At 40.5% G+C, this 72,089-nt stretch overlaps 3 pseudogenes; all 3 read right to left on the bottom strand.

The window, feature by feature from the left end:
• Positions 1–38,234: 38,234 nt before the first annotated feature.
• Positions 38,235–41,094, bottom strand: LOC144368709 (autophagy-related protein 16-1-like; annotated as a pseudogene).
• Positions 41,095–41,157: 63 nt separating this feature from the next.
• On the bottom strand, positions 41,158–42,275 carry LOC144367790 (myb/SANT-like DNA-binding domain-containing protein 3 pseudogene; annotated as a pseudogene).
• LOC144368708 (poly [ADP-ribose] polymerase 1 pseudogene) lies at positions 42,196–56,912 on the bottom strand (annotated as a pseudogene).
• Positions 56,913–72,089: the final 15,177 nt, after the last annotated feature.

The raw sequence follows: 72,089 nt of genomic DNA, 5'->3' as shown, positions 1-72,089 counted from the left end.
ATGAATATTCATGCTTTTGAGATATATATATATATATATATATATATATATATTCATTTCCTAGCCCTATGTCTAACACTACACTATTCCTAAATTTAGTTCTATACATAAAACCACATTAATATAAAGCATATTTAATAATATGAATACTCATGTGTAATTAGACATAAATTTAATATTAATGGAGAAAGAGTGTGGCATAGGGAGGCAACTTACACGATGATCAGAAAGCAGAGAAAGAGAGAAACTCTTTTCTCCAGATTCAAAATGTATACCTCATAGACATGCCTCCAATGAACAACTTCCTCCAGCCACACCCCACCTGCCTTGAGTTTACCACTCAACTAATTCACTGATTAGACCAAGACAAGCATTCAGTCATTTCTCCTCTGAACCTTCTTGCACTGTCTCACATATGAGACAGTGTGAGACAGTGATTTTCTTTGCCTTCAACTTCATTGATTGGCATGAGACAGACAACCTTTTGCAAGGCCTCACTGACAAAATGTAGTTCAACTTCATCTATTTGTGCTTATCTTCCTATGTTAGCTCTCAAAATATTTTGTGAGTGCTACTCAAGAAAATATGAAATGGTGATCAGTTCTGCTAACACTGAGTATTTGTTTCACTAATATCAAATTTCTACCCTGCTGCTCTGTTTCCATGCTTTTCTGCATATATGATAAACTTGAGTCATAGGGTAATATTTTTGAAGCCATTTTACAATGCCAATCAAACCTGGCATTTTTTATATTAATGGTATGCAGGTCAGTCAAGAGGATACCACTATAAGCTATAATTCACATGTGCACAATCTGGGATAATTCTGTGACTATCAACTGGTTGGTGGTAATGAGATGCATCCCAATTTCAGACAAGCTAAAATGTGAAGAAAAGAATACTCTGGCAGACACCCATAGAATCGCTTCTGATGATTCCTTCTATCTTTCTGAAAGTGACGAGAAATGCAGTGTGGTGAGCATGGACAGCACCCTGGACAATGTCCTGGAGGAGGCCACCTTCCTGTGCACTGGCTGTGCCAAGGATTGAGGGCTCCTCCTTCAAGCACTGGTGCAGTGGGGTCCTCGAAATGAGAAGGTGCAGGGGACCAACTGCAGTGCTTGATGGGCCTTTTTGTTGTGTGCTTTGTGGACACTGTGATAACCTTAGCAGACTGCCCCCATAAGCATCAACTGGCAAGGCAACGAGGAGAACATGGCCCTAATCACAGCTGTGCCTGCAGGACACCCCACCATCACCAACTACCTGTTGAACTATTTCTCTGGCCTTGATCTTGAAAGAAGGGACATGTTCAGCTTCACTGCCATGATGAAGTCACCATGTAGGGCTAAATGGAGTGTGCCAGAGTCCTGATGCAGGGGCAGATATACATGGAAGGAACACCCGCCATGAAATATCCCCTCAGAAGCGAGCCGCTTACATAGGCCGCGCGGAGGCCGCGCCCAACCCTCTCCCGAAGAGTTTGGGGAAAAGTACAGGCTAGAGCTGCTGCTGGCCTCTGAGGAAGTTCTGAAGCCTACAACCTCCAAAAATGCTTGCAGAGACTCACTGAGTTTGTGTGGTCCATGCTGACCTAGCACTCCAACTGGGGTCTGGAGGATGGGAGCATCCTAGACCATATGATCAGGATGAGCATAAGCTTTTACAGTCCAATTGTGGCCATCATCTGCCAAACTGTGAGCCCTGAGGACCTTTCCTGTGTGGGAAAAAGGCAGAAGGCAGTAAGTAAATCCAAGCAGCTAGCAGGGAACCAGGACACCCTTGCCCAAGAGAGGGCTGAGGAGGAAGGCACTGAACAACAATAGCAGACTTCTGAGGCCCAGAGGGCCTCCAGAGAGGAGGTTCCAAGAGTCAGCACCCCATCTTTTACCTGCCAGGGGCCCAGGGGTCAGCCTCTGCCAGGTGGAAGGCCAGCCTCCTGCCCCACAAACTCCTGCATCAGAGAAGTGAGTGGCCAGGTGTGGTGGTCCTCAGCATCCACATGAGCAAGGTGCAAGCACCCACCTTCCAGAGGGACCAGAAGGGCAACACCAAGATAGCACCCACCTGCAGATCCCCAAGTGGCAGGACAAGAGTCCAAGAAAGAAAAGAGGAAGGCAGAAGGGGCAGAGAGGAAGCACCAGGCAGAAGCACAGAAGGAAAGGCGGGCACCACACTGGAGGAAAAGGACATGAGGGGGTCTGTTGAGCAGAGGACCTGTGTCAGGCTAGCAGCTGTGGACTTGGTGCAGAGCCCCAGGTAGGAGGTGGGTGGGGTCATGCAAGAAGTTGAGACATGCAGGGGAGGGGAGAAACACAGGGAGGGGGACCCCAGGATGGATGCACAGAAGGATGCACAGGGCTCCTACAGTGTGCTCTGCCAGTGCTGCACAGCCTCTAACAGACTTCTTCCCAGAATCTAGGAGGTGATGAACTGTTTCTAACTGGGAACAACACAAACTGATTTGTCTAACACCCATTCTCCTAGCAATCAATACACCTAAAGGACAATTTACCTAAATGTCACCATTTATAGAACATCAATTAAGAAATTAAAAAAAAACCAATTTATCAAAAGGTAGTATTTTTGCATTGTTTTGTATTTTATTCATTATTCACCATTCTGCACCATTTTACAGGTGATGTGGCTCTTTGTATTTAAAGAAGTTTAAGTACATGTGCCCGAATACCCTTGGATTAAAATATTTGTGGTGGCTGTATGAATACACACAGAACTCATGGGTTCTCCATCTTTTTACCATTGGTTTTGGCTTTTACCTTTTCCATCTAATTGTGGGTGCAAATTGGAACTATATTTTCCTATTAATTTGATTAATTGATGCTGTATATTTGTTTTTATTTGATGGAATCTTTGACTTTTACAGCAAAATGATCAAGTGAACTCTTGGCCATACAGTAATAAAAAAAATCATTGTCAAAATTTATGAAATAATGCATAAATAAACTTGCATTTATTGCTAGATTCATTTTAAACAGAGACTTTGGATTGGATACACCACTTAGTAAATCTTTAACTAGTTATAAGAAAAAAATTGAGTTTTAATAAGAGGGGTAAGTTTAAAAAGTGATTAGTAGAAATAGAAAATTAAGTCATATGCCCTTAGATAAGTCAAATCTGTATATCCTTAAAAGGTACAAACTATGCAAAAAGGATGAGAAAACCAGAGTGATGAAGTTGCTGAAGTGGGCAGGAGGTGATTTTTAGAAACAGGTGGTTAGAGTTGAGTATTAAGTTAGATGTTTTAGCAAATTTCAAAGAGTATTCAGCACTTTCAGGACAGCCGTCTCTTCCAGGCTCAAGTGGAGTTTACTTTTATTTTTCCTTTGGTAATTGTCCCTGATGTTCATCCTCATGCCAGCTTTATAAAATTTCCAGGATGTGAGGTCTTTGGCAGAACACATGTGTGATTTGCCTGGGTGCTGAGCTCTCAGTGGAGCTTTCTCTCTATGCTTTTATGTCCAAAGCACTGAGAAGTTTTTAGTGGATTTTAAAGTATCTGTCACATATGCACTTTACTTAAATGTTAATTTAAATACTGGCGACATGAACTGAAACTATTGTACACAGTTTGAAAGCTCTTTACAATAACCCTGGATTCATGCTGACATGTACTTCTCTGTCTCATGATGCAGGCAGGGGCTGGCACTCAGTTCTCCTTGCTGCTTCCTATTGGCACTTCTGGGTGTGGAGCTTATCAAAGATTTCACACTATTCCTTCCCAACTTAACAGATCATAAGGCTGCACCCAGGCTGTTGGAGAGACTGCTGAGATAAATATACCATGTAGCAAAGTCAGATTTTAACACACTTCTCCTAAATCCCAGAAAGGCACCAGGATGAATGCCTCAGAATCCTGGACCCACCTTTAGAACTACCGATGTTTACTGGATTTGGAACACCCCTATGGCTTAGAAGTTGAGGTTGGTCACATCACCTTGGAGAACAGGGCTGCAAATGACCTCATTTATCTTTGGAGTTGTACTGTGTCCCTGGCATTGTGGCATCTTCATACCATGTCTATGGAATCCATAGCTTTACCAGTCTTACCACAAGCCCCTCCCTCATCAGCTGAGGGCCCAGCCAGGCAGGGTCAAATGGCCTCTGTTTTGTACTTCTCAATACTGGATGCCCTGCGGACCACCTGGAAGCTTTGCAACATTTCCCACCCTTACTCCTAATGCAGAGACTGTTGCTGTGTTGCTCTGGGGGAACTGAACATCAGTGTTTGAGTTCCCAGGAGACTACACTGCAGCCTGTGTTGACAACTGCAGATTCTATTCTCACTGATTTAGAGACTGTTCTTCCTGGACACCCATCCTGAGTTCCTACAAGAAGCTCCAACTTTGAAGAATGCCTAATTGTCATTGGAACAGCCAGTGTTAGGCAGATTCTTCTCTGGCTAATTTGGCATCTGGCTGCCAGAAGATTGTCTAATAATCCTGCCTGTTAAGCACCATGGTATATGGGCACTGGGAATGGCATGGAGCCCCACCCTGACAAGCTGTGGCACTTTGTTGCTACCTGGCCAGAAATGCACATTCCTGGTCCCATCCAGCCCTCTACTCCACCACAAGCCATTGTCAGAGTCTCCAGTGATGGGAGGACTGTCAATGGTATGGCAGGTGATTTCTTCAGTTTCTGAGTTATTGTGAGGTGTGTGACCTGGGACTTCTTTTTCATGTTTGTTCTAATTTTGTTCAGATGCACAGAATATGCCTGACCAGCCTGAGGCATAGCCAATAATACTGCTGGTGTCCACAGAATAGCTCAGAAGATACATGCGTTTAGAAAATCCACTAAATCAGCAAACTGATGTCAGCACAACAGTTTTTTTGGCAGACTTGAAGTTGAGCCTGCCATTTTTCCGGTTAGGTGGAAGCAGTCATTATCTGATGAGTATCGTGAAGTGAGGAGAATGATACATGCTTGGGAGAGCTCTGACAGTTCTTAGCTGTGATGTAGATTAGGGGCAGAAGAATGTGACTGTGAATCCCAAAAGAGCCAAGTGCAGGAAGAGTTGGTGCAGAGCCTGGTGCAAACTCTCTCTCCAGTTCTTCTCTCCAGAATCAAGTCACTTCCAGGCTACCTGGGAAGTCCTTCTCTTTGATATCCACAGGTGGGGTCCAAGGGGCTTCTGGATCAGGTGCCCAGCACTTCTCAGTCTGGCTGTGTGGTAGCATATTTGGTAGTAAAGTTGTTACACTTCAAGGACAATGTCTCTTCCCTTTTCTTCTCACTAAGGAGGAGGAGATTCCCCTTATTCTTTAGTCTCTTTGGAAAGGGCTACAGTACAGCAGGTGAACACTCTGCCTAGGCTTGGGGGGTGGGGGGGCAGTGCAAGATGTCAAGAAGCAAAGTTTGGATGTTTTTCAGCAGTTGATCTTTGGACTCATACCTCTCTCAAGTTAGGGATCTGTGGGAGCACAAGGGCAGATATTCTGAAGTGGAATCCTCCTGCCCATGCTTGACAGACTGGTAGTGTCCCTATGATAAAGGTGAGAGAGGCAAGTGGGGGGTCAACTGGGCTTGTGATCAGCCCCTAGGTCACCCTGAGGAGTGTTGGGGCTCAGGTGGGCCAGTCAGTTCTTAGGCGACATTGTTAAGTTGACCTCTTTCTGGGTATGGGATTCACAGAGATGTGATTTTATGATCCCTGAGATGGAGAAAAATAGCCCCTGGTCTCCCTGACAGTCCAGCTGACATTATTTGCTGTGTTTTTATTTCTTTGAACAGCTGCATCTAGTCCCAGGCTGTCTGCCCTCCATTCATCATCTTTCCAGGGGACAGGTGCTGATGAGTGGTGACCAACCACAGTTTCCCTCCAGCTTCCAAGTTCCTTCCCTAAAATCCTCCTCACTTTCTCTTTTCTTCCCCTGTTCCTTTTCTTTCTTGGTCCATTTTCTTCATCCAATTTGGTTAAACTCCTTGCTCATTTGTGGCACCAGCTGTCCTGAGGTCTAAAAAAAGCAGAAAAATAGGGTTCCTAAGAAGCATTATGGTGGCCCTGATACCCCATTAGGTCAAGACCTCTGAGTCTCCAAGTATGAATGAACATCATGCACCTCATGCTCCTGTGCTGGGATTCTGCATCTCAGCACCTCACCATACCCTGCTTTTAGAAAGAGTGGTCTGGTCTACAACTCTCCTGACATGTGACAGCACAGATGGCACAGGCTTGGGGTTTCTGCTTCCATGCAGAAAGTTTATTAACTCTAAAAGCAAATTTCAAGTAGATAAGTATCTTCTCATGGATTTATATATAAAAACAATTAGAGAAAATTTGAAGTACATTTTAATACTTTTCAGAGCATGAGTAAATTATGATCAAATTGGACAGAAGAAATAGTTCTAAAACATGGTTAATGCTACTGATTTTAAAGCGAGATTCCTGAATCTTGCTTGTGTATGAGCAGAGGTTGCTCTTTGACAACACAGATGGGCCCTTTATTGCTTTAAACTCCATAGCTGGTTACTCCAGTTCTAATGCTGAAGGCTACACCATGACACTGATGTAGTTTTTCTACTTGCTATGTGCTTAAAGTGTCCCACAGTCAGCTCAGCATGAATCCAACAAGAAGAGCAGGGAGAGCATGGAGCTGCTCCTTCCTCTGCTTCCTATAGAGAAATGCTCATGAAATATCACTGACATCATGGTAATCATGGTGTAGCTTCTCAGGTTACTCAAGCAGACTCTTGGCAGCACTAAGATACCTCAGATTGTGAAGAATTGCAATGCCATTACCACCTCCACTTTGGGCACTCCTGAGACACCAGGCTCATTCCGTGGTTCAGGAGGGATTGTGACAAAATAGGATTTGTGATGCCTGTGCCTATTCCTTCCCAGCTGTCAGCAGATAACAGGTCTCTGGGGTAGAGGCTGCTGTGGATGAGACAGAGGCCCAGGAGGGGGCCAGATCTCAGGCAAGAAATGATGAAAAACCTGCTGTTCCAGACATTTGGGGAGTATCAAGACTTCCAAGTTCTATGAAGAAATGCCTCATAGAGGCTGGGGAATGAGCCCAAAGCAAGGAGAAGGTAGCCCCTGCATGCTCCCCCTTATAGATGAAAGACCTTTTTGTACAATTTGCCTTCACCTAAGTTTGCTTGAGTTACACCCTGATGCAAGTCTCCTGGGCCTTTCCCCAAGTGCACCTGCAGGGTCATACTGGCTCCTCTGTTAGCACTACAGTTATTTCCCACATGGCTCAGAGTGATTGGGCACTGCTGTAAAATCCAGCCCAGTTGGTTGTTACATGATAAAATGCTTTTAATTTACAGTATTGGAGAGGACTCACACTGTCAGAACCGCTCTCCAACAAAGTTTTGGGGAATGCACGAGACTAGCTGGTGCTTCCCTTATCTGAGCAAGAGGGTGAGTGTCAACCCGTCCCACCACCCAGCCTGGCCAAGAATTACAGGAAGTCCGGAGTTGAGTCAACCATAGAGGTGCAGCAATCTCAACTTTATTGTGTCAGGGACAAGGTTATACAGTGATAGAAAGAGGGAGTAAGAAGAGACAGTATGGAGAACCAATAAGGAGCAGTTACGTCACTATCACTAAGGGCCTAGGCAGATTTCAGGTTAAACCATTAGGCAGGACTAAGGTCAAAAACCTATGAGGCCACCATAGCCAACACCCAATAATGGCCACGGTCCCAAGGGAGGTAAAAGATTCCAACATCACACATCCTGCACTGGTTGGCTTAGGGTCCTAGTCCTCCAAAGAGGGTAGTTGTTTGGATTCTGAACCTGTGCCCAGTTCTTGGTTTCCTGCCAACTAGGTACACATGAGTCTTGCTTTGAGTCAGGCAACCCCCTGGAGGGCCTCAGTGTTCTAAGGAAATAAAGGGTGGAACATTGGTCATGCAATATTCTTATAAAACAGAAAACATCAATCATGATAGATCCTTATATTACAACTAAGTCATGGTCATTGAGACACCAGGAAACTTTGCAGTGGGATGCCATTATCCACAAAGAACTTACAACAAACACAGTTATTTCTAAAATGAGAATTGTCTAATTTGCCACTTCTTCATGCATTTAGAACTTGTTTTATGCATCTGTATAATAACTCTTGAGTCAGCTAGTCATTTCTGTGCCCATGAGTTCACTTGTCTTCATTAAGATTTTAAACAAGTGGCTTAAAAATTGCTTCTGCAATTTTTTTTTTTAATTTAAAGAAATGGGAGACGACAAAAAGACCAAAATCACTCTCTGCACTGATTTGACTTGATTTTCAAGGGACATTGAACGCCAGTGCTACACCACTAAATTCCCTCACTCTGACACGGTTTGCAATAAGACTGTGCAAAGTACAGCCCCTTTTGTGCTTCAATGAGCACAGTGTGTCACTGGGTGATTGTGTGCAGAAGCAACCAGGTTCATACACATGCATGAACACTATGTGCGCACAGATGACCTCAAGGGAGACCAAACTGCCTGCCTGACCATGGCTTCCTAAGGGAGTGTCTCTTGTGACCCACTTAGTCAGAAGAATCACAAGCCTAAGAATTCTCTGGGAGTCCAGGTGACACATGTTGTGGTACATGAAAGAAAAGTGACCACAACACTGGGAGCAACTAAAAGATCTTTATTGCAGCAGTGCAACAAAGAGAAAAGAAAGAAAGAAAGAGAGAGAGAGAGAGAGAGAGAGAGAGAGAGAGAGAGAGAGAGAGAGAGAGAAAGAGATGAAGAGGGAGAGAGCAAGAGAGAGAGAGCGCACGCAAGAAAGATAAAGAGAGCAAGAGAGAGAGAGAGAGCAAGAGAGGGGGGCCTGGCAGGAGGGAGTTTTTATAGCCCAAATCTAATGGAGCCTCTGGGTCTGCAAGCTGCCTTGTTGGCTCAATGGGGGGTTAATTGTTCAGCCTTGAGTGGGGTTGAATGTTCAGACTTGATGCAAACAGGTGATAAAGAACCAGATAGAGGGAGGTTTGAGTGCGTGGACTATCTTGTAGCCAACATCTGTTCAGCTTTCCCTGCAGACAACACAGTTCAGCCTGCTCTGCACCCAACATTTCTCCCTTTTGGTTTTTCTAAGTGACATGGGAAACTGTGTAAAGTCCTCTGGCTACTTCTTGCTTAATGTGGGAGGCATTTGACCTATAAGGGGAAGTGGAGGAATGTTTGGGGGACAGGTCTGAGAACACCAGGGCAGCCAGAAATAACACTCAGTGGCTACAGACAACTACTGTGGTAGGGGTAAAGTCCACAAAAGTTCCTTGAAGCCACAAGTCCTTGATGGCATCAAACCAGTCCTGTATGGAGGAGATTCTGGTATCAGCCACTCTTCCTGTAGCAGGGACTCTAGGAAGTATTGGAGGTGGCTTTGTTGAATCCAGTAATGTTAAGGGTGACAGAACGATTGCAGCCAGTGGAAGGGCAATTGCCTTGACCCATAAATTGAGAGTGGATGGTGTCATCCTGGTGTCATGTCACTTGGATGTAGAAGTGGTATCTGTGGTTTGAGATAAAAACTTGAGAGAGAAAAATGATTAGTAAAAGAAGAAGAGGGTTCGTGAGAAATTTTGAGTTTGGTGGGTGTGGTGGAAGTCCAGGACTGGACATTTGGAACAAGTGCCTTTTTAAGGTGCGAGACATGGTACCGGGGGAGTGGCCCAAAAGCTTGGCCACCATGGGGGTAATAACTATGACTGTATGGGGTCCCATCCATTGAGCTTCCAATGATTGAGAATGCAGTTCCTGAAGTAAGACTGAGTCACCCAGTTGAAGAGGGTCCAATTCAGTTGGTGGTTGTTCGGGGATTGAGGCAATGAATGGAACAGGAAGGCACCGGTCTGCATGTTCCCTTAGGAGTTTGCATAGAAGTGTGAGATTAGGCAGGTAGGACACAAGGGGAGGAGGAGTGATTGAAAAGCTTTGGTTGATTAAGAAAGGGCACCCAGAGAGTAGCTCAAATGGGCTAAGGCCTGAGGGAGCTCTTGGGGCTACCTGAATTCAGGTGAGGGCCAATGGCAGGAGATTGGGCCAGAAGAGCCTGAGTTCAATAGCATGTTTAGTGAGATGATCCTTGAGAATGCCGTTAGGCCTCTCAACCTTACCCAAGGATTGGGGTTGATAGGGGATGTGGAGCCTCCAAGTGATGTTGAGACCTTTGGAGATTAGTTGAACAACCTGAGAAGTGAAGGCCAGACTGTTGTCTGACTGGATGGAGGCAGGAAGTCTGAACCTGGGAATGACCTGCTGGATGAGGATTGAGGTGAGAGTGTCAGCAATTTCCCTGGATGTAGGGAAAGCTTCTATCCAACCTGAAAAAGTATCAACCAATGTAAGTAGGCTTTTTGTGCCTAGGCACATGAGTGAAGTTGATCTACCAGTCTTTGCCTGGCTAGTGGCTCCTCATATGAGGTTTGGGGAGTTTAGGTTTGATGCTTCCTTGTAGGGATACTGTAGAACAGACAGAATAAGCAGAGTGGACCTGCTGGAGAGTAGTTCTCATTCCTAGGAAGTTAAAGAGGGGTTGTGAAAACTGGATTAGGAGAAACCTAGAGAGGACTAATAGGAGTCCTGTGAGGGGGAGGAGCCAAGGCCATACTTGACTGAACATTCCCCATGGAGCCTGTTGGCTTATTTGCTGTCTCCTCTTTTCTAGCTGTTCTTGTCTTTTATTACTCCCAGGAAAGACTGTGTTTTGGCTTAACTGGTTTTGGTAGGTGTTTAAGATCAAGTTGGTCAAAATTGACTTTGTTTCTATCTATTGTTAAGAGTCAGCTGAGTTCCCATAGGGGTCACTCGTGGGGGAACTTGAGAGCAGCTTCTTAGTTCTGCTAATGCCATTTGTGCTAGGATGGGTCCAGGTCTTGCTTGATCATGTGGCTTCCCTTGGAAGCATCAGGGATGTCTCCTGTCTCCAATGACCCTCCTATTCACAGCAAGTGCACTGATTGGCTTTTTATTCTCCAGTGGTCTCAGTAATCTCCCTGACCAGGAGGTTATGTGGCCCAGAGTTGCAAAGCTCTTTATAGAAGTTCCCTGTTCCCTGGATTCAGACTGACTCAGAGGGCCAGAACCAAATATTGGTTTTCTTGGCCATTTTAATTTAACTTTAAGTCTTGATTATAACATCCAGCAAAGTCATTTTCACCCTAAATTAAGAGTATTGGGCTTTAGCTAAATTCTGGCCTACTTTGGAATCATTCTGACATGTAGTAAGATGGGAAGCATAGCCTTATCTCAGGTAAGGCTAAGATTTATAAATCTTAGGTAAAGTGTTCTACTATCAAACTGATCTTTGTTTTTAAATATTATTTTATAAAGTTTATATATGTTGTTGCTTGATGTCACATTAATTCTGGGTAAAACAGTATATTACATTTAAATTGTACCCAGTGTATAGAATTTTATATTAATCTTATTGATAACAGGTTCAGTTTTAGAAGACTAAATGATATAAATAAATCACCAATATGTTATTTTTATAAGCCTAAAATAACCATGCAACCTTCTGTAGAACACTAGCTTGATAAAATTTTTTAAAGCTTCCATCTTAATGACATATACCTGGAAAATATGAACGCATTTAATATACAAAGAAGAGTAATAGTACCACAATTATTATTGATGTTTTTATATTAATCAAGTTTAGCTTTTAAAGAAATAACATATTACAATATTGCAAAATAACAGTTGTTGTTTAACCATAGTTGTATACACAGACCTTCTTTAGCACTTACTTAAACCTATGTAGCCAGCATACACAGACTTTCTTTATCACTTGCTTCAATCCTCTTATTTACTTAATAGACTCTCTTATCCAGAAACACATTTTTCTTCTATTAAATCCATACTTAGAACCTTCTAATTTCTCTCTCCTGTTAACTACTTCTTTATTCACACTTTGAAACAATCCTTGTAAATTTCTGAATTTAGGCAAATTATTCCATTTTAATAAGAGATATTTTGTTGTTTGCAGCACACATTTAATCACATCTGTTGACCATTTCATGAAAACAAAAACAATGTTTAAGTATATAGAATTATACTGTAGTAGGGACAGACAAGGCAAGGCACCTAAGATAGCACTGAAGATAGGGAAATAGTTTTATTTGGTTGCAGCCAGATTCAGAAGGTACAGCTTCTGTTGTAATCAATTAATCCCCTGAACCCCAAGATTAGATTGTTTCAGAATTTTGTACCCAACATGTAAGGGAAGGGGCTCAGAAGTTCACAGTCTGCAGAAGCTCACAAAAAGCAGTTTTTGTGTATTTGTGTGTGTGTGTGTGTGTGTGTGTGTGTGTGTGTGTGTGTGTGTTCTGGGCAAGTTAACCCTTCCAAGGACACACCTGGGAAGGGGAGAGCTTTTTCTTCCTTTTCTCTCCTCCTCACCCCCACCCATCCCCCCCCCCCACAGCTGTTATCATGGAGCCCAGTTTGAAACTTCCTTATCTTAGAAATGTAGCCTTCTCTGTGAAACCCCAGCTCAAGGCCAGAGGCCTTGTTTACATATTTTGGGAAAACTAGTAAGGAGGTGTCCAGGGTCTGGAGTGCTGATTTTTTCCAGACAGTGGCCAAGTAAAACAGGGCAACAGGAAAATAGGAAGTTTATCTACATTAATATTTTTGGAGAGATTCTTTTGCTGAAAGTCCTAAAATCAGCCATGGTGAAGATTTGTGGAGAAGGTCAGTTAAGACTTTTCTGTGGGCCTGGGTAAGGAGGGGAAGATGGGAAGGCAGGGCTGAGAGTAGCTGTGGATCTGAGAATGAGGAAGGAGTGATGTAAAAGAATAGGATTTTCTCTAGCAAGGAAAACTTGAGCAGTAGAACAGGTAGAGCAGAGGGGAGGATGGGAGTGGATATCCCAAAAAGCCTGTAAGGGACAATTCTTAGTAACCTGTTTTCAGTGATGACAAAGAAATTTTAAAGGCCATTTTCACCAGATCTCTGATAGGGTCCAAGGGCTCTCCTCAGCTAGTTTGAGCTTTGGGTTAGCTGGTAAGAGGACCTGGTGGGACCTGGTGTGGTTGCTGACAGAAGAATAGAGGAGTGAGTGGGTGAAGGGATTCCTTCAGTACCTGCTACCTCAGAAAAGAGGCAGTGGTTTGAGGAAGGGTGGTTGTTTAAGTTTTTGATCTAGAGAGTGGAGAGGAGAAGTCAGGTTGTTCAGGTGGGGGAGTCAGTGGAGGGTCTGGGGCAGAAGGTTGAGGGTGAGGACCTATTTGAGCCAGGCGATAGGGTGGAAATTCATCAGTAGGGTCAAAAGTAGTGGATGAGTCCGGAGGAGGAGGAGATTGGGGATCAGTGGTTGCGGGTGTTGGTTTGCAAGCTAGAAAAATTTTCAGAGATCTGCAAGAGATGCAGAGAGCACAAGAAAGAAGAAAGCTTTGATATAGCAGCCTTTTACCCATTTTTTTCGAATGCTCACAGTAATTGTAGAGATCCCTTAGAATGGGGGTATCCAGGGACCCAAAAGTGGAGCCATCTGCTTTGGCTGTCTAAGGGATAAGTGGTCCAGACCTGGATGCTATATTTGATCAATTTTGGGGGTTTGATGTCTGGTGTCAAGGAGAGGGTTTTGAGGTTATCCAAGAGGCATCATAGGGGAGAGTTGACCAGCAGAGAGGACACATTACCCATGTCACAAACATAGTATAAGGAGGAGGGAAGAGGATGCAAGCATAGTATAGGGGAGAAGGAAGGAGATTCAAATATAGTATGAGGAAGAGGTAAAGAAACGCAAAGATAGTATAAGAGAGAAGGAGGAAACTGATTTATTGGCAAAAGGGGCATCCCCACTAGAGCCAAAAATCAGGAGTGCCTTAGTGGCAGGTTCGAGCTGCAGAGATTGGTTGTCACCGAATCCTGACAGTCGAAGCTCTCATCCTAGACAGAGCTGGAGCTGTGGGAGACCTTGGCCAAGGCTTTTCAGGACCCCTCCTGGAGAGGCCGGATACTCCCAGGGCCGGAAAGAGGGGAAAGAGAGAGACAGGGGAAGAGAGAGGAAGGGGAGGGTAAGGTTCTCTCTGGCGGCTGAGTCTTGAAGGTGTGAGGACTAGGATTTTAGGAGAGCCACCAAGATGGTGAAGGTCTGGGTGAGGTGTGATGTTCAGTTCTCTGTTATGTGTCCCTGGAAGTTCCAGAGTCCTTCGAGAAAGACCTACAAAGCCTATGCTGGTAAACTACCAGCTGGGAAGGGAAGGGAATAATTTTGAACCCAGGAGTCTATTCTGCCCTAGGAAGGAGTCCCTGAGGGCCACCGTGGCCTTAAAGGCTTTGGTTGGGTGCTTTCCTCCCTGCAGGGAGGTGAAGAGGTTTGCCGGACAATCAACAGTCAAATCCTCCTGACACCACTGTTGAGTTTAGGACTCCAGGAAGGGGAAACTCACCAATCGAAGGTCGGTGGTGGATGGAGTTCTGGCAATCGAGAAAATGGGTTCAGGCCATCCAGTGAGTGGCACTTCCGAAGGAAGAGGGACCCAAAAGTGGGTTTTAACCCTCTCCTGGGTTTCGGCAGCAATGAAAGAAAAGCGAACACAACACTCAGAGCAACCAAAAGATCTTTATTGCAGCAGTGCAACAAAGAGAACAGAAAGAAGGAAATAATGAGAGACAGAAAAAAAAGAGAGAAAGAGAGAAAAGAGAAGAGGAGAGATGAAGAGGGAGAGAGCAAGAGCAAGAGAGAGACAGAGAGCGTGCACAAGAAAGACAAAGAGAGCAAGAGAGAGAGCAAGAGAGAGGGGGGCCTGGCAGGAGGGAGTTTTTATAGCCCAAATCTAATGGAGCTCTGAGTCTGAAAGCTGCCTTGTTGGCCCAAGGGGGCGTTAAGTGTTCAGCCTTGAGTGGGGTTGAATGGTCAGACTTGACGCAAACAGGTGATAAAGGACTAGACAGAGGGGAGTTTGAGTGCGTGGGCTATCTTGTAGCCAACATCTGTTCAGCCTGCCCTGCAGGCAACACAGTTCAGCCTGCTCTGCACCCAAAAGTATAGGCCTTATTAAAAGATGACCCAGGCAGCTTGAATAGAACTGCATTGGCTGGGTCTGCAATCTCTTCCTTAATCAAGGCACCTTAACACCAGTTTGAAGTTCTGAAAGCTGGTTTAGAGCACACACCTATGGCTATGCTTGGTGGAAACCAAGTGTGTGATACCATACTCACAGAAATGATAGCAGCAAATTCATGAGCCCTTAGTATATTTAGACTCTTAGTTTGAATCAGATGCTTCATTCAAATGAAGGGTTAAAGCTAATCTTTATGAAACTTTCTTAGTTCAGATGATAGATGGCATTTACTGTATGTCCCAGGATCTGTGTTTTTATCAGTGGTGGTCAGCTATGTACTGCTATGCCCTACTTGGTGGTATAAGCCATTATCATCTAGAAAAGGCATCTGAGACACAATTTGGAGAAGCAATCCCCCATAATACATGAGAAAACTTACATATACACAGTGAATAGATTAAAGGAGAATTCAAAATAATACAGTAAGAACAGTCAAGCTGAGAGCCCTTGTTGTCATTGTTTTCAATTTGCCTAAACAAATAAGTACAGTGCTGTCAATACAATATTCTTTGTAAGAAAATTAACTTAAGATTGCCAAAACATAAGATCAAGAGTTAGCGAGAATTCCTGCCACACTCTAGCCCTAAATTGTTGGAAAAAGCATTGAGTGTAAAGGTGAGTACCTCAATTCTTATTTCTGCCATTTGCTAGCTAATATGACATTGACATAACCTTTCTGCATCTGTGACATAAAAAATTTTCCATCTCTAAAAGGCAATAAAATATAACAAGACTAGATTAGTTCATGACACGCCTTAGTTCATCCTAAAGGGAAAATATTAAAATTCTTGAGAATCTGGTCTTTTTCTAGACCCCCTCTTTCCTGTGGTCATGAAGATGTACATGCTGGATACGAGGCTGGTGAACATTAACCAACTATGATTTTCTGATACCCAACTCTCGTTTCTGGGAAAGAATATCACAAGTTCCCTTTGAGTTTAAATCGAATCCTACACGTTAACAAGAACCAATGTCTGCTGAGTCTTTACTATGTGTCAATTCAACACAAGGTACCAGCAGGCAATTATAAAAGAAATGCTCAATGTTGACTCATCCTGTGGATCCAAACAATATAGCTGGACTGCTGAGGTGACGCACACTAATCAACCCGGTAGCAGATTAAGGGGGGCTTGCCAAGTCCTGGAGTGAGATACTAAATGCTGTAGGAATTCAGGAAAGAAAGGATACTGGTGGAGGAGTGGGGTCGAATGAGATGGAACGGGGTGGGGTGTAGAGTTGCAGAGAAAGTAGACCCTGAATTAGAGACTTGTATAAGGAAAACTTGAATCAGTCTCAAGAAATCTCTAAGTTTCTCATTATTCATGTTTTAACCAGTTACTAGCTCAGAGCACTACATGTGAACAATTACCTACCTGGAATGCAGGAATGCCAGCAGCTTATCCAGCTGGTGAAATTTCCCACTTAGCCTCAATCAGGTGGTCTCCAACTACAAAAGGCTTTGGCTCTACACCTGGAAAAAGAGAGCCATTCCTAATCATGTACCCTGAGTCAGGGAAAACTTCTTGAATAGAAAAGCCATTCACTAGGCAATGTGAGAGAGAGAGAGAGAGAGAGAGAGAGAGAGAGAGAGAGTCTGCAAGAGTATTGCAAGTTTTTGGGAACCTTGGGTAACTTAGTGAGAATTTGTGAATGAAACAGGTAGGAGATGTATCTCATTTGTAGACCACCTTAAGGTTCACTTCCGTACACCAAAACTACTACAACAACACCTGAACAACAGAAATCCAACAAATAACATGAAAGAGAACTTCATGAACAAGAGAATACCTTCATTTTCTAAAAAATAGAAGTGTTGGACACCATGTGAAAAATGGGAGGCCTCATGCACTTCTGTTAAATATATAAAATGGTATAGTAGGTATGGAAATAAATTTGATGATTGCTAAAATTTTAAACATAGAATTACCACATGACCTACCAATTTCATTCCTAGCTATATTTCCAAATTCACTGAAAACAGATATTCAAACACTTGAACATGAATATCAATGGCATCGCCATTTCCACCAGGAAATATATGAAAATTCAAATTTCCTTCCAAAATGATAAAAAATGTGTCTATGTATTTATATGTATCCATGTCTAAGTAAGCACATGTACATATAGATATATTCATATAAACAAATATATATCTCTATATAGCATCTATATATATGTATGAATATTATTACTCTTCCATAAAAATAAAGTACTGAAACAGGCAATCATGTAAACAAAATCTCAAAAATATTAAGAAAAGTAAACAAAATCAGACACGAAATTTTACCTGTGCTATAACTACATTTATATTATATATCCCAAACTGGAAATCATAGAGTTAAAAAGGTCTCTCCTTTTTAAAGAGTTGGCCAGGGGCTTTGAAGGCATGTAAGTGAGTGGTTGATTAACAGATTACATAATTTATTTTTTTTCCTTTAATTTTTATTGTTGGTTGTTCAAAACATTACATAGTTCTTGACATATCATATTTCACATTTTGATTCAAGTGGGTTATGAACTCCCATTTTTACCCCGTGTATAGATTGCAGCATCACATCCACTGTTTTACATATTGCTATACTAATGTCTGTTGTATTCTCCTGCCTTTTCTATCCTCTACTATCCCCCATCCCCTCCCCTCCCATCTTCTCTGTCTACCCCATCTACTGTAATTCATTTCTCCCACTTGTTTTTTTCCCCCTTTCCCCTCACTTCCTCTTGTATGTAATTATGTATAACCATGAGTGTCTCCTTCCATTTCCATGCAATTTCCTTTTTCTTTCCTTTTCCCTCCCACCTCTCACCCCTGTTTAATATTAATCTTCTTCTCATGCTCTTCCCCCCAACTCTGTTCTTAGTTACTCTCCTTATATCAAAGAAAACATTTGGCATTTGTTTTTAGGGATTGGCTAGCTTCACTTAGCATAATATGTTCTACTGCCATCCACTTCCCTGCAAATTCTATGATTTTGTCATTTTTTAATGCAGAGTAGTACTCCATTGTGTATAAATGCCACATTTTTTTTTATCCATTTGTCTATTGAAGGGCATCTAGGTTGGTTCCACAGTCTTGCTATTGTGAATTGTGCTGCTATGAACATTGATGTAGCAGTGTCCCTGTAGCATGCTCTCTTTAGGTCTTTAGGGAATAGACCGAGAAGGGAAATAGCTGGGTCAAAAGGTGGTTCCATTTCCAGCTTTCCAAGAAATCTCCATACTGCTTTCCAAATTGGCTGCACCAATCTGCAGTCCCACCAGCAATGTACAAGTGTGCCCTTTTCCCCTCATCCTCGCCAGCACTTGTTGTTGTTTGACTTCATAATGGCTGCCAATCTTACTGGAGTGAGATGGTATCTTAGGGTGGTTTTGATTTGCATTTCTCTGACTGCTAGAGATGGTGAGCATTTTTTCATGTACTTATTGATGTTGGTCGCGTAGAATGAATTTGGAAGTTCTCCCTCTTTTTCTATTTCCTGGAATAGCTTGAAAAGTATTGGTATTAGTTCCTCTTTAAAGGTTTTTTAAAACTCTGCTATATACCCATCCGGTCCTGGGCTTTTCTTAGTTGGTAGTCTTTTGATGGTTTCTTCTATTTCCTCAATTGGCTTTGGTCTGTTTAGGTTGTCTATATCCTCCTGACTCAATCTGGGCAGATCATATGACTTAAGAAATTTATCGATGCCTTCACTATCTTCTATTTTTTTGGAGTATAAGGATTCAAAATAATTTCTGGTTATCTTCTGTGTTTCTGAAATGTCTGTGGTGATATTGCCTTTTTCATCCCATTTGCTAGTAATTTGAGTTCTCTCTCTTCTTCTCTTCGTTAGCATGGCTAAGGGTCTGTCGATTTTATTTATTTTTTCAAAGAACCAACTTTTAGTTTTGTCAATTTTTTCAATTGTTTCTTTTGTTTTGATTTCATTAATTTCAGCTCTGATTTTAATTATTTCTTGTCTTCTACTTCTTCTGCTCTTGTTTTGCTCTTCTTTTTCTAGGATTTTGAGATGAAGTATGAGATCATTTATTTGTTGGTTTTTTCTTTTTTTAAGGAATGAACTCCAAGCAATGAATTTTTCTCTTAGAACTGCTTTCAATGTGTCCCATAGATTCCGATATGTTGTGTCTGTGTTTTCATTTAGCTCTAAGAATTTTTTAATTTCCTCCTTGATGTCTTCTATAACCCATTGATCATTCAGTAACCTATTGTTCATTCTCCAAGTGATGCATGATTTTTCCTTCCTTCTTTTATCCTTGATTTTCAGTTTCATTCCATTATGATTAGATAAGTTGCATGATATTATCTCTACTCCTTTATATTGTCTAAGAGTTGCCCTGTGACATAATATATGATCTATTTTTGAGAAGAATCCATGTGCTGCTGAGAAAAAAGTGAAACTGCTTGAGGTTGGGTGGTATATTCTACAAATGTCAATTAAGTCTAGGTTATTAATTGTGTTATTGAGTTCTATAGTTTCCTTAATCAACTTTTGTTTGGAAGATCTGTCCAGTGGTGAGAGAGGTGTGTTGAAGTCTCCCATGATTATTGTATGGTGGTCTATTAGACTCTTGAACTTGAGAAGAGTTTGTTTGATGAACATAGCTGCACCATTGTTTGAGGCATATATATTTATGATTGTTATGTCTTGTTGGTGTATGGTTCCCTTGAACAGTATGTAGTGTCCCTCTTTATCCCTTTTGATTAACTTTGGCTTGAAATCTATTTTATTTGATATGAGCATAAACACTCCTGCCTGTTTCCGAAGTCCATATGAGTGATATGATTTTTCCCAACCTTTCATCTTCAGTCTATGTATGTCTTTTCCTATCAAATGCATCTCCTGTAGGCAGCATATTGTTGGATCTTGTTTTGTGATCCATTCTACTAGCCTGTGTCTCTTAATTGGTGAGTTTAAGCCATTAACATTTAGGGTTATTATTGAGATTGATGTTACTAAACATGATTTGTTTTCCTCTTTGATTATTTTCCCCCCTTTACTGTACTACCTCCCACTATTGGTTTTCATTGTTATTTTCCATTTCCTTTTCCTGTAATGTTTTGCCAAGGATGTTTTGGAGAGATGGTTTTCTAGCTGCAAATTCTTTTAAGTTTTGTTTATCGTGGAAGGTTTTAATTTCATCTTCCATCCTGAAGCTTAATTTTGCTGGATACACAATTCTTGGTTGGAACCCATTTTCTTTCAGTGTTTGAAATATGTTATTCCAGGATCTTCTAGCTTTCAGAGTCTGTTTTGAAAGATCAGCTGTTATCCTGATTGGTTTACCCCTAAATGTAACTGCTTCCTTTCTCTTGTAGCTTTTAAAATTCTCTCCTTAATCTGTATGTTGAGCAACTTCATTATAATGTGTCTAGGTGTGGATCTCTTATGATTTTGCACATTCGGCATCCTGTAGGCTTCTAGGATTTGGGATTCTGTCTCGTTCTTCAAGTCTGGGAAGTTTTCTCGTATTATTTCATTGAATAGATTGCTCATTCCTTTGGGTTGTGCCTCTATACCTTCCTGTATCCCAATGACTCTTAAGTTTGGTCTCTTTAGGTTAGCCCATATTACTTGGATGTTCTGCTCATGGTTTCTTAACAGTCTTGCTGAGCTGTCTATGTTCTTTTCAAGTTGAAATACTTTGTCTTCATTGTCTGATGTTCTATCTTCTAAGTGTTCTACTCTGCTGGTAGTATTCTCAATTGAGTTTTTAAGTTGGTTTATTGCTTCCTGCATTTCTAGGATTTCTGTTTGTTTGTTTTTTATAACCTCTATCTCCCTGTATAGTTGATCTTTTGCTTCTTGGATTTGTTTATGTAATTCATTGTCAAAGTGATTTTTCATTGTCTGATTTTGCTGTCTAATGTCTTCCTCGAGACTCCAGATCATCTGAAGTATGTATATCCTGAATTCTTTATCTGACATTCCATCTGCTGCAGATATTACCTCTTCTAATATTGAGTTGACCTAAATGGCTTGTGGTCCTTTCTTTTCTTGTCTTTTCATACTGTTCGCGTTTCTTTCTGCTTGGTGAAACTGTTGGTTTATTGAATTTTCCCCCTATATATTTATATTGCTCTTGTATAGTTGCAAAGTCTCCCTCCCAGGTGTGGGCGGCGGCTCTGCCCCTCCTCCAATTGGGGCAATGTTCTGCTGGTTGGTAACAGGTCTGCCTACCTTGCAGGCGTGGGTGGTGGCTCTGCCCCTCCGCAGGCCGCTGGGCCTGTTCTGTGGGTGGTCGCATTTCCGCCTACCTTTGCAGATGGGGGAGGGGTGGCTCTGTCCATTCGCAGGCCGCTGGGCCTGTTCTGCCAGTGGGTCGCCTCTCTGCCTACCTTGCAGGCGCGGGGGGGCGGCTCTGCCCCTCTGCGGGTTTCTGGACCTGTTCTGCTGGTGGGTGGCAGGTCTGCCTACCTTGCAGGCACACAGTGGTTCTGCCCCTCCCCCAATGGGGGCGGTATGTCTACCACACTGGCGGGCCGCTGGTCCTGTTCTGCCGGTGGGTCACAGGTCCACCTACCTTGCAGGTGCGTGGGGTGGCTCTTCATAATTTATTTTCAGTAATTAAAATGTTTAAAAGAAGGTAATTTTGGTAATTAAACCACAACATTATAAATATCACTATTTAATTTATTTTTTGATGGACACTCTTATGAGAATTCCACCTCAATAACACCAATAAGAAAAAAGTCTTGAAAACACTGAAGTCTATACAATTATAGCTAGAGGTGACAGAAGTCAACTATGGAATTGGACATAACTTCCTTATCTTTGTATTTGAACACACAACCAGAGTAACTGCATTATGTAGGACCACAAAAATTGAATCCTAAATACAATGTCATACTCCATGTATGTGTAATATGCTAAGATATATTCTGTCATCATGCATATCTAAAAAGGACAAATAAAATAAAATAAAGAAACTATGAAGTTATAGTCTCCCACATGTACTCTGCATCACCAAACTAAAGCATGAATGGTTGCACTGGAAACCAGAATTCAAGAGCTTTCTCTGTATCAGGCAGTATTGTTGTTTCATTGTTTACTTTGTCCTTATCTTTACAGTATCTTGAGCCCTGATTGGAAGACTTCTGGTCTTACAGATGAGTACACTTAGTTATAGGAATGACTGATTGTTCCAAGGTCACCATCTATGCAGACTAAGGCTCTGACAGTCAATTTGTGTGATTTACAATCTACTGTATCAAATGAGAAAGAGAACAATCCCATTTTTAACAACAAAATCTATGAAACAGATCTTGGCTTCAATTCATTTTTGAAAACAAATTATATAATATTAAATAAAATATAATACTTGTGTATTTATGGGTGTATATATGCTGATTGACTGATTGACAGAGGAAAGATACCATATATTTACTTTTAATATAATAGGAAATTTCCAACAATTTACTATATTTTCCCTGATTCTATAAAGTTTACCAAGTCTTTTTTATGGCTATATCCCATGTTATTCTCTTCAACTTTAAGGTAACACAAATACTAAATTCACTTATTTATTTGACAAGGGTTTCTTTTTGGGAACTGTCCTTTGCTGGGCCTCATGAGGGTAGAAATAATAAACTTTGTTAAAGTTTTTAAACTCAGAATCCATACACTCTTGTATGGAGAAACTCAGGATGAGATGTATATCTGGTTGATGCATGGTTGGCTGTAGCATAATAGCAGGGATTTCATTCCAAGGAACCAGAAAAAAAATATGTATTCACAATATGTAGAGAAATAATCCTAGAATGCCAAACATCTCTTGAATTCTGCAGTGTCTCAAGAGCATTGACTTCCAATGTATGTAAAAATTGATGCAATTTATAGAAAAGTTGGAGGCACTGATGTGTTCTCTGTGTGTGCTGTAGGCCATGCTTATATCAAACAGGGAATGTTGAGAATCCATCATCCTCAGTGTTAGAGTCTGTAAACAAGTCTGAATGGCGCCTGGCAAAATGACAGAGGGAGTGGTTTGTGAAGTAACACCAGCGAGCCATTAAGTGTGGAGATTCCTTGTTGGTTGACTGATGTATTTAGTTTATGTTAATTAGATAAGCTGTGTGGAATGTGTAAATACTGTTCCTGTCTTACAATAAACGGCTTCCAATCCTGCTGTATCAATCTACACAAGTTGTTCATCACCCCCCCCACCCTAGGTTATTTTGCTGCAGCCAGACTGCGGCACCTCAGCACATTTTCAGTCAGCACATCTTCTTTTATGTCCTGCCATGAAAGCAGCAGCACTCTGCCATTATCCTAGGTGAACAAATTTCTTTCTCTTAGAAGGTAGTCCCCCTGACCTACTGTGACCACTCCCTTAGACTTCTTTCAGGACCACCTGGAACTCTTGCATCCAATATTTCTTGGTTTAATCATACACTTCATCACACAAGGCTGAACAAAGGGGGACAGGAGGAAAAGGAAGAAGTAGAAAAAGCCCTGAAGATGAGGGCCATAAGACATCCTCCACTTACTATGAACTGCCTGAAATCCACCAACTACCCTGCTCCAGTGTTGACCTGTTGGGTGAGTATGAAGTCTCTTCTCTGAGTGCAGCTTAGGAGTAGTCCATTAAAAGAGAATTATATTCACATCAGTCATTTTTCTGGGGGGAGGGGGTCAATGAAAATTTAGGATGGTGAACCCAGGAATAAACAGAGTGGGGTGGTTGTGGAAGAAGAGTCTTCTTTCTCATCAGCAATGTTACCTAACCAGTGAACTGAGCACCTGAAGCCCTCTCTCACACTCCACCCTCCTTCTGAAAATCCCAGGAAAGTCAAACTCTATAGTCAGGGGATTTATTTGTTCCCCTGCTTTGAAGGGATAAACACTCTGCTTTCTGGAGCTTTTCCTTGAATGTTTTAACCAAGACCAGGTGAGTCGTTGTACAGTCCAATATTTCAATTAGAGCATTCTGCTCTCCTTATATACCAGGTCTCAGCATGGAGCTGCAAGTAGAGGAGGACATGAATGAAGTGCTGATGAACTCATTGAATGAGGTGCTTTTGCTCATTTCAGTTGCCATGACTTGTCTCACTCATCTGGCCTCCCAAGCAAGAGTTAAGCCTCCCTCTCTGAGGAACATGTGGTGTACTCTTCTCTGCATGTGGCTAGCGAGTACACCATGCTTACAAGAAAAAGGTGGTGGAGTGGGGCTGTAGCTTAGTGGCAGAATGCTTGCATTGCATGTGTAAGGCACTGGGTTCAATCCTTTGCACTGCATAAAAAAAAACTAAACAAATAAAGGTATAAGAAATGAACAAATAAAGCTGTCCATCTACAACTGTTAAAAAATTATAAAGAAAATTGCAGCTCCTGAGGAAATCTCAGGTAGCTTCCCTATTCTTAATTTAAGTCATCTACATGGGTAGAGAGATCTCCCTGCAGGAAGGTTCCATAGTTACTCATTGGTTTAAGTCAAACTCTAGGACATGGTCTGAAGAACAGACATTGGGTGGGTAAGGTAGTTTGCACTCTTCCTACTTTTAGCCCCACCTGTCCCAACTGGCATTCACTGGCAATTGCAAGTTATGGAACATTGCAGGCATGGGTGAGGAGAGTGAATGTATCCAAAGAAACTTAGATAGTTCTTCAACATTCAGATGCCTCATTTATACAGAATTCTTTTCCCATGTTTCCTCTTATAAAGATTCTCAACAGTGCTTTTGAGCATTTGTGGCTATACAAGGATGGCAAAATAGTTTACATTTTTAGATATGGTATGTTTTCTTAGCTCTAAGCTCCAGTTCCAAATTCTCATTGCCCATATATTACATTTTATCTGAAGGGAATGCTTTACCCTGTCACCTGCAAAACCCATGAATGGCCAAGCGTCTTGTGTCCATGGAGCACCAATAATTCTTTCTCATATTCCATCTAAATCTACTTTTATTGTCTTTTCTAATCTGAACCAACATCAAGCAAAGTGTCTGCTGAATCAAGTTACCCATGTGTTTTAGAAGGCAGCTAGGCACTTTTAACAGGATCTCTGGGAGAGAAAAAGTGCATGCTCCACTTTTGCCCTGAGTTCAGACAGTGGATCTGGGTGAATAATTTATCAGAACAAGACTGCATACTCACTTGGTCTCCAAAACAAGGCCATATTTTATCATAAGTTCAGGGTACCTACATTTAACTTCTCCTTCAGTGTTTTCCCCACGATGTCCCATTATATCTAGAGAAACATTTATATGTGTGTGTTTGCAGTGTGTAAAGCAGGGGTGGTATAATGTTGCTGGTCCAGTCTGATTTTATTGGCAAAAAACAAACAAGATAGTAAGGATGAAGAACAAGAGTCAAATTCCACCGGGTAATTCTGATCATTGAGGTCTGCTAAGCTAACTAATGTGATATGTTGATTGTATATCATCTTTCCTCCAATTCCAGGGAAAAATTGGTCTGCTGTATTTATGTACCTATTGTCCACAGTTTTAAAGTGTGTTTTGAAAGGATGTCACTTGATTTCTTCAATATTCCTGTATTAAATGCCCAAACTTATTAGTTTATGAACTTATTGAAATAGAGTTCAAGTAAACTATAAATGCTCATTGACGTCTGGCATTAAATGAGTCTGAATTGCACTGAAGGACTCCCCATGATACCTTCTGAAACACCTCTCTTAAATTCTTATCTCTTCTCAATACTGCATGCATTCTGATGCATTCCCTTCTGCCTGCATCAGGAAATTCTTTGTTCTAAGTCATGTTTGAGCTTGAGAGCTGTCACCTAATTACTTCAGCAGTCACAAGAAGAGAAAGATGCCTAATTTTCTCTCAGTCAGCATCTCAAGGACTTCCTTACCAAGAAAGACACTGACAGTCCCCTGGCACAGGTCCTCAGAGAGCAAATTGCTGATGAAAGCAGGCTGGCACAACACTTTTTTTTTCTACAAGCTTAACCCAGGTGGAAGAACAGAGAGAAACATGACCACACACACACAAGCTGCTGATTTTTACCAATTCCATTCACTCTAACAACAATGCCATTGCCCACATAAGTTTGTATGTCTTTTGTTGTTTTTGTTTTGTTTTGTTTTCTTGTTTTTATTTGTTTGTTTGTTTGTTTGTTTTTTGGTACTTGTAGAGTTACTCTGAATGAACCACTCTCAGGATTTCCTATACATCCAGGTCCCATCCACCTTCTCATATATGGTCTAAAGGAAGAGTTAAATTCAGACCTTCTTCCACATATTTCATCTTTTGTAGTAAGGATCTCACAGTAAAGAATACAGTTAGATATATGTCTGTACTTACATATGTTTTTACCTATACATATGTATACACATACTTACATATGATTAAATGCATAAATGTATTTTTTCATAGTATCCAAAGAATAGGACCAAGAAAGTATACAAATTACCAACATTGGGTGTTTATTAGTCGACAGAAGGTAAACTGGCAAGTGCAAAAATGTTGAACAATTGATCAAAGAGTACCAGGATATTGGTTTGAAAGCTTCAAAGGGATATTGTCACAGAAATCCCTGTCCAAATCCTACTATCTCATCATTCATTGAGTTCTTGTTATAAATTTCCCCTTGTATCTTACCTTAGGTTTTTTTAATTTTCTGACTGAGGTTCAGGCACCAGAATTGGCTCACTGAAGGCAGAAGCTTCAGGAAGGGGAAGATGCTTCTTTCTTCTCAATAGGCATATCAAAAACTCCTCATCCAGCATGACCCTGAGGGCCATTGAGAATAACTGGCTGAGGAGCACAAGCTGGCAGAGCACTTTGTAAGTTGCTCAGAGGCCCTGCTCACAGGAAGCTGCTCCAAGGTGCGCAGCTCATGAGAGATTCCATTAGGCAAGTGATATTTGTATCTGCATTTTGTTTGTAGTCTTGAATGATGGAGACTGTCTCAGTGGGAGGATAGTAGATTCATCCACTAGGTACAGGTCATACTATCCCAACGTGTTCCTACCTGAACCAGGCATGTGTCCTTTAGATGGCAGGCAGCAACTACCTAACTAACTTTCAGGAAGGAGAGAGTTACTGGTGCAAGTGTGTGAGATTGAAAAGAACGTGGCCTAAGAAAGAAAACTTTATGAAATTTGCAGGCTGATTTAATTGTGGGACAAGGGAGATTTATCCTTTCTAGTTTATGTTTTCAAATATTTTCAAAAATATTGCTTAAAATGCACATTGCATGATAGCTGTAGCATTCAAACAGGGATTGTTTATGAGTGTACTTTCTAAAGTCACTCCTAAGGTTTGTTTTAGGGAGTTGAAGTAGTAAAATCTGAGGGTGGGATATAGGGTACACTGGAATACTTAAAAAGTGGCATGGAGAGAATTTTCCCTTATTAAGTGATAGAAGTAGGCCTGTAGGGTTCTGTGTAGTTCCTAGATGTATGGAGTGTCATGGGACAGGGTTGTCTTTCTTCCCTGAAAAGGAATGAGTACATTTTCTATGAAAGTCATATTGGGAGCCTAGGAAGCAGCCATGTGACAGGAGGTAGGTACAACTGGAGCTTTCCAATGTTCACTGTTATCTCCAGTCTCTGTTCATGTGGGAATAAAACGACATTTATCCCTCTACCCAGTTAAGCAACTAGCATGCTGCTAAGGATATGCTTTGGGCAGGGGACACTTGGTTTCATGGATAAGAATACCTAGGTAGGGTATTTGTTTAAAGAAATGCATGAGACCTTTCTAAGTTCATATTAATAATCTCTCTGTGCCATGATAGGTCACTGTGTTTTTAATGGAGGAGGTAAAACTGCCTAAAATCTAAAGGAACTTATATAAATTTGGTTGTAGGAAATAGTAAAGAGCATGATGATGAAGAAAAAGCATAAGTCAGATCACTTGTCCCCAGGGAAACTTTACAGGAGGGTAATTATCAGACAAAAAGAAGCACACAAACAGGCCAAGATAGCTGCAAGGGTAAAAACCATCTGCTGGTGTCTCTGGTTTACTTTGTTTAACCAGTCTGTATTGCCTATTTTCTGTTGGGTATTTTTTTTTTCATCCAAGGAGTCTGGGAGACTTTTTCCCTTAAATAAGTCACTTGTTCCCTTGAAGGAACTAAAATGAGAATGACATGAATAGCTCTTTTCTTCAGTGTTATCCCAATATCATGGATAGTTCTGCCATAGAAAAAAACAGCAGCTACACAAACAACAACATGTCAAAATGTTGTAGAGAAAGAGGCATAGAAGGCACAAGCTCTCTAGAACTTTCCACATGCAGGAAGCTATATTCACTGGATAGAAGAGTATAAAACTCAACTTTGGTTATGCATAAGGTTGACCCTCTCTTATGTTTTTCACTCTGAAATTTTCTTTTCCCAAAGCTGCTGTCCTGCTCTTCTATGTAACTGCCACATTGAAGCAGAGCCAACTCAGTGTCCAAATATTATGAAAATTGTCTTTTAAACACAAGATACTGTCCCTGAAATCCCACACTTTGTAGGCTGTTTTGCCTTTTCTCCCCAGCATCCTCAGCTCCACTGCCTGTTTTTACTAGGAGGCATGATGTTTATAAATCATTGGCAAATGGATGCTTTTCAAATACCTAGCTTTTAAAACAATAGTAAGTAAACATGAAGGCCTTTTTTTTCAGTCAATATTTAACTTTTATACAAATTAAAAAGTTTAAATTGACCAGAGCCCCAATTACAAACCCTAAAGTGCAAGGTGGATTATAGGTAGAAAACAAATTGTTCTTAAGACAGTTGTCTCTTTATCACATCTGCAGAGTTATGTGCAGGACTCTGTATGTGGTACTCATGGACTCATTGAAGGGGACACTAACTAAAAGACATTAGATAATTCGGTAAAGGGACTTCATTCTTCATTCTTTTTTTTTAATATTTATTTTTCATTTCTCGGCGGTCACAACATCTTTGTTGGTATGTGGTGCTGAGGATCGAACCCGGGTCGCACGCATGCCAGACGAGTGCACTACTGCTTGAGCCACATCTCCAGCCCAACATTCTTCATTCTTATAACAGTGGTATGAAACAACTTTTATGCATCCATTGAGTCTACCTTGCCGGGTGCCTAAGTTCTTGGACCTCACTGGAAACTATGAAGACAGAGATGGGTAGAACATTATTTTAGATTTCACAGGACTGTCAATCTGGTGAACAGCAAGCCAAAGAATTGGTAGTGGGATAATTGATGGGAGTAGCTAGTGCTCTATCAACTAATGTTGGTAGTCAGGTTGATCCCCCTACTGGTTGTTTCCAACAGATCCCCGAATCATGATGAATGAATTCTCAGATTACTGTCAACACATGCTCTCCAGGTTGACTCATAGAAATTCATACTCTCAAGGTCTAAAGGGGATTCTGATGACAGCAGTAGCTACTAAGTATTTTCTGGCCAACTGGAGAAAGAGGAAAATTAAGTAACACACATAAGTTCATCCTTGCAAAAATTATTGAGATGTTTTCTCTAGATGTCAGCATTCTCTATCCACTTAAAAACAAACTAATATTGGTCACTCCTCAAAGTGTAACTCTTGTTTTTACTCAAACTTCTTTTCAAATGCAGAGAAAGAATTGAAGTAATTTTCAGGTTTGCAGTCCAAAGGGAGGAAGGTGGAAACAAAAGCCTGGCTTTCTGAAGTTCAAGTGGATGAGAGTCAACGACTCGTGTCCAAAGAAGCAGAATAAAATAAAATTTTCAGTTTTGTTACTCAATTTACCCTATTATATTTATAAAATGTAAAATCAACCTGTATCTAGAGAACTTGCATTATAAATGAGTTAAGCTCAATGAATGCATTTGCTGAGTTCCTACAGGTGCTTGTTCCTACATTGTGCTTGTTTCACTGGGGGCATGCTAGGAAGGGTATCCAAACCTTACTGAAAGGAGCTTAAAATATCTGCTCCAAATGCAGCCATGGTTCCCAGTAGGTGAGAACATCCATAGCAGACACCAGTAGACCGACCTGCTGAAGGAAGGATTGCCATGAAGAGCAGAGTCAGCACTGGACTTTATCTGCTGGGGACATAGTAAGAGGGATCTGGAAACCTCCTCCAGTGAGTGTCCCACAGTTGAAGGTTCACAAATACTTAGCATGGTTTCCCTCCATGTTTCTATTAACTGATCATATTTAGATAGTAGCAAAATCAAGAGAATCCTCACAGAGAGGAAGTGGATAAGCCTGATATATATGACTTTGTGATTCTCCAACAAGGTCAAGATTGTGCCCAGAAAGTGAAGCCAGAGGAATTCAATGCATTAGGGGGGTTACTGTCCTTTTGGGAGAGAATATTCACTGCACTTAGGACTCTTAATGACTTCAGGAGAAAATACATTTCCATGTAATATAATTGGTGGCCCTACGCCAAATGGCAAAGACTTCCCTTGACCTCACAGTAACCTGACACCCCTCTTGCACTTAAACAAGCTGGAAAAATAATTGTGACTCTAGGGCCAAGAAAGGAAAGGCATCCCAAGGGCTTTGAAAAGAGCACATTAGCTGGCTCAGATTAGCACTATTTCTTAGAAAAGTACAGCAAAACGTTGGACCCAGTGGATGCTAAATATGTAGTCTATGATCTGCAGCCACTCTCTACCAATTTCATCATGTATTTGTCTGAGCCAATAGGAACTTTTGTAATGGAAGTGAGGAATTCCTTCAGAGTCCTATACACCAACAGATGTCCCAGTGAGAGAAAAGAGGCCACAATAAAAATGGAGTATGACAAAAAAAAAAATTGAGAAAGGGCAGAAAGCAATTTCAAACATGGTTTACTTTTTAGTGTTATAGGATTCTAGTTGTTCAGGATTTTTAATGGATTTGGAAATAATGGCTGGATAGTCAGAGAAGAACATTATGACTGTTTTAGATTGTCAGTTTTGCATTTTAAGAAAAAGTCTTATGACCACTTTAATATTACGGAAATAATGAAGTGATTACTGGGAATTCCTGCAGATAATTTTACCTTGGTGGGAAACCATTTTTACTTTGAGGATTCTCAACATCCACCCATAGGAGAAAAGTGAAATATGGTAAATTTGGAGAAGGGAACAAAGAGAAGTTGGTAATATTGGCATGAGGGTATACAACTACTGACACTGCCCAATGAGTGGTGGTCTACGTCTGTGGTGACCTTCTGAAAAAAACAGTGGATCAGGCAGCATGAGGCCATAGGATGGCAGGGGCTCTCCACATTCCATGACATCTCCTACTTTCTAATTCTGTTAGACTGTTACCTAGCACACTCATCCCTACCTCCTCACTCCTGTTTTGTGTCTGAGCTATAGATTCACATATCTGAATCTTTGTTTGGAAGGTGAAGGAATTTGAAGTGCTGAGTACTCATTTCTCAACAGTAAGTTAATCATGACAGCTGTTGTCATCCATTAGTCCTGATGACTTCTACTTGGGTTAATTTGTGTGTGTGTGTGTGGGGGGGGGTCAGGGGCACTCAACCACTGAGCCACATTCCCAGCCTTTTTTGTATTTTATTAAGAGACAGGGTTTCACTGAGTGGCTTAGCATCTTGCAGTTGCTCAAGCTGACTTTGAACTCCAGATCCTCTTGTCTCAGTCTCCTGAGCCTCTGGCATTACAGGTGTGCACCACTGAAGCCCGCTCTCAGGTTCACTTGTTTTTAACCCATAACATGTTTGGGTTCCTTCTTTGCAGGCCCTAGATGTTGTGTACTGCTACAAACACCATAATGGCAGTATCTTTCGGGGCTGAAATGAACCATGAAGGAGGGCCTGGAATGAATCAAAGAAATCATATGGGAATTACAATATGAATTAGAAGAACACAAACAGAGTTTCTGAGATTTGGAAAAAAAAATTCTTATGTAAATGTACCACCTATACCCTGGCTAAGAAGAACTGTGCTGTCAGTCTTGAACATTTCTTGCTTTTAAAGAAATCACTTATTAACTTTTAAGTTATAAAATCAGGATTTTATAACTGTCTTTCTATACTAATGGTCTGAGAGTATGGACAGGTGTGCAATGGCAAGAAAAGCAGAAAGACACCCCCTATGCCCCCCCCAAAAAGTATTATGTCAAAAATGGATAGATAAATTAACAGAAGGCCCAAGTTCTCTGGCACTCTGTTATATACCAGGCTGTATTTGCTGGCCATCTATATGTAAGTGTCAATATAGTCATGCAGGAGGTTCAACCAGAGCTTTGTTTCTCATTGTGTGCTCCTTCTGAGGCCATATACCTTAGAGATGGAGTCGAGCCTTCTTCCTCATTAGCTTGTTCTCTGGCTAGTACACTGGGCACTGGTGGCTCTCCCACTCTCATACAGTGATAACTATGTCCATAAAATTTAAAAAAAATGGTTTCCTAGATCATATTTGAAGGGAGGGACTTTCTGGGGACTCCAACCTTCAGCTTTGAAGCAGGACCAGCTGGGAGGCTCTAGCTTCTAAACAACCTTGATTTCATCTGTTATTCTTTACTGTCTCAAAAGTCTCAATGGTGAATTGCAGGAAGAGAAAGAAAATGACCTCTTGCTGATCAAAAAGTATTTTGTACCCTCTGGTCAACTTGATTCACCTGACTCACAAGAACTTCTCAGAAGCTCTGTCTTCCCATCAATGAGCCTAAAGTCAGCTCTGCTGTGGATGAAGCCAGTGAGTACTCCTATCATAATTCAGATGAGTCCAACTTGTCTCCTTAGTGAAGCACAAATTCTCTGCCCTCAACTCCACTGTGTAGGCTAAGATATATGCATACAAAGGAAGGAGACCCATTTTGTTTCCGAGTAGGTACAGAGGTCAGGTGGATCTTAAGCTTTGCTATTTTCCTATATCCTGGTCAGTTTTCTTTCATTGTGCCTTTGCTATGCCAGCCATATATTTGCATATTGTTTGCACTTAGGAGGTAGGGGCATCTTATAGTTGCTGAGTCTGGATTTGAATTCATGATTCTCCTGTCTTAGCCTCCTGAGCCAATGGGATTATAGTCCTGAGCACTGTGCCCAGTACAGTGGACATTTTTAAGGGTAGAATCAGTCAGAGTCTGTGTAGTTCTCTACACATAAAAGTAAGCATAAGAGTAAAAGAAAGGAAAAATAAAATATCAGAGTCATTATAAGCTGCATATCAACTCATGGGCTTCCTTGTCCAAAGCTGCTTTCTTCATTTGGCGACCCTCTTAGTGGAAGAGTGTGTCACAGTGAGATCATAGATAATAAAGGATTCTGTTGTCTCTGGTTTTATTTTCAGAGCTGAATTTAGATGCTTCCATTCCAATAAAAAATCATGCCAAGATAGAGGATGATGCTCTTAAAGGATCATCTGACAACACACGTGGTTTTCAAGAGCATGTCCTTAATGTTGCCAGAGGTGTCTGCAAACAGAAGATAATCAGAAGAAAAATTCTGTTGAGAATGTGCATGTAGATTCCCTGACCTTCAAGCTTCAGGTATGTTGGCTCTGGAATGCACTTGACTCCTTTTAACTCTATATTATGTTGTAGCTCCAGACAATAAATAATGCCGCCGAGCTGTAATAACAAAAACAGCATGATATTGGCACCAACATAGACCCAAAGACCAATAGGACAGAGTAAAAGACAGAGACAAATCCACATACTTAGAGCCATCTGATACTTAACAAAGGTGCAAAAGAATATACATTGGAGGAAAAACATTTTAAATAAATGGTGCTAAGACAACTGGATAGTGATATGTAGAAAAATAACACTAAAACCCTATTTTGCACCCTGCACAAAACTCAAATCAAAATGGATCAAACACTTAAGAATTAGACCAGAAACATTACAACTGCTAGAAGAGAATATAGGGCTAATATTCCATCATAAAATTACTGGCACCAACCTCCTTAACAGGATACTCAAAAGTGCATGAAATACCCTCATTTTTATACAAAATTACACATAAGAGGAAGTGAGGGGAAAGGGAAAAAAACAAGAGAGAGAAATAAATTACAGTAGATGGGGTAGAGAGAGAAGATGAGAGGGGAGGGGAGGGGGGATAGTAGAGGATAGGAAAGGCAGCAGAATACAACAGACACTAGTATGACAGTATGTAAAAACGTGGATGTGTAACCGATGAGATTCTGCAATCTGTATATAGGGTAAAAATGGGAGTTCATAACCCTCTTGAATCAAATGTATGAAATATGATATGTCAAGAGCTTTGTAATGTTTTGAACAACTAATAAAAAAGAAAAAAAGTGCATGAATTGAAATTAAGAATAAATAAGTGGAATGCCATCAAACTAGAAAGCTTCTTTCCAGCAAAGGAAAGAAATAAGTGTGTGAACAGAGAGCCTACAGAATGGGAAAAAATCTTGACCAGCTACTCATCTGATAAGGAATTAATATCCAGAATATACAAATAACTCAAAACACTTCACACAAAAATATTCCAAATAACCCAATCAATAAATGGGCAATATAACTAAATGGAAACTTAACAAAAGAAATACAAATAGTCAAATATATGAGATAATGTTCAACCTCACAAGCAATCAGAAAAACACAAAATGAAAACAAAACTGAAATTTCACCTCACCCGGAAATGGCAATTGTCAAGGATACACAAACAAAAAATGTGGGCAAGGTTGTGGGGGAAAGGTGCACTTGTACATTGTAACTGCAGACTAGTACCATTCCATAAGCAGAATTGAGATTCATCAAAAAACTAGAGATGTAACCATCCTATGAGCATCTTCCCATTCCTAGGTATTTTCCCAAAACTTCTAAAATAAATATACTACAGTGACAGCTTCCTCAATATTTACAGCAGCACATTTTGCAATAGCTAAATTATGAAATCAACCTCAATATTCCCCACAATAGATAAATGAATTTTAAAATTCTGATCATATATATATATATATATATATACATTATATATATATAAAATGTTTGTGTGTATGTGTGTGTGTGAGACAGAGAGAGGGGGGTGGGGAGAGATGCACTGGAGTTCTACAAAACCATAAAAGAGGATGAAATTATGGTGTTTGCGAATAAATGGATAGAAATGAGAATATCATGCTACATGAACTAAGGCAAACACAAAAACTTGAAGCTTGGATGTTTATTCTCATGCTGAAACTAGAGTAAAACAAAGGAAATGGGGAGGGCAGAAAAGGATATTTTACACATAAAGGAAAGAACAGTAATGAAGAAGATTGTGAGGCAGAGTGCAGGGATGGGTAAGGGGAGGCAGTGAAGAATGATTTTTTTTTTAGTTGTAGATGGACACAATATCTTTATTTATTTTTACTGGGTGCTGAGGATAATACCCAGGGACTTGGGCATGAGAGGCAAGTGCTCTTCACTGAGCCACAACCCCAGCCCCAAAAGGAATTCTGAAAAAGTTGTTATATGCACATATAAATATACCACAGGGAACTCCACCTTTATACATAGGTAGAAAGAACCAATCAAATATAAATTATTATATTAGGAAAAGGAAGTCTAGTAGAGTAGATGAAGGATATTTGGGAGAAGGAGGATGGGAGGAAAAAGAGAGAGGGAGAGGGGAAAATCATGAACTGAAATTGCATAGATGTATGAATCCACTGCTACATATGACTGTAAACTTCTAAAGTTAAAAAAAAATGTAATTATTGTAAAATATAAAAAGGCAAAAACAAAAAATTCTATGGAAGTTTGGCTATAGGTGGGAGACATATATTCTCCTGGAGCCTGTTTTTTCCAATTTCATTTATAGTAGGACAGGTTTTACTATATTTTTATAGTTTACACGACCCAACTGGCAAAGTGTGGCACTGAGACTTTAATAGACAAGCTGGGGTTTACACGGCTTAGAGACCTAATAAAGTGCTTCGCTTTTTAGTTGGTCTTCCTTCCACCTCACTAGGCTCTGTCTCATTATTATAGACCTTCCACACTCTCTAGAGTGGCTTCCTTTTCTTCACCTAGGGGGACCTCAGTATGTGGCAAAATGTTCCTGATTCTAAGGAAACGAGGACTGTGAAGAAAGCACTGGGTGGAAGGCACATTTATTTCACATGGTTGACTTTCAGTCCTGCCCCAATCTCTTGCCTGCCTCTTCAGATAAGTATGTTCACCAAATTTCTCTGGCTCTCTTCAATATTCCTAGGTTAATTTGAGTGTTAACAGAGGCCCCACTCCTCAAACTATTGACACATCATTCCACTCTGTGTCTTCTGTTTTGCCTTTTGGGAGCACCAATTGATTCTCCGTCTCCAATCACCTGCATGGCCATATCCTCAATCACTTCTGCTCAGGTTTCTCTAAGTCTGAACCTTGAAATTCTCATGCCAGATATTCTTGGGTCATGTTAGTCCTTATTTTCTCTGGTTGCCCTGAATACTTATTTCTCAGATGATGACCTCGATTGTCAAATAAAAATGGACAATTTCATGGATTTTTAATTGTGGCCTTTAAGTAAGAAACATCTGTGAAGTGCTAAGCACAGTACCCAGCTGGCAGGAACTGCTAAGCATACATCAGGTTGTTGCCTTCCCCTTTTGGAGCTGCCATGGTGGGTGTGGTGTTGAGCCACATCTTCATTTCCTTCTAACACAGTCTTCCCCATCACTGTTTTCCCATGTACCAGCTAAGGTGTAACACCATGGCTCATCCCAGCTCTTCTTGTTCATAGACCCCAGATTCCTGAACTAGAGCCTGGCTCTGACCCGCTCTCCTCTTACCACACTACTTTTTTTGTGATACATAACATTTTGATCAACTTTCATAATACAGGAAGTTTGAGCTCAAGTCCTTCTGTGTGCTAAGTAAGCATTCTACCACTGAACTGCACCCCAGCCTTTGATCAATATTTTAACATATACATATATCACATATATTCATATGTGTATTATATATGTGTGATTCTGTACATATTTAAGTTTCATTGCAAAGCATTGTACTAGACAGCACATAAAAAATTATACTCACAATTGGTTTATAAATTTATACCTAACAAGTTTTAAACTGGAAGTTAAGTTCATTTGGAATACTTGTCCATCAAATTTTTTTTGTTGTTGTTCTAAATAATAGAGACATATCTATCTGACGACTTTTGGTTTTTTATGTGGCATATGCATGCTAATGAGAGGGAAGTCCTGGAACCTTGTGTGGTGAAGGCTAAACTGTGTATGATTTGGGGTGCAGGCTGTTTGTGGTGTCCTACACACTGGTTGTTTTTACTCCCTAGATTCAGTTATTTTCTCTGTAGTTTGGGGTGTTGGCTGGGTTCTCTAACTCTGGTCTTCGACATCTCTTCTTTTTCTTCTCCTGGCTCAGGTACTGTCATTGTCACCAGGACAAACTAAAGGACTTGGACACAATGAAGGAAAATTATTAATGCAAGTAACTGTTGGTCCTCTGTGTGTCATGTGAATTTATAAAATTTTCTGTGCACAACAAAACCTTCAGTCCTGTTCATTGAATCTTCTGTGGCTTCTTCTCATTCTTCTTCTTGCCACAGTTGTCATATTGCTCTGTCTGGGTCATTACCCTGTACACATTCTTTTACTTGTCTGTGCCTTTTCTATCCAGAAAACTTTTCATGTTTATACTATTTGTCCTGAATAGCTCACTTACCAGTGAAGACAAAGTTTGTCTTCTGGCAAGTTTATCATTATGCAGTGATGTAAGAAAGATTATAAAAATAAAGAAATCAAAATGTCTCTATGGGCTTGACCCACCCTGTAATTTGAAGACTGCCTTTCTTGATTCTTGAAAGAAGGTTTGGTTCATAAGTAATTGCTAGGGAGTTTAAAATTAAAGAGACAAGACTCTCATTACCTTTAATACCAGCTCTGAGATGGCTTCTCCTAGCTCCTGCCACCAGCCACCTAAAGTGGTGGCGAGGTTTACAGAAGAGGTGAGAGAGAAAGAGAGAGAGAGAGAGAGAGAGAGAGAAGAGAGAGAGAGAGAGAGAGAGAGAGAGAGAGAGAGAGAGAGAGCGCATGTCAGGAAGTGGGCTTTTATTGGGGAACAAAAACTTCCAGGGAAAGTATCATCCAATGAAGATGAAGGGGGGCAGCATCCCAAGGTCAGGGGTGATGCTTGGGTCTTCAGGGCAGTGGCCAGACATGCCTCTGCAAGGACAAGCCCTCAGACCTGGAAAAGGGTGGGGAAGGCTCTACACAGTTGTTTCTAAGCGTCTCTCACCCAGCCAGGGAGGTAACTCAAATCACGTGCAAGGATGGCCTCCCATAGCTGTGCATCTGGTAGAACTGGATGGGAGCAGCACAGCTGCGAACAAACCTGGACATGTGGGTGTCACTGGCACTGTCATCCAGTGAGAAGAGCTAGAGGGGACCCTGTGGCTCCCCAATGAGGTATGGAAGATCAGAATTACTAGTGTTTCCCACACCAACTGAGACAAGAGCCTGATCCTTGGCCAGGTGACTTGCAGGGTCAGGCTGTTTCAGTATTTTTTCCTCCAAGCCATTAGAGAGCTTAGTCAAAATTCTCAGAAATCCTGTACAAAGGAAGGCCACCATGTTGCATGACATGGGCTCTTCTCTGGAAGGACCTGTGCCCACAGGACAGGACTGTGTGCATCCCTGCTACTCTCCTGAAGGTCATCAATTCTGTGCCCTTAGCATAGATTTGCTGCTTTTGTTCACACTGACAACATGCACACTGGAGAGACACCACACCACAGTGTTGACAGAAGAGCTTCTGGGAGAGACCAGAAGAGCACTGGAGTCAAGACTGTAAACCATACCCAGTGCATTCCAAATCCAGCTGTACCTGCCCAGGCAGAGACTCGTTGACAGCAAAAGAATTCTAGAGAAATTCCCCATGCACTGTAAGTCTGGCTCACTTAGCAGTCGGGCCTCACTGAATCCAGCCTAAGGGAGCAGCTGTGCTGTTTTGAAAGAACCTTCTCCTCTTTCCCTGTGAGCACTATCCAGACATAGAGAGAGAACAGAGAGAGCCCTTGGCCAAGACTGCTACCACATAACTGCAATCAGGCCTGAAGACTCTGGTACAGAGCTGCACTTGAATCCAGGTGCACTGAACCTCTGCTTGAGAGCATTTGTCTGAAAACCAATGATTTTCAGCAAGTCATCATGGGAAGAGCTCAGAAGTTCAGTCCTTTCTGGGTTTAGATCCAAAGCAAAAATCTTCCCCAACAGCTCCATTTCTCACACCACACTCTGACCAGATGTCCCTGAAATGACTTTTCTTGTCAAAAAGTCCACTCATCACACATTGCTCTGTGCAAACAACATCATTGTAACTGAATCCTGCAAATGCTCTCTTTATGCTTTCTTGCATAGATCCCAGAGTTCAAGAGTCAGGTCATGACTTCCTGAGACATCCATGCATTGTCCAGCAGGAAATCAGCAGGGAACACTTTCCCACTATGTCCTGTGAGCATGTGCTATAATCAATAATCATCCACAGTCCAGCTTCAAAATTATTTGAAGTTGTAAGCCCTAGTACTATCAAATGAATCCTAATGTTATATATAACCAACAAGAACCAATAAAAAATAGAAAAAGAAAAAATGAAAATTCAATGCTTGGGGCTGGGGATGTGGCTCAAGTGGTAACATGCTTGCCTGGCATGCATGGGGCACTGGGTTCGATCCTCAGCACCACATAAAAATAAAATAAAGATGTTGTGTCCACCAAAACCTAAAAAATATTTAAAATCTCTCTCTCAAAAAAAAAAAATTCAATGCTTGTAATTCCAGCATTACTACCAGATAGGGAGCCTTTGAACTCATATTTGTCTCCAAATGCTTCCCATAACTTAACATTTCCATTCACCTGTGGCCAGTAATAGGGAACCTGCCCTGAGCTGCACAGGATTAACTTCCCCATCATGTGCATCAAAGACACATAAGGCAGTAGTAGTTGGTACCCTCATATGTTTACCAGAGCCAGGATGAGTGCTCACATTGTCTTGGGGGAGTGGAAACAGAGAGACAGAGCATCTCCTAAAGGTATTAGTGATAGAATCCTGAAGACCTCCAGGGGGCTGTGAGGGTCACTTAGCAGCTGCTCTGCTGATAGCTTGCACAGGGGAGATCTCCTCTGTGTGCTCTGTCCCACCCACAATGATTTCAGTGTCATCATCCTGTTCAATGGGCAGTGGTTCCTTTGTGGCTTCGGCAAGCTCTTTCTGCAGCCAGGCCTGCTGTCTCCTGGAGTCGCTTTCCTTCTCTGCATTGAGGCGGCTGGCTTCCTGGGCCTTGTTGGCCAACTGCCTAGTGACTGGCTCCTGGTTCTCTGCAGTAGTTTTCCTCAGGTTCTCCTCAAAGACAGTAAAATGACCTTCATGGCATCATATTTGTCCTTCAAGGTCTGGTTGGATATGTCAACATTCCATGTGCCACTGTGTCCAGGAACTGCAGGATTATCTCCCCAAAGACTCTCTCTGCATCCAGTTACAGCACCTCAGCTCCTCTGCAAGGTGGCATGTCAGCTGGAGATGCCAGCAACACTGAAGCCTGAAGAAGTGGCATGTTGCCACAGCACCTAAGGGACTCCTATCCTAGTGGAGGCCTGCGACCACAGCATAAGGGGACCAAAGGAGACAGGAAGGAGAGCAGCCCCAGAGATCAGCTCCAGACACAGTTGCTCCCAATGCCATGTCCATTTTGTAATTTTTTGAGATTTACTTTTTTTTTCTTTTTTTTTTTAATTCCAAGTCTTTTTTAAATAAAACAAACATAACAGTGTAGAAACCTAAATAATCATTTCTCCCTCAAAGTTGTTACATCCTTAGTTCCCAACAAAACTCTCTACTATTGGAGACAGTATTTGGAATTCCTCTTTGGGGAAGAGCCTTAAAAGGCAGTTTATGAGCCACATTAGAAACTATCCTTTCAAATGCTGGGCTTTTTGGAAACAGAAAATCCACAGTCAGAGGATGACACTAGAAAAAATGAAAGAGGTGCTGCAGCTTTTGCAGAAATTCCTTAAAGACCTCTAGCAAGTTCTGAGTAATAACACAGCCACTGGAGAAACGGGTGGGCACCCTGCCTGGACAGCCACTTTCAATGGGGAGAGCATTCATTTGATAGAAAAATTCTGTTGTCTGCTTAAAAAAAGAAAAAAATCAGCCACACTCCTTTATAGTCACACTTGCATTTGATTAGAAAAAGATACAACACTCACACATGGTTCTTATATGAATTCTAATTAAGAGACAATACATTCAGAATTATAGCACTCAGATAATTTTCAGAAACTATAACAGCTTCGTTGCCACTTAAGGGGTACATAGGGTGCAGCTGTTTACCTGAATGTATTCTTAAATAAGTGACTACTACCACTCTAATTTTCCTAGTTGTAGCTCTGTTACAGGTTACTGACCGCAAGTTCATGTTCCAGATTTCCTTTGCCAACACAGATTAATTACAAGGGAGCCAACCCCAAAGTCTTAGGGTGAATTGGGAAAGGGCCGGTTAAATGAAGAAACAGGCCATTCCTTGGTAAAAGTTTGTAGTTTTCTTTCCCAATACATCTTCTTTTTATTGAGAACTTCCATTTTTATCCTGTGTTCCTCCTCTGCCATCTCACACTCTCCCTCTATCTGCTGGATTTTGGCCACATGCACCTCATTCATTTGTATCAGCTGCAGTTGTAAGATGGACATTTGTTGATGGTGCATCTTTTTTAAAGCACCTTCCTGAGAGATTTTGCTCCTGTAGTTTTTATTGGCTGTTATTCTGACAGCTGAACACGAGGGTTCAGGTTGAGAGGTCCCCTCACATACCGGAAAATGTATGAACTTTTTCTCATCATCGCACAGTTCTCTATTTGAAACAACAAATGATTCTGGGGCTGCGGCATCACGATGGTACTCGGGCTCCTCCTCGGGCGGGCTCTGCAGAAAGTACAGCTGCCCGGGCAGCATGCTGGCCATCTTCTCCTTCCCCAGGACGTGGGTGCTCAGCAGTGGGCTGACACTTCGCTTCACTTTCTCCTTTCGTGGGCCATAATTTTTTTGGTCCGAGCCTTGGTGTTCTCCCAGCACTTCTTGAGCTGTTTGAAATCCCGCAGCGACACGCTGGGCTGAGAGTTGTATTCGTGGGCAAGCGCTTGCCAGGTCCGCTGCTTGAGGGCGATAGTTCGGGCATCGCTTTTCTTGCACTCCAGCACATATTTGTGCTTTTCTACCAAAGCAAGCAAGATGCTCTTTTCCCACTCTGAGAAGTAGTTGGCAGGTTTTATAATTTCGTTGTTTTGCATTTTCCACTCTGTTTCTCTGGGCAGTTAGCTATCCTGAGGGGGTGGCGCGGCGGCCGCGGAGACCCGGGGAGGGGCCGGCGAGGCGCGAGCGCGGCGGCCTCGACTCCTCTCGCGGGCTGAGTGGCCGGGAGGGCCGCGGGCTCCGGAGCGCCTGGCGGCGGCAGCGCGCCCCCTGCCGGCCGGGCCCCGCCGCGCGCGCCGTGGCCACAAAGCCCGAAGCCGCCGCCCCGTCGCGGGCCACCGCCGCCTGCCGGTCGGTGGACGCCCTTGGGATGACTGAGGTGCTTGCTCAGCAGTAGAATCCTTGACTAGGGTTCACAAGGCCCTGGGTTTGATCACCAGCACTGAAAAAAGTGATACTAGTTATAAGTTTTAATAAAACATTTAAGTGTTGTTTGGGCATTTTGTGACCAGGATCCTTCTGACCTCATATTATGGGTTTGGCTGTATCGTATATCCAGGGAATGCTATCAGAAAACTTTGGATAAGGTTAGTCTTATTTCTTTCTTAAATATTTGACATAATCACCAATGAAGTCATAGTTTTAGAGTACATTTGATATGTTTTTATAAATTTGGTTACTATCACATGTATATATACTTATTCAGATTTTTCACTTTTTTCTGTTTTTTTTTAAAAAATATGTTGTCATTGAATTAAATGTTTTTTTTTACAATAGAACCTTACAGGAAGATACACAATACTACATTATTGTAGTACATTAGGATCTATTGAGATGGTTTTTGTATTTGGTATTGATTATTGCGCTTCTCTCTCTTGCTTGGTCTTGCTCTTTAGCTTTTTGAAGAATCATTTTCCATTTTATTGTTCTTCTTTATGGTGTCATCATTTTCTATTTTATTTTTCCTCCTATCTTTATTATTTCCCTTCATCCATTTACTTTGGCTTATTTCTTTTCTTTATTTGTAGCTTCCAAGGTGGGAGCTCAAGACATCCTTGATTTTATGTGTCTTTTTCTAATGTAAGCAGGTGGACGTAGAAATGCTCTTTTAAGATCTTCTTCATCTACCTACTACTGCTGTTGCTTGGTTGAATCTCAGTTATCCTTCAGCTCAAAATAATTTCCAATTTCCCTTGTAATTTTTTTAACACACATGTATTTTAAAAAGTAATATGCTACTCAATTCCAAAAGGTTTGGTTATCTTTCAGATACTTACAATGTTGACACATAATTTAATTCTGTTGTCAAATAATATACACTGAAAAAAATTCTTAAGAAAATCTTGAGACTCACTTTATATTGTATGAGTTAACTTGCCAACACTGTGACAAAATACCTAAGATAAACAACTTAAAAGAAAGAAAAATATATTTAAGCAAATGTTTTAAAAGGTTAAATCCATGGATTCTTTGCCCCTTTTCTTTGACCTGTGGTGAAGCCAAACACTTTGGTTGGGGTCATGTGGTGGAGCAAAGGTGTTCACATCACAGTGTGTGGGAAGTGAGAGAGCAGAAGAGGTCCAAGTACTTATGGCCTCCTTCCAGGACATGCCTCCAATGACTTTACTTTCTCAAAATAGGTCCCAGTTCCCAAAGTTTCCACCACTCCTAATAGTGCCATCGGTGAGGGACCCCACATTCAGCACTTAAGTATGTGTGGAAAATACAAGATTAAATCTATAACCAAGATGTACCTTACAGTTTACTTTGGTGAATGTTCCATGTAATCCTGAAATGAATGTTTCTTCTCTATCTGCTAGATATAATAATCTAAATACCCTTGTAGTATTTAAATCTTTTATAGCCATACACACTTTTTTCTTTTCTTGTACTTGTTCTACCTTTTACAGACAAATGTTTATAACTCTATATGTGATGGTAGATTTCCTTTAATTCTTGTCATTTTTCTCTACACGTATTTTGAAACCTATATTAGGTGCACACACATTTATGAATTGCATGTTTTCTTAAAATATCAATTATAATTTTAGTCTAGATTATAAATTTAGGACTCTTCTGGTTTAATGTGGTGATGAACAGATGGAGAGGAATTGGTGGGTTCCAGCTTTCCCTTGCTCTCCTCCATTTGCACAGAGCTCTCCTTCGTGACTGCTGCCAGCATAGACCCACAGTGGCATGAAGCCCATACCCAGATATCTGGGTGCAGAACCACAAAGGAATAACTCCCTATGTGAGTCCAGCACTTCTTTCCTTGGGGTCACACTTGAGTTAATGGACATATCAGCTCTATGCATTATCTTCATTACCTTCTCAGTGGTTCTTCTGACTCTCCAACTCCACTGTTCAGTTCCTCTCTCCCACAATTCTTCCTCTAATTTTTGAAAATGTTATTTTCTGAGAAAGTAAAAAATGTAATATTCTAACTGGTATTTATGAAAAAAGAAGGAAAACACACATTAGTATTATCAAGAATGGCATGGAATATCATTAAAGATCCTAAAAATATCAAGAGCATAATATGGAAATTTTATAACATTATGAACTACCCTATCATATAAATTCAAGTGTGGATTCATTTCTTGAAAACCCCAAGCTACTAAACTAACTAAAAATGAAACCATATTAATAATAAAAAATAATCTCTATGTCCATATTAGTTAACAGGGTAATTTTGTTAACAACTAAAAAAGAAACATTATAAAAGTTACAGAATTTTTTTTTCAGAAAATGGAAAAGGAGGAAATATTTCATGATTTATTTTGTGAAGTCAGCATGACCTTAATACAATACTAAAGAGATCCCTGCTTTCTAAAAGAAACTTAACCAAAGAACCCCAGAACCTACATATCAATAACCCTCATGAACATACATGCAAGTTTGTAATAAAGTATTAAAAATTAATTCCAGCAATGTACAAAATGACCAATACAATAAGTGGGTGTAGTTTTTTTTTCTAATGTGAATTCAACTGCATTAAAGTACACACCAATAACTGGTGAGACATTTTTTTTCTGCCTGTGTAAAGATTAGTATTTGGGCCAGGACTGGGAAAAAAGATCCATCCTCACTGAAGTGGGTACATATTATTCAATTCATCCACAGTCCCATAAAAAATAAAGATAGAGAGCTGAGCATGATGGCTCACACCTGTACTCCCACTTCTTGAGAAGCTAAGGCAAGAAGATCTCAAGTTCAAGGCCAGCCTGGAAAACTCAGTGAGACCCTGTCACAAAATAAAATAAAAATGGTTGGAATGTACCTCGGTGGCAGATTGCTTGCCTAGTGTGTAGAAGGCTCTGGGGTCATTCTCCAATACTGCAAAGGATAATAACAACAATAATAATCAAGATGGAGGAATAACTAATTCACTTTGTCTTCTCGACAGTCATCACTTCAACTCTGCAGTGAAAGCTCCCCTGCTTCTTAAGCCTGTGGACTCAGACTGAATTACATCTGGTTCTCCAGCTTTGATGGCATATCATGGGACTTCCTGGCCTTCACAATTGTGGGACAAATCTCATAATGCATCCTTTTATATCTATATATCTTATTAGTTCTCTTTTTGGGGGGAGAAACTCCCTAATTGCTGGGTTAAACCCAGGGATGCCTGACTGGCTCTCTGTAAAATAATCAGTTGTTGTAATTCACTATGTTGATAGTTAAATACTAAGAATACATAATAATATCAGTTGAAATAGAAACTGTATTTGACAATATGTATTGCACTACCCAATTTTAAGACTCACTATAAAGCCACAGTTAACAAGATATTGTACTATGGGCAAAGGGATAAACACATAAATGAAAATAACAAAAAGATTAACCTACACAAAGAGGGCCCCATCAGTATGGTCAATTGATTATTGACAAAGGGGCAAAGGCAATTCATTGAGAACATCTATTGGTGATAAAAAAATAGCATATTAGGAATAGAAGAAAAACTTATCAAATTGATAAAGGATATCTATGAAATGGAATAGCTAACATCACAGTCATCATATTTCCTGGGGAAAACCAAATGCCCTCCCCTCACACTGGTAAAAAGGCAAAGTGGCCACCCTCACCAGTCACATCAGCATTCTATGTCAGTCCTAACCAACGAGATAGTGCAGAAGAAGAAAGGCATCCATTCTGGGAAAGGCAGAGATAAAACTATTTCTATTACAGATGATATGATTGTCCATATAAAATATCCCAAAGTTTCTGGGTAAAAAAACTCCCCAAATATTAAAACTAATGAGCGGGATTAGCTAAATTGTAGGGTGCAATGTACACAAACAAAATTCAAATGTATTTCTATTAATAGAAATATATATAACTAGAAAGCAAACTTTTGAAATCAATACCATTTAAAATGGTTTTCCCAAAATGAAATACTTCAAAAAAAAACATATAAGAGTGTATAAGTGGCAAAGAATTTTAAAAGGATAAACGAACACCTAAATTAGGAGATATAATGTGTTTATGGGTTAGAAGACCCACAGAGTAATAGCTGAGTGATATCTGTACTCACCAGAGGAAGAAAAGCTGGGGCATGATGGAGCCTGAGAAAGGGCTTGCAAATCTAGGGTGACTTGGGACTTGTTCATTACTGTGGTTCCATGCAGTAATGGTGAGCACTCTGGACACTTTAAGTCCAACAATCAGAGTTTAATTCTAGGTGGAACCTTTTGTCTAGTTGGGGTAAAGCCCATTTTCTCTCACTCCTTAAGTGAGACTTGGTTTCCCCTCTGAGTTCTACTTGAAGGGACAGGCAGGATTCAGAACAGGGAAAGAGGCTGCTCAAGACAGTGGCTGCTCCCTGAGTCCTCCATGGTACCCTGCTGCTTGTCCATTCAGCCCTGTCCCCCAGTGATGTCCCCTGGCTCCTCATTAATTCAGGTGCCCGAGGCCACAACCACTGGAAAAATGGATACATCAAATCTGGGTGTCCAAGCTTGGGACATCCTATCCCCAGTGACACTGAGGGCTCCATGCTTGCTGGCACTGGAGGTCTCCACCCCGTGGCCAATGGGCCCTATGACCCTGCAAGACCCCCTCTGTCCTGAGGTGACCCTAAGCCGCTGACCACCAAATCCTTCGCCAGGACACCTGCTTCTATTTAGACCTATTGTCCTATTTCCGTACAAGTAGAAAATACTTGAAATAGGAAAAGGTGTTCCTAGGCTCAGAGGTGGGATGATCAGACTCAGTTTCCAGTCCTGGGTTCAAGCGGTTGGGAGCAGTTCAGTCAGTTACTTAGATTCTTAACTGTCACCCACTTTTGACCTGAAGAACCGCGCGCTGCCGAGTGTCTATTGAGGCCAGTAGGGGGCGCAGGTGCCAGGGTCTTGCGCCTCAGTGTAGGGCATCCCAGCGGAGTTCGTCCTGGGAGAAGGCGAGAGGAGCCTGAGCAGCTCAGGGGCGCCCCCAGCATCGCAGGGTTGCTCCTCGCTTCTGCCAGGCTCTGCTCTGTGGAGGTGCCTTGGAGACCATGAAAAGTTATGGCGATTTCCTCCTCTTCACGGAGAAAGTTAGAAGAGGATTTGAAAAGACCTTCCTGTCTAGTTAAAATGTTCCCCACTTGGCGCTTGACAGGCTTTTCTTTGATTTTTTTTTTTTTTTAAGTTTCCGTAGAAAATGGTTGCTTTTTGGAGGGACGCACTTGGGAGCATCTGAAAAGAAAGAGTTGGGAGCCTTGGATGGTCGTGTAGGGAGGGGATAGCAACAGAAAGGAGAAAGAAGAGGGTCTACCAGCAAGGAGCCAAAATGGTAGTTTTCAGTTGCTGGGTTTGGTTTTTCTTTTTTTTGGGGGGGGGGCGGGGTGGGTGTAGGGGGTGAGTATCAGGGATTGAATTCAGGGGCACTCGACCACCAAGCCATGTCCTCAGCCCCATTTTGTATTTTATTTAGAGACAGGGTCTCACTCAGTTGCTGAGGCTGGCTTTGAACTCCTGATCCTTCTGCCTCAGCCTCCCCAGTTGCTGGGATTATAGGCAGGAGCCACCACTACTGGCAGTTGCTGGGTTTGAAACACCAGATTTGCCCAATATATATGTTTGTCTTGTTTATGGAACATCAAAAAGCTTAAACTGAGCCATAAATGGAAAATGTACCCCCTCACAAAACTGTGAAGGTAGGAAGCCTGCAGTGTCCTATTCTGCCAACCCAGAGGGTCTCTCCTCTCCATATTGCATCTATTAGTATCCTGTGAAGACAGTACCCTTTGGTTTCATTGTCCAGCTGCCTCCACTATCCACTACCAGCTGCAGTTCCAGGGCTAGAGATTGATCCACAGTTGTCCACCCAGTTGTCTTGCTTGGCTAGGCTAAGTGGACACCCTTCCTGGAATCACATATGAAGTGTACTCCTTTGGGGGTAGTGAGCCAACCTCAGGAATACTGATTGATCATGACTTTTATAAAAGAACAGGCAGTAATTAGCAGGCTCTTAAGCTTTTTACAAGAGTGGGACGATGCTGGCAAAGTCACAAGGAATCACATCCTCAACAATTTCATTCAAACCGACCAAGGCATGACTTCCCCTGAATTGAAGCAGGAGTTTTCCCAAGGATCCAGCTTGTTCCTTGTAAGCTTGATCCTGCCTTAGAAGCAGGTAGCCTTTGCTGAGTGGTGGAAACAATAGAAAATTTCAAAAGAAAAAGAACAGTTTTAAGGGAGCTTTTCTCTTGATATTCTCTAATATTTTAGAACAGAACATTTGATGATTAAAAAAAAAAAGCCATGTCCTCAGCCCCATTTTGCATTTTATTTAGAGACAGGGTCTCACTCAGTTGCTGAGGCTGGCTTTGAACTCCTGATCCTTCTGCCTCAGCTTCCCCAGTTGCTGGGATTACAGGCATATCCCCAAAATCAAGGATTCCATCGACTTCCATATTCCCAACTTGTAAATGTGTCCCCAGTCTGACCTCTAACTCTTTTTTCTCCTTTCAGAGTGGAAGTTGGTATTCTTTCTTAGGAATAATTCTCATTTGTTAAACAGTTAAATACCTTCCCATCTCCTCAAGGACTTTATTTTTTCTCTCCTGTAGTGTTCCCCTTTGCCTCATTACCAGCTTTTTTCATCAGTATTTTGTATGCTGGAATCTCTTTTGTCTTAAAAATAAAATTAAATCCATGCCTCAAACGTAAGTTGCACCCAGATTCTGCCCTTCATAGTGAAGCTTGTTGAAAAGGCTAGTTACTCTCCCTGTCTCCACATGCTCTCCTGGTTCCTCCTCTGCCTACTGCAGTCTAATAATCCCTGTTGCCAGGACTCCACTGATGCTGGTCTGGTCAAGATTACCAATGGTTTTCTAATTGTGGAGCCCAGTGACTACATCCTCATTCCTTATACATGACCTGTGTGGCATTTTTCAATCAAACTTTCCCACTTCTCAAAACACTCTTCCCTGGGTTTCTGTGATGCCAAGACTCTTTGTTTCTCCCTTTTTTTCTTCTTTAAGGGAATACTTTCCCTTAAATGTAGTTGTTCCTTGAGACTCCGTCTATTTTACCTCTTCTCTGCTCACACTATCAAATTCTCCCTAAGTGGTCTCATGCGTTTTCATGATAATTTCCTTCTGAAATCTGGGCTCCATATTTATATACCCAGCTACTCTCTCCACTCATGCCTCAGGGTGATTCTCATATTTCTGGCTTGGGAAACGAGGTGAATGGGAAGATAACATAAAAAAGAAGCAAGTTTAGGTGTAGTTAAGTTTGATTTGGGACATGCTGAGTTTGAGGTTCCTGTGTTCAGGAGCCGTGTAGGCAGAGCAAGACTGAAAGCAGATTTGGACATCTTTGAGGTGGTTTGTATTATGGAAAGATTTGGGGGTATTCTTGGTCTGTCTGCCTGTGGATTCATCTCAGACCATTTCATTTATTTTGTTTTGTTTGGCAGGACAAAGGATTGAACCCAGGGTTACCGTATTACTGAGATATAACCCGAGTCCTTTGTATTTTTTGTTTTGAAAAAGGATCTCATTAAATTGCCAGAGCTTGCCCTTGGACTGTAATCCTCCTTTCTCAGTCTTTCTGGTAACTGGCTTATAGGTGTACACCACTATACCCAACTCAGACCCTTTTATTATAGGGTTTTCCCCTAGCCTGAACCCCCTTTTCTTCTGAAACCCCCCTCCTTATTTAACTAATTCATACTCCTATATTCAGACCTCAATTTAAACATCAGTTTTTAGAAAGCCCTTCACTGAGGCCCAGACTACTTGAGAACCTGAGGTTCCCATTACCTGTACTCACAGTCCCTCCCTCTGTCCTGATAGTCATAACATTTGATTGTTACTACCTGGTCAATATCTCTTTCACCCCCACTGAGAGACCAGGAGCTGCATCTGTCTCCTTCATTGTTCAGCTCTGCATTTCTCTTATCTAGGAGGGCTGGCACTTGTTTGCTGAATAAAGGAAAGAATGAACCAAAGAGTCTGCAGCTGGGCAGGACTAAAGACTTAATTAAACAGAGCTGTTTTTTCCTTCCATTTAAGTTACTGATAAAATTATTAAACAGCCTGGTGTGGTGGCACATGACTGTAAACCCAGCTATGGGTGTGCTGGGGTGGAAAGATCACAAATTCTGGGCCACCTGGGTGGCTTGGTGTGACCTTTTCTCAAAATGGAAAGTAGGGGTGTCTGGAGATGTGGGGATGGAGCTCCGTGGTAGAATGCTTGCCTGGCATGCATGAGGCCCTGGATTTGATACCACCAAAATAAACTTTTTAAAAAGTAAAAAGGGCTGAGGATATAACTCAGTGAGAAAGGGCACCTACTTTTTTTTTTTTTAATCCACTCAAGCAGGAACAAACTTTATTTCCAAAACTCCTTTGAACACCACACATGTAGCCTTCTCCTGGGATACACCACACCAACAGGAAAATCCCTCCTCCTGAAATCCCTCCTACCACACTTTCCCAAACAATGGGAACTCTCCAGGAGTCCTGCAAGAGCTCCAAAATAACAGGCTTAGGAGGACAGCAGGGGTCCAATGTCCAATTGAATGCACATCTTAACATAATCATTATCTCAATGGCTTGCTGGCATCACCTTTCAACCAAAAATGCTACTTCATTCCTACTTGGCTATGGCTCTTAGCAAAGAGGTTTAAAATAAAGGTTAAGGCTGGGGACATAGCTCCATGGTAGAGTGCTTACCTAACATCAGGAAACCCTGGGTTTTAATCCAGCTCAGCAAAAAATTAAAAATAACACGTACAAATTACTAGTCTACCTCCCTATGCCCACCCCACCCCTAGGGTTCTGATTTAACAGATTAAGTATAGGGCCCTGACCTTTTTTCCTAACAAGTGCTCCCAATAACTCTGATGCTATGGTTCACAGATCATGCTTTGAGAAATGTCAGTACCTGTAATCTGGCTTCTCAACCCTCAAGTCATGAAACTAAGCTCACCTTGGTTACCAGCAACCTCTGTGCAGCCAAAACTGCAAAACATTTCCAGTTTTCTTTCCTTGTCTTACTTAACATTTTCCACTTGAACACAGGGTGAGGTAAGTGAGGCAGGATCTCAGGTGCAGAGACAGATCCTGTTTTTATGTAAAATGTTGATATTTGATTTATCATGAATTTTATATTAATTTGATTATTTTAAATATTGCACTGAAATATGATTTTATTGCTGAGGTGTTTTTTTTTTTATTTTGGTGCCCATAACAGAGATGATTTACCACTGAGCTATATCCCCACCCTTTTTGGGGGCATGGGGGGGGGGGGTCTTGCTGTGTTGCAAGGACAAGCCTCAGGTTTACAGTTCTCCTGTCTCAACTGCCCAAGTCACTGGGATCATAGGTGTCTGCCATTGCACACAACTTTGGTGCCCCTTTAAATTCGAGATCCAAGGCAAGTGCTGTGCCTCCTTCACCTCATCTAGTCCAGCCTGATGGCCTCTGCCCCTTCTCAGCTCTCTTCTTCTAGTCCTTCTTCTATTGCTATTTCTCTGTCTCAGCTGTAGAATTTCCTCCCACTCCTAAATGTTAGTGTTTCCAAGGATTCTGTGTCCAGCCCACTTCCTTTCTTACTCAGTCATTGCACTTGTGCTAGGCATCCTCATTCTTCCCCATACCTCAGGTGCTAGTAATAGTGCCTTACATTTAGTGGACATTCAGCTAATGCTTATGCAATGACTGGATGAACCAGGCCTTAAAGGTACAGCTGTAGATTCACTTTCTATAGCCAGAATTATGTATTATTTCCTAACTTTGGGAGGTAGGGGGAGTACTGAGGACTGACATTTATTATAGGTAAGAAAAAATGAACTTGGAAAGATTGAATAATTTACTAGTAAATAGGAATGGATCTGTCTGACCCAAAGCCCATAGGCCATCTATTGTACTCCAGGATCTCCCACTAGGTAGGCAGTGCAAACCCACAACTCCACCTGCAACACCATACAGGGAGACCACCCACATCAGCAGCCTCGCCCACTCCCTGTGTCTACAGGTAGAAAGGCCTGGCAGGAAGAACCTGGGCTAGCCTGCTCAGGTTCAAATCCCAGATCCACCAGTTACCTTTGGTAACTTCATGTTATACTCATGGAGTAAATGGAAATACTGACAGTGAGCACCAGAGAGCTGCAGTGAGGATTATATGAGACAATTCAAGCAAAGCAGTTAGCACACTGCCTAGTACTTGTTATCTACTGCTGATACTATGGCAACCTTCTAGAACTAAATAATGAAAATAATAGACCCAAAATATGTATAGCAAGTGACTATGAAAAGAAGACCAGTCTAGTACAGAGAGAAAAGATGGTGACAAAAGTTGGTTGGCCTAGCTGGTCACTGAAGAAAAGGAGAATGCACTGAGTCAGGAACAGGGCAGAGGATGGGGGAACAGGGAAGGGATAAGGTAGGGATAAAGAGACTTCCATGTGGCTGATAACCTGGCCCCCAGCTATGGTGGCAACATGCAGGGGAGCCTAGCTCTAGAGCAAATGATGCTTTTGCAGTAAAGAGCCTTTCCTAATGAACCAATCTGTATTTACTTCTATTGGCATCCTGGGAACCAGGGTGCAGCAGAGACAATTTGACTCATTTCCCCACCCTTCCCCCAACAAAGCATTATTACATCCAACCCATTACATTAGCTCTTATCAGTCTTGGAAGCTCTCAGTCATCCTCCATGAGCTGTAATAATTTCAGCTAATATCTTAAAGTGTTCAAAGAGCCTGTGATATGTTATGAGCCTAGTAATTGTTGACTGGTTCCCTTTCTATTGTGGCTTGATTTTATACCTTGTATCCAAGCTGACACGTGCTCTGGGTGCTATATTATGATGAGACTTTTTGCAAAGGCTGATTTTTAAAAATAAACATTAAATATTGAGGCTGTTTTAAATCAAAGTTTAATTTTTCTACCATCTCTTGTTATTCTTATTAGGAAGCCATGCAGTTCTTCATAAGGATAGTAACCTCTAGTGTAAAACTTTGAGCAAGTACACAATTGAGAATTAATTAGGAAGTTAAAATCTAGGATTGGGCCCAAAATAATGAACTATACTGAGACGCAAGAGTGCAATGATCATGGCTTAGAGAGACTTGAGAAATGGACCCTCAGCTTTTTCCATGCACCTTTGATTGATGCAAGCATCCTTGCTCCCAAGGGAACCTGTCAGAGCCAAGTGGCTAAACTATCATGGAGGAACTTCCTGGATAACAAGGAATGACCCAGCACCTATCCTCTGTGTGTTGCCCCTTCCCCTTTAGCTCCTCTCAGAGTAAAGGGTGCACTCCAGCTGCTTTGTTATCCAGGACCTGAAGGGTTACCCAGAACCAGGCACAGGATCTATTTCTCTAGGGAAAACTACCCTGAAAAGCATTCTTTGACTTGTGGTTCAGCTATATCACTTTACCTATGTTTAGAAAAGCTTTTCAGGTCAATTGGCATCTTCTTATCAGCTGTGGGCAGGTAAGATCCACTCTAGAGAAATTCCAGTCTCTCGTGGTATCCTGGGCATTCATACCACATGGGATTCTAGGTATCTGTAGGTGCACCCTAACCTTCCAGATGGGCCCAGATGTAGTGTCCCCTGGAAGTCTGCTCCAATAACTCCTCCATCCCATGTTCCTCATTGGCCCTTTACTAGTTAGTATCCTTTTGATTGAGAATTACAGAAAAGTAATTCCTGCTACACTCAGGAAGAAGAGATTTATTGGATTGCTTAACTGAACCACCCAGAGGTGGAAATACATATTTCAGACCTGACTAGACCCAGGGGTTCAAACACTATCATCAGTATTTGGTCCCACCCTCCCTCTTTCCCCTTAAGGTCTCCATCTGACCTCTATATTTCAGAGGCTCTGTGAGCTGGGGTTCCCAGGAGCTCCAGACATGCACCTTATAACCCAGCTATGCTGAAAAGAAACCAATCTTTTACAGGGGTCCCAAGAACATTCTGGCTTTTGAGCCTCATTGGATCAGCTTAGGTCACATGCCTGGTTCCAGACCAATTTCTATAGCCAGAAGGATGACGTACCTGTCACCTGTTTACCCCACTAAAATCACATGACCAAGAATGGAGTAAGCATGAGTCCCCAAGGGACAATCAAGGTGCTATTACCAGCAGAAGGGGAACAGAGGCTGGAAAGCCCCAAATAAAGAGATGTCCACTTCCTGCTAGAAGGAAGAACATCCAAAGTATCATAACACTTTACCTATAAACGTTTCTGGGATAGGTGGCAAAATATGTGAGGAAAGGCACTTAGACTCCCTTAGGAGGTCAGTGTCAAGGAATTTGTCAAATGTTTTGTTTCAACTCTTCTACTCCCTGGACAGTAATTGGATAGAATTTCTTGAGGTCAGAGGTGTCCTAAATCAGAGGTGTCCTAGAAATTCTTATCAATTACTGTGGGAGCTGGAGTTGAAATCAAGGAAGAGGGCAAGAAAGATCACTTCTTCCTTATTCAACTCAGAGCTATGTGGGTACTGTGTGTGATGAGGTGTCCAGGGCTCCCTAGGAGCCTGGTTAAATGCTGGCAGTACCTGCCACTTCTATTTGGGGATTTCCAGCCTCTGTTCCCCTTCTGCTGGTAATAGCACATTGATTGTCCCTTGGGGATTCATGCATCCTCCACTCTTGGTCATGTGAATTTAGTGGGGTAAACAGGTGACAGGTTCATCATAGGACTGATGCACAAGCAAGCATTTCATACATGGCTCAATTAGCTTCTGTCCATATCACCACCAGAAGACCAGACAAGATTTTTTTTCTAGCTGGGCACAGTGGTGCACATCTGCAATCCCAGCAGCTCAGGAGGCTAAGACAGGAGGATCACAAGTTCAAAGTCAGCCTCAGCAACTAAGCAACACCCTGTCTCTAAATAAAAATACAAAAAAGGAAAAGAGAAAGAAAATGTATGTAACCACCAAAAACTATTTGTGTTTTTAGAGTTCTGGTTTTGAGAAACATAATAGGCAAATGATCACTGATGATGTTGACAAATATTATTAATGGTAGCATTTTTAGTATGAAATTAGTTTTTATATTTAGCTCAAAATGAATGCATCACACATTGCCAGAATTAAAACTAAAGATGAACACTTAGAGAAAAGGGTGGAAACACATTGTTGAGCAAATTACAGGCAAGTGCTGTAATTTGGCTTGTTTTTTTTTTTTTTTTTTTTTTTTTTTTTAAACAGGACTAGTCTAAGCAAACAAAACAAACCAAAAACCTCTCCCCCACTTTCCCTCTACTGTCAGATGTATCTGTCAGGACTGTGTCTGGCTAGATAGAACCCTCAAACCCTCCAATGCAACATTAAACATAAAAGAGATTTGAAAAATTGAGAAAAACCTTTTAACCTGTTCATGTAAAAACCCTTTCTAAGGAGATTTGGTAAAGGTAACATCCATTGGCAGCTTAGTTGAGGTTTCTGCTGGGTGTGTTTGTGCATGAGCACACAGTTAATTCAAATTAGAGTCACCAGGGTGCAACTCACATCTCTGTTTCCCACAGAGATGTGTTTAAGTTGAATTTCAGTTTCAGTACATATTTCTTATTTACCTAAGCAATATCAAAGACAATGTATTCATTGTACAGTAGGCAGGTGTGGATAACACCTTATGAGATCCCAGTCCTTTATACTCTCCCGAGTATTACTAGCCGAAAGATCAGGGATAGTTTTGCCCAAATCTTTTGACACTCTGCTTTCCCTGCGGTAATTGGGTGATATGTGAAGCATGCTTCAGTTCATCCATGTTCCCCAGGACAACTTCTCCCAACAAGATTTAGCCTATCTGGTCTCCCTGAGATGTGCGGAAGTAGTAGGTACTCTTTGAGACAATATCAGCAAAAAATATCCCTTTGCCAAACATGTAGCCTGTCACAGGTGCTTCAGGCAGGGCTATGCCTAGAAGGGGACCAGGATCCCAGCAAAGTTGGTGGTCCTGCACCTGTGCCACGCAAACATCGATTGTGAAGCTACTTAAAGGGTTTGTAGTGTTGGCTCTCCCCTTTGCACTCTACCTTAGAGATATCCAAACTTCCACGTCATAGGCATTGTGCCTGTGTGTTCCTAACATACTTCCTGATGATCTCTGCTTCTTCAGAGTCTTTGTCAACTACCTTAATGTCACTTTTGAGCTTCTTGTAGTTGAGATCAATGGGGTCCTTGCTACTGTCATCAGATCCACGCCTAAGCCAACTGCAGGCCATCCCAATGTCCAGGAAATTGTCTGGCATTTGTACTTTGGCCTGCACACTGTCTGCATTGTTCAGGAGCAGGACTTTCTCATCCCAAAGTCAAGGGGCATCAGGGTGTAGAAGCAATTTGGTGGGGGTTGGGGAGGTGTATCTGGGATTGAATTCAGGGGCATTTGACCACTAAGCCACATCTTCAGCCCTATTTTGTATTTTATTTAGAGAAGGGTCTTACTGAGTTGCATAGCACCTTGCCCTTGCTGAGGCTGGCTGGAACTCCCCATCCTCCTGCTTCAGCCTCTTGCACTGCTGGGATTACAGACATGTACCACCACACCCAGCCTGCACATATAAGCCAAAGAGTTTTAAATTTTCTTTTAAGTAGAGTTCTGTTTGGTGACAAGTTAACACTCCCACTAAATGAAATGAATAGATTTTAAATGGATATTAAAGAAAAGGCTATCCTGTCTTCAAGAAAGTATATAAACTTCTCCAAAAAACATACAATTTAAGACATGTCAAGTACAACCCACTGACAGTAAAATCTGATACTCTGTACACCTGCAGAGTTACACATCTGAATGACAATAAGCCTCCAAAATTAAAAGGCTGATGCTTGCTGAGTATCCAAGAAGCCTTCCAACAACACAAAACAATTCCCACTAATACTGCACAACAGTGCTTGTGAGCTGGGGCAGGATGTGGAGCAAGGTGCTGCAGACTGGATGCCAAGATTGGCATGCCCATGATCTCATCATGCATTTGCTGGAGAGACATCACTGATCATCTGGAGTGCAAGAGAGTGTGCAACAGAACTGAGCCCAGGAGAGGAAAGCATATACTTTTTTGCATGAATCCCTCTGCTTGGTCATAGCTCTGAGTATCTAGTCCCCCAAGTTCACACTATCAGATTCACTGAATTTTTTTTCATGTTTTATATGAACGATAGCAATCTTTTAATAAAAATTAGTAACATTTCCATAGGAAAGGTCTCTAATTGAATACAAACTATACAGATGATAAAACTGTCATAGATTGCATCATACACAAGTCTTTCTACATACCCACATTTTGGCAAAGAAGATCAAAGACATAGATAGAAAACCAAAGAAGGCAAGTTCTCTTTGTGCCTAATTCATGCAAAATAGGGGTACCATCTTGTGGGCTTTGCAAAAGACCAGGAAAGTGATGCCTCTGACACCCATCCCAACTCAATCTTTAAGAGGTTAGGGAGAGGCCTGTGTAATCATGTAATGTTCCTTATTTTTCTAAAAAGTGAAAAAGATAATCCATGAAACATAAAAATATCTGATTTTGTGTTCTTTGTTTTTCTAAGATAAGTATATATCGTTGAGTACCTTCAGGGAAGTCTCATCATGTTTGACATGACATATAAAAACACTGTTTTTCTCCCGCATAAAAGAAGTGAATTTTGTAATCTTGACAGTACACTGAGATACAATACTTTGGACGTAACTTACATGTCCATTTAATATCTATTTAATAAAATTGCAAACTGTTCAGTAGAAAGTTTTCTGACTATATGATTGGCACTTCAATTTTGTCTTTTTTGTATAAATACTCAGTTTACCCTGATTTGGTTAATTTCTCTTCCACTGCTAAGCTGCTAGCCAAAAATTCTTGTCACTTGAAAAAAAGAACTCTCTTAATACTTCATTTACCTTTCATTCTTTTATTATTTATTTAGAACTTACTATATCCCTGGCTACATATATGTAAATATGTATAAGGTATGTTTTCTCTTGCAAGAGATAAACCAGCAGTGGTGGTGGTGTGTGCAAAAGTTGAGAGAGAGAGAGAGAGAGAGAGAGAGAGAGAGAGAGAGAGAGAGAGAGAGAGAGAAGGGAGGACAGATGCAAACCCCAGCTCTCTGCCCCATGACAGCTCCTTTCTGTGACAAGAGGCGGTCCTTAGGCCTCAGAAGAAACATGATAAGTGAGAAATAGGAAAAGAAATTACTTTGCACCGAGTGGCCAGTGGAACCAAAGCAGAAGAGCGGAGCGCCCTTTTCATCTGCCTGACCTGCAGGACGTGGGAACCTGCAGAGCTCTAGAGCCTTGGTCAGTAAGGACGTCTGGGCATGTGTCTTCCAAGGCACAGAGTTGGCATGGCATACCCCCTTCTCCTCGCTGACTCTCACTGGCCTCCACCGCCCAGAGCTCCAGAGAGCTGAGTGCAGACAGTGAACTGCGTCCAACCAGCGCAAAGCCAGGCTGGACTCCCCAGCTGCCCCTACCTGCGCTGCGTCCCTAAGGCGGGGGAAGGCGTAGGCGGGGCGCCAGCTGCGCTCTTGGACTAGGGCGGAGCACACAGCGTGGTCCCCTCCGGGATTCTGCTTTCCCCACTTTCACTTCTGGACCCGCAGGGGGCGGGACTCCTTGTTAGACTCCCTTGCCACTTCCTCCCCTTCGCGCTGTCGGTCCCCCTTCCCCAGTGAACCGCTCCTCCGCCTGCAGCAGGCGGGCAGGCGGGCAGCACGGCGGCGGTGGACAAGCGGGTGTGCGAGATGGAGGGCTGCAGCAGCAAGACCAAGCTCCAGCGTCCCACGTGCATCAAGCTGGGCGTCCAGGGCAGGGACTTCTGCTCACAGGTAGACCCCGCTCCCCAGGAGCGCTGCCGCCTCTGCTGACCCTTCCTCCTCTTCATTGCGATATTTATACCTGCACATAACACATTTTGGTCAATTTCATCCCCCAGTACTTGCGCTCTCTCTCCCATCCTCCCGCCCCTTGACCCCATCCTTTACACTACTGTTCTCTCTTCTGTCTTTATGAGATGTTGCATTCCCCCCTCCTCCCTTTTCTCTCTACCTTCCACATATAATGGATTCAGATGACCCTCACTCTCTGAGTCTGGCTTATTTCACGTTACACCATATTCTCTAGATTCATTTTCCTACTAATGACATAATTTTGTTTTGTTTTCCAGGGCTCAGTAAAACTCTGTTTTGTCTATATGTATCACATTTTCTTTTGTCTTTTCATCTGGTGACAGACACCTAGGCTGCTTGTATGACTTGGCTATAGTTAATTGTTTTATTATAAACATGAATTGTGCATGTTCTGCATGTTTATAAACATGATTATGTTTGCTCTATATGTGCTAACTAAGAGTTCTTCTGGATAAATACTGTGGAGTGGTATAGCTGGGGCATATGGTGGTAATATGACTACACCATTGAAGAACCTTCATATTGATTTCCATAGTGGTTGATCAATTTAGGATTCCACTGAGGATCCCTGTTCCCTTTTCCCTGCATCCTTGTCAGCATTTCTTACTATTTGTACTCTTGATGGTTGGCATTCAAACTGGAGCGAGATACAACTCAGTGTAGTTTTGATAAATTATTTTTTAAAAGGAGAAAAAATCCTGAAAATTAAGAAAGGAACTTTCGGCCAGGCATGGGGGCGCCCTCCTGTAATCCCAGTGGCTCTGGAGGTGGAGGCAGGAGGATCTGGTATTCAAAGCCAGCCTCAGCAATTTAGAGAGGCGCTAAGCAACTCAGTGAGACCCTGTGTCTAGTAAAATACAAAATAGGGCTGTGGATGTGGTTCACTGGTTGAGTGCCCCTGAGTTAAGTCCATTGGACACCCTTCTCCCTGCCAAAAAAAAAAAAAAAAAAAAAAGAAAGGCATTTTGCATGACCATGTGATCCTAATATCATTCTGCATTGTTATATGCAAATTTATGTCAAGAAATTGTTATTCCATAGTGAATTTTCTTCAGTTAATAAGCTTATGCTTTACATTAATACTTAAGCAAACCAGAAAAAGTTTAAAATAATAATCTTTGTGATAGAACCACATTATTGAGAACAAAGCAATAACAGTTTTTTTCCCTTGTTTTAATTTGTCAAATGATGTTAAGTTTGGAATCTCATGATAGGTATTTCTATTGAAAAAGTGTCCTGTGTAACAAGGTTATTTTCATATTAATCATATGAGTCTGTAGTAAACGGTCTTTGCTTGGATAGTTATATTGAATATTGAACATCATCAATTTCATTTTTGATATTTTTTTGTGCTGATTTATGCTTAAATAATCTTTGTGTTCTTTTAGCTGTTAAATAATCACACCCTTTATCTATGCTCTTCTGCAGTCAAGCAGCCACTGAAATTCCATTCAACATTTAGCAACCTTAAAAATCTCTAACTGGACACACACAAGCTGCACAAAATGGTCATGAAGCAAGACCCACAGAAAATAGACCCACACAGTAAGAAACTGTGTATCTTGGAGCACATTTTCTTAAAAATAGTGATTCACTGTTTTGGGTTTTGTTTTTAAATTGCTACAGGGACCTATGTATCTAATCTTGTTCTTATAGGTATAAAATGATCTCCACTAATATACTCATTTTTGAAAGAATTACAAACTAACAAAATAATTTATTGTACTATAGCATAAATATAATAGTTTGTGTACTGTTATAAAACTGGTGACACTCTTATAGGTAACTGATTCACTGTTGACTAATTGTTGCCCTTATTAGCCACACAGTGAAAATAGCATATTGATTTGTGCCTAGAATTGGAGGATAATTAATATGAGCTATATTATCCTATATTGTATCTAAATGAACATCTTAATGTTAAAGATAATGATTTTGTGATTCCTTATAGTATACTTTGAACATATTTTCAAGATCTAAAAATTGGAGAATTAGAATTTCATCAAAATGAAATTAAGTATGTGTGAACATTTAGCATTTAAAATAAATATAAAATTATTTCAATTTCTAGTTTGTTATCATTAAATGTAATTTTACTTTTTTCCTAATTTACATGGCTATGATATGAAGCTAATACCTAAAAACAGTAGATCTTAAATTACTTTTTTCCTGTGCAGATTAGACATAAATTTTCAAACACCAGACTAGGTACATACTTTCCTCCTTCACCCTCTAGAGACATAGAGTGTTAGTTGTTGCAGCAGTTTAGACCTTGTGACATAATTGAAGGCTTCTGAGTTCTTATGGTCCATCAGGCCATTGTGATGTAGCTGATTAATAACTTCCACAGGATGGTAGTAATCCTGAAATTCCAACTTCAACTTAACAGTCTTTGGCTCTCCATTGAATAATAACACAAATGATTGCAATTAACTTAAATAATGTGCTTTTATCCTTAATCTTAATTCTACCTATAGGCAACCAAGCAAAGGCATCATTAACCAAAAGGTGGGAAATATAATAATTGATGAAAAGATGAGATAATTACTTGGGAGTGAAGTAATTATCAAGAAAGAAGGGAGAAATGGAAGCAGTTGTATTTTTGCAAAATACTGCTTAGAGAGAAAACATACTGGGTTAGAACTAAAAGCTTTTTCTGAACAAAAGCAACATTTTCCATGCAGTACTATGTTCTAAAACAGAAGATGCAGTTTTATTTTGGAATATTTTGTTTTCCATTAATTTGTTTTGTGCACATTCTTTATTTTAATATATTTAGTCTCTTTTCTAGACATTATTGGATTACATCAATTCAGATATGTAAATAATTTTCCATTTTCATATTCCCTAAATTAAGGTGCATTTTTAAATTGGTAAATGTTTAATGTAGTTTTTCTTTTTTGAAAAAGTTTTGTCGACTTGAAAGACAGTATTACAATAGATAGCGCCTTAGAAATGAAGATAGATAGATCTTTCAATAAACTCATTCATTTAACAAGTATTTACTGATGTTTCTCTTCTGTGAGAGATAAGAGTACGCTGTAGGAAATCCAGTGCAAGGAGACAAGGTCTTAATCTTATTTTAAGAGTTCTTGAAAGTAAAATAAATATGTAAAATCAAAACCTTAATCTATAATCTAATAAATTATCACTGCAGAATAATGTGGATACTTTTAAAATGCTGTAGGGTGGGCTGGGGTTGTGGCTTAGCTGGGTTTGATACTCAGTACCATATACAAATAAAATAAAGGTATTATGTCCAACTACAACTAAAACAAAATATTTGAAAGAGAAAGTACTATGGGGTATCCAAAGAGAGTGAGAATAATTCTGAATGTGGTTTTCAGAGGAGAAAGAGCTCATCAAGTGGAAGGACACCTGGCAGGGGAAGAACCTATGCAAAGGCAGGGAGGTGTGACATGTCAGGGTGAACTGGAATGAGGAGTGCTCTAGCAGAACACTAGTAAAGGGCAGGTTCTCTGAAACATGAATAATAAACAAAACATTTTAAAAAGAAAAATCAATTTGAAAGATACATAAAAAGTTTATTTCACAATAAATTCCAGAAAATATTAAAAAAACTCAAGTTGTTACATTGAATGACAGAAATGAGGTAACTCAAATTTATTTCTTCCTGTTTATAATAATATAATGTCTGTGCTTATATTTAATCTATTGTGACTTTTAAATTTTACTTTATTGTGGTAAGAACACTTAACATAAGATGTATCCCCTAACAAACATTTAGGTATAGACGACAGTGTGGTTAAGAAGAACAAATTTGTCCAGCAGATGTCAAGAATTTATTCAGCTTGCATTATTGACACTGTATGCCCAGTGAGGAATAGCTCATGTAATCTGTAGTTTTATTGCAGGGATAGGTAGTATCACAGGGTCTGTGGATATGAACTCTGCCTGAAGTGAGTGCAGAGGATATCAAAACTTCATGACCACACTCTTGACTGTGTAATGAAGGTGGCTCAATTAACACCCATATTCCATACAGTTTTATTTTCCTCCTCAATTTAAGGATCACTAGTGACAACATGATAATCTGAAAATTTCAAGTATACTATTAAAATTCAACAATAGCCAAAGCAATTGTTTAGAGCTTTGACAAAGAATTTTTTTAAAGAGAGAAAGAGAGAGAGAGAGAGAGAGAGAGAGAGAGAGAGAGAGAGAGAGAGAATTTTTTAATATTTATTTTTTAGTTTTAGGTGGACACAACATATTTATTTTATTTTTATGTGGTGCTGAGGATCGAACCCAGTGCCCTGTGCATGCCAGGTGAGTGCGCTACCACTTGAGCCACATCCCCAGCCCCAACAAAGAATTTTTGAGAGGCAATATGATTTTCACTGACCTAGGTTAGAATTACCTGCATGTTGGTAGAGTATTTCCATTATTCAACCATTTGTAGGCCACTTAATTATGAGATAATAATAACAAATCTGAGGTAAATATACTTTATGTCCTAGAAATTTTTTGTAGTTACTTGTATTAGTCATGGTTTGCTTTACTGCACGTTCTTTTATGTATTATTTCCCAGTTTTTTAATACATGACAGGGATAAAAAAAAGTGGGCCCACAGTTCAAATCTGACCTGTTATGAGTGTTTTTGTAAATAAACTTTTGTTAGAATAACCATGATCATTCATGTACATATTGCCTGCTTTTAAGCTTCAAAGTAAGAAAGTAGTAATTAATACAGATTAAGTGGACTGAAAAACCTAAAATTTAAGCTACTTTTTCCCTCAAAAACAAGTTTACAAATACTGTATCTGTTACATGTACAAAATTTTGGATATGTTAAAGTTTACTTCATATTGAATTAATTTATTGTACTGTGTTAAAGAGAAACAGGAAAGCGGATAAAATTAATCTAGCTTGGCTAGGATGTACGTGCTGTCTGAGAAAAGCATTGCTAAGGCAGCAGTTGTTTTAACATGCCTGAGAGGTCAACAGAGGAAATAGGTTTATATTTATTAATATTGGAACCAAAATAGCATTTGTAGAAGAAAAATGATTGATGCTTTAGCATCCATACAAGGTAGAGTTACAGGAAATAATTTTTCCCCAGATGATTTATAACTTTGTTATGCAGAGACAGATGTCTTTGTAGTAAAAATATTTCATATCTGGAAATGAGTGTTACAAATGCTATTTTTCCCCTTCAGCACAAGCTGCATGAACTGCTTCACAAGTTTGGTGGTACAAATACCGTTGAATATTGTACTTGCCCAATTAATGGCATGAGTTCTCTCCTTTTTGCCAAGAAGTCTAATATCAACTGTTTTGGACCTCACAAATTCCAGAATTCTATTAGTTTGGAGGTTTTTCCATTCTAAAGAATACACAAATGTAAGTTGATGAGCTCAAAGTATTCTGCACACAAGTTTCCATGTTCAAATGCTTCTGGGCCCTATTGCTGGAAGTAGCTCTGAAATTTAGAGTCTCTGTGGGCTCTGGATGTTGACTCCTGAACTCTGTTCCTTTTCTTCCCAGCAGGCTCCTTGTGCTTTTTCTACAATCATTTCTGCACAGAAAGGGACTAGTGGTCAGGGAAGCTTCAGTCAGAACACTGAAGGTCAAGTATCTCTGTCCCCATTCACAGAAGCGTGATTTTTCGTCACACTGTTGCATAATTGAGAGGACCACTCAGTTGACGTCCTAAAATAATACAATTTCTAAGGTAAAACTGGGCCCAGCTGGAGAAAGATGTGGGCAACAACTTTTTGTTTCTAATATAATACGTACTAACAACTTTACAAGTCATACATTTAAGTGTGGGATTAGTAAGAATTATAAGTAGTGTATGCTTTTAACTGTTTAATATCTTCCAAAGTGTTTTAAAGTTATTTTCAGTAATTTGGAGGGAAATACTGACATTGAGCTAAATTACCAAAATAAAGGAAACCATGTAAAGCTGAATAAGATGTATTTAATAATTAAGTCACAAATACCTTGTGTAGTCATGATTTTAAATTGCTTCTTCTGTCTGTTATGCTTGATATTCTATTTAATCTCTCATCCTTATGCTATATAAACTGTAGTATTTTCATATCATAAATGAGCATAAAGACTATTTTGTCTCCATCTTATCATCATAATATTAGATGTCACTCACTACTATTGGCTATTCGTCCTTTTCTCTTCCCCTTGACTTCTGTGTTTTGTTGAAATGATATCCTTTTGGACATTCCTTTTTAAAAGTTTCTCAACATCCAGAATTGCTATGTATTTGGGAGCTTTGTTTGATCTATAGAACACAGAGATATATTCTGGAAGTCCAGTAGGTAGAGAAAAGTTCCTGTATTAAGTGTCCCTGGCTTTTGTTGTTGCCTCATGTTCCAAGAGCTCTGATATCCAGTTTAGAATCCAGTTAGTCAAATAGAAAGACTCTAAAAGGGAAACTTTGTCCTAACATCAATATTCATATTTTCAAATTTAAGTTTAAAATTCCATATATGAAATTTTTAATATTTTAGTATCTGGAGTTTATGGCACGCAATTGGCAAACATTTTTTGTGCACTTACTGTGACAAAGTGCTTGGAATTCAAACATACAAGATATAAGACCCTCAGGTGGTGTGTGGTATAGTTGCATAAAGTGGCAAGCAGAAAAAGAATTTGTGCACGTTCTGTATCTGTTGGATGGGAATTAACAGAGTGCCATAGAATCACCTAGAAAGAGCAACTGAGCGAATTGTAAGCACCAGTTATCAGAACATCCCACTGATAGACTCACTTTAGAAAGCTAGGTAGGAATCAGTCAGGCAATGACATGGTATGAGGCAGGAGTTATAAGTCATTGGAAATGCCATATTAAGGAGTAAGGGACTGAAGGTGCACAGAAATACTCAAGCTTGACCATCTAGAGAACCCAAAGTGGTTTGCAACACTAGAATTAGCATTTTTGTTTTAAAGTGCAAAGAAGCAGGTCAAATTAGTGAAAAGGATCCAAGTCATGAAACACCAATCCCCCCAAATAGAATTTTTCTAAAAACAAAGAGTGATATTGAATGATTTTAATGACAATAATGCAATCGGGTATACTTTCTGTGAAAATTGCATTGATAGAGTTATTAGAGTCCTTTATTGTATGTGTGTATATGTAGTTAAGTGAATTGAGGAGGAAATGAATAATAAGTATACTATTATAATAATTGTTGAAGATCTGAGCTCTGGAAAGACAAATATGAATATAAAGGAAGAATACTATTTCAGAATTGTGATTAGAAGCATTTATTAATTTATGAGGGTTCTAAGCCTTTCATCTCTTCCTCACCATGAAAAAGGTTTTGAATTTGCCTTTACACAGTCCTCTGTGATGACTGGGGTAGTTTTATAGCTCCCACCTGGGTAGAAGCTGATTCAAAGCCAGTGAAGTCTCTAAGATGTCAAAAGAAAGGAGGAAGACTGCTCATGGTCAATGGGAGATGAACTGAAAAAGAATGGACAGAAGATAAAGGTTGTTGCCTAGAGTAATTTCTGGAGCCAAGCATTTTGTTATTTTAGTGCTTCCTTTTGGCACTGAAGGCTGGGGGATGTTAAATGAGAATAGAAAGTCAATAAGAATGGACAAATCTGTGAATATATTTCGTGGGAAAATCTGTTAATATATTTAATCTGTTAATGTATTTAAAGGAAGGTAGAAAGCAGAAGGGAATGCAGAAAGTGAATCAATTTTATTAAATGAAGGAAAAGATCAATTTCAGTACCTTCTAAGAAATTCCTATTATCAGAGTTAATCTTCAAATTTTTTTTTTACAATGAGCTGTCATTGATGTCATAAAATCAGTCTCTGAACTGAGAAATAAGTAGTCTTGCAGCACTTGTAGATTTATTTACATTTTTTTGGTCTTTATTAGAACATTTGAACATTTTATCCAACATTATGCTCTTAACCCCCATCCTCACTATTTGTGAAAGTTTGAAATACAGTAAGCAAATAGCAATTTGTGTCTTCCCACTTTTAAAGAAAAAAAAATAACCTTTTTACAAACAAAACACTTGTAGAAGTCACTCAACAATTAGGCAATAGTATTTAACTTAGAGATATACACAATCAACTCCTTTTCAGTCTAACGTTGACACTTGCCAAACACTACATTATTGGATAATATCAAGTCTGTCTTTTCATATTCAATATCATTTTCTAGGGTTGAATTGCATAACAACCATTATTCATAATTCTATTAATTACTCCCTTTGACTAAAACAACCTCATTGTAGTTACTAATGGATTTCTTCAGTGCTTATTAACACACTACCTTAAATACAACTCTCATGTCTGTTAGCACAATGCACTTTGACCTTCCTAGTACCTGATGTGCTCATCAATAGTACCTTTAGCTAAGAAAGTAAGAGGTGCTTGAACTGCTGTCTGTTTAATCATCAAAGTTTCCACAGAGCTAAATAATTTTTGTTCTTGTCCTTATCTCAATGAAACTGTCCTTTCCCAATATGTTTTTTATGAAAAATATACCAAGTATTGAAGAATCAAAATGATGGGCTATATTGAAAATCAGTAGTAAGATATGAGAATTATTTTTAATCTTAAATTATATTGACAAATATGATTACATTTTAACCAATTAATCAGTCATATTTTGCAGGTGTTCAACTATTGAACCTCAGTACTGTGTTACAATGTACTTCATTGTGATTTGGGAGCTCTGAAGGAAGGCAAAGACAGCCACAAGACATGTTCAGGGTCTAACTTTGTACTCCAGTGAATTGAGAGATTGCAAAACACATGCTCACTTATCAAAAGGAAAAAACAAAACAAAACTACTTTTCTCGATTTGAGATTTGATGTGATTTTTTTTAAAAAAAAAAGAGAGAGGAGAGAATTTTTTTAATATTTATTTATTTATTTATTTATTAGTTTTTCGGCGAAGACAACATCTTGCTTGTATGTGGTGCTGAGGATCGAACCCGGGCCGCCCACATGCCAGGCGAGCACGCTACCACTTGAGCCACATCCCCAGCCCTTAATGTGATTTTAACGTAGTTTCTTTTGTACCAAATTCAGGACTATATGAGACAAGTATAACTTTATCATCATGTATGTAATACTTAAAACTACTTCTTATAAAACTGAAATATGAAAACAGATTTTCAAAATGTTGCAAACGTCTGCTTTTCAGTGTCTTTTCCAGTGGCAGTGTTTATTCTAGAATCTTTTTTCGGATCTTTTACTTTATGACATCTAGCAAACTTTACTGATAATCAGGGGTGAATAACTTACAAATATCTACAATAAGTATGTAATCAAATCTGATGAAAAAACATTTATGCATGCTTATTACATTTCTCTATATATTTTCAAATGAACTATTCTAAGGATTGGTATTTAAAACTTTATTCTGAAGATGTTAAACTAGAAATGTTCTTTTTGTAATGAATACTTTAGTACAAATAGGAATATTCAAAATTAATCTGGTATTAGTAGTGGCATTTAAAATCCAGTCTTTATATTTGATTTTGTTTTGTCCTTGTCTTCAGTCTGGTGCTAATTTGTATGTTAGTATGAACATTTTCAGGAAATAACTTTGTTCTTCAGAGTCACTTCTAAATACTTGGCATCTAAAATGTTATTAGATGAAAATGGATTGCATTTCATAAAAAAGGACATTTTACAAGACTGTATAATCATAATAAAATAATGACTGGACTACTAATGGGAATTAAATGTGATGCTGGGTGTTCTGACCTGTGGCCTGGAAGCTAGATCTGCATATAAAAATGTTTCTATCCCTGCCTGTGAATGTTGAAACTCAAAATAATTAATTCCGTCAAATAATTAATTTTGTTGATAGGACTTAGTTCAGAATATACAACCTCACACACATATATTACAATTATTCAGAATAACAAGATGATATAAGACAATAATCTTCGATTCTGGCTGTCAAACTTGCTCAGATCATTTCTTTTAGTACTTTTGCGTTTCATGTTACTAACTTTGAATGTAGCATATAAATCATTATCACTACTGCCATTCACGTAGAGTATATTTATTGTCATTGAAGGTTGCCTTTTGTGTGTAAGTATAGGAAAAACTAGTGTTTGTACAAAACACTGCAGTGATATAGTCTTCTGAAACTAAGAAAATGCAGCCATGTAATTGTTTTGTATATCATACAGGTCTCTATATGGAGCTGCAAGTGGAGGAGGATATGAATGAAGTGCTGATGGACTCATTGAAAGAGGTGCTTTTGGCTCATTCCAGCTGTCATGACTTGTCTCACTTTTCTGGCCTCCCAAGCAAGAGTCCAGCCTCCCTCTCTGAGGAACATGTGGTTTACTCTACTCTGGATGGGGCCAGTGAATACACTGTTTCCATGAAAAAGGTGGTGGAATGGGGCTGTAGCTTGGTGGCAGAGTGCTTGGCTATGTGTGTGAGGCACTGAGTTTGATCCTTAGCACTGCATAAAAAACTAAAGAGATTAGAGCATAAAAACAAAACAAATAAAACTGTCCATCTACAATTATTAAAAAAATTAAAAAGAAAAAGTTGGCTCCTGGTGGGTTCCCAGGTAGCCTCCCTATTCTTCAATTTCAACCCTCTATGTGGGTAGAGAGATCTCCCTGCAGGCAGGTCCCATAGTTACTCATTGGTATGAGTCAAACCCTAGGACCAGGTCTGAAGTACAGGCATTGGGTGGGTCAGGTAGCTTGCACTCTTCCAACTTTTAGCCCCACCTGTCCCTCCTGGCACTCACTGGCAAATGCAAGTTATGGAACATTGCAGGCAGGGATGAGGAGAGTGAATGTATTCAAAGAATCTCATTTAGTTCTTTAACATGCAGGTGCCTAATCATCTATCCAAAAGACTCTTTTGCAGTGGGTCCTCTTATCTCTCCTCTACTTGTCCTGTTAAAATATCAATTCTCCGCAGTGTCTTTTGAACATTTGTGGCTATCCAAGAAGGACAGCAAAATCGCTTATATGTTTCAAGATGGTACCATGTTTGCTTGGCTCTAAGCTCCAGTCCCAAATTCTCATTGCCTATGTATGGCATTTTCCCTGAAGATAAGGCTTTACCCTGTCACCTGCAAAATCCATTAATAGCCAAGGATACTGTGTCAATGGCACACCAATAAATGTTTCCTTTGTGAGAGTTTGCATATTCCATCTAAATCTATTTTCAGTGTCTTTTCTAATCTGAATCAACATGAAACAAAGTGTCTGCTGAGGGAACTTACCCATGTGTTTTAGAAGGCAGCTAGGCACTTTTACCAAAATCTCTTGGGGGGGGGGGAAGTGCATGCTTGACTTTTTTCCAGAGTTCAGAGACAGGATCTGGGTCAATAATTTATCAGAACAGGACTGCCTACTCACCTGGTCTCCAAAACAAGGCCAGTTTTTATGGTAAGTGCAGGGAACCTTCTTTTAAGTTCTCCTTCAGTATTCTTCTCAGGACATCCCAGTGTACCCAGAGAACATTTATATGCTCGTGTTTGCAATGTGTAAAGCAGGAGTAGTTTAATGTGGCTGGTCCAGTCTGGTTTTATTGGCAGGAAATAAATAACATGGTAAGGATGAAGGACAAGAGCCAAATGCCCCCAGGTAATTCTGATCATCCAGGGGTGCTGAGCTAACCAATGTAATATGTTGATTGTATCTATTCTTCCCTCCAGATCCAGGGAAAAAGTGGTCTTCTGTATGTTTGTACGTATTGCACAGAGTTTCAAAGTGTGTTTTTAAAGGATATTGCTTGCTTTCTTCAATATTCCTGTATTAAATGTCAAAACTTATTATTTCTGAACTTATTGAAATAGAGTTCAAGTAAACTATGAATGCTCATGGACTTCTGGCATTAAATGAGTCAGAATTGCACTGAAGGACTCCTCATGATGTCTTCAGAAACACCTCTCTCAAATCCTTATCACTTCTCAATACTGCATCCATTCTGATGCATTCCTTTCTACCTGCATCAGGAAATTCTTTGTTCTAAGTCATGCTCCAGGCTTGAGAGCTGTCACCCAGTTACCCCAGCAGTCCCCAGAAGGGAGAGATGCCTAATTGTTCCTCAGTCAGCATCTCAAGGACTTCCTCACATGGAAGACTCTGACAGTCCCCTGGGGAAGGTCCTCTGAGAGCAAATTGCTGATAGGAACAGGCTGGCACAGCACTTTGTCTCCAAGCTCAACCCAGGTGGAAGGACAGAGAGAAACACGACCATGTACACACAAGCTGCTGATTACTACCAATTCCATTCACCCAAACAGCAATGTCATTCCCCACATAACTTTGTTTTCCTTTTGGTACTTGTAGAGTCACTCTGAATGAATCAGTCTCAGGATTTCCTGTACCCAGGTCCCATCCACCTTCTCATGTAGAGTCTAAATGCAGGGTTAAATTCAGACTTCCTTCCACATACTTCATCTTTTGTAGTAGGGCTCTCAAAGCAAGGAATACAGTTAGATATATATCTGTACTTATGTATGTTTTTATCTATACATATGTATGTGTACATGTGTATACATATACATTTATATGCCAAAATGTATAAATATATACACATGTACAAATGTATTTTTAATAGTATCAAAAGAAAAGTACCAAGAAAGTACATGAAGTACCAACATTGGGTGTGTAGTAGTCTGCAGGAGGTAAACTGGCAAGTGCAAGAATGTGTGAACAATTGCTC

Source organism: Ictidomys tridecemlineatus, chromosome 11 (assembly GCF_052094955.1).
Source record: "Ictidomys tridecemlineatus isolate mIctTri1 chromosome 11, mIctTri1.hap1, whole genome shotgun sequence".
Classification (NCBI taxonomy): domain Eukaryota; kingdom Metazoa; phylum Chordata; class Mammalia; order Rodentia; family Sciuridae; genus Ictidomys; species Ictidomys tridecemlineatus.
Note: the sequence above shows the minus strand (reverse complement) of the source record. Positions and strands in the feature narration are given on the sequence as shown.